The sequence below is a fragment of the Molossus molossus genome, unplaced genomic scaffold (genome assembly GCF_014108415.1).
Source record: "Molossus molossus isolate mMolMol1 unplaced genomic scaffold, mMolMol1.p scaffold_m16_p_16, whole genome shotgun sequence".
In the NCBI taxonomy this organism is placed as follows: domain Eukaryota; kingdom Metazoa; phylum Chordata; class Mammalia; order Chiroptera; family Molossidae; genus Molossus; species Molossus molossus.
Genome location: NW_023425351.1, coordinates 29,772,536 through 29,827,852, shown reverse-complemented (window position 1 = coordinate 29,827,852; position 55,317 = coordinate 29,772,536). Strand labels below are relative to the sequence as shown.

The 55,317-nt window shown below is 40.9% G+C and overlaps 1 protein-coding gene and 1 pseudogene across 8 annotated transcripts; both read left to right on the top strand.

Annotated features, from left to right (window-relative positions):
• Nucleotides 1-16,103: 16,103 nt before the first annotated feature.
• On the top strand, nt 16,104-38,671 carry ELOC (elongin C). 8 transcript variants are annotated; one of them, XM_036263813.1, is made up of 4 exons: nt 16,104-16,273; nt 29,685-29,762; nt 31,812-31,955; nt 38,439-38,671. In XM_036263813.1, the coding sequence occupies exons 2-4, from the start codon at nt 29,735-29,737 to the stop codon at nt 38,627-38,629; spliced, it is 363 nt and encodes a 120-aa protein (XP_036119706.1). In that variant the 5' UTR covers nt 16,104-16,273; nt 29,685-29,734; the 3' UTR covers nt 38,630-38,671. The 8 variants fall into 8 exon arrangements, with proteins under 8 accessions (XP_036119706.1, XP_036119707.1, XP_036119705.1 ...); XM_036263814.1 differs by having other exon boundaries at nt 16,104-16,573; XM_036263812.1 differs by having other exon boundaries at nt 16,104-16,644.
• On the top strand, nt 38,214-38,303 carry LOC118631974 (annotated as a pseudogene).
• Nucleotides 38,672-55,317: the final 16,646 nt, after the last annotated feature.

The following is a 55,317-nucleotide window of genomic DNA, read 5'->3' as shown; positions in this document are numbered from 1 at the left end:
AGTGCCAAACTGGAAATGATTAGGAGGGTTCAACTGACTGGAGCTAAGGGCAAAGTTTTCACAAGATGCGCAGGCAAAGCAAAGAAATTATTTGATTGGCTATAATTTAAGCAGTTACATTACTTGGGAAAACCTAGTTGGCTATTTGTGATTCATTCTTCTTCTTATCCTTGAGGCATTTACAAGAATTGACTCGAGCTTAGATTTTGGTTTCCTTATAGGCTACCAAGTTTCAGAGTAATCTCAGTCTAATGGCCTTATTTGATTACTTCAATAATATGCTGAGAAAACCTGTATGTTTATCTTCTGTTAAGCTTAGTTTTTTCCTACAGATACAATCAGTAAGTAAAACATTTGGTCTACTTCTTAAGCTTTCTTAAATAGCTAAAATGAGATCATGTTCTGAAAACTGTGCTATAAATTATAGGAAATTGTTACGCATTGTTAGATTTCCCAAGTCTAGCAATTTGGAGACATTTTTTTAATGTAAACTACTTGAATGGGATTTCAGAGTGATACTAACTAAGGCTGTTTTAAAAAGAAACTTTGATTCCTTGTTAATATAATCTGAGAGGTTCTCTTTAAAAATGGAGGCTGATGAAAAAATTAAAACTGGTTATCACTTATAAACTGTATGGCCATCATTATTATATATAATTTTTTATTTTTAGCTATCTTTCCTCTCCATTCACCAACCTTCTTTCCATCCATAAGGTGAGACTAAGAGCAGAATGGCATGATGGAAAAAAAAGGAAAAGAAAAATTTTGGTAAAGCTAGTATATTGATAAGAACTCTAAATACTTTTTTATACACTACAGATTTAAAACATATACTGGGATAATCTTTCTAGAAAATAATTTGTCAACAAATTATCAAGATCTTTTAAAATGGTCATATTCTAAAGAAATAATCAGAAACATGGTCAAAGATCTCTCAAAGATACTGAACACAGCATTATTTAAAATGATTTTAAAATGGAAATAAGGTGAATAGCCAACACTAAGAAATACTTAAGTGAATCATGGTACATTTAGGCAATGTAATTCTATACAAACATTTAAAACAATGCTTGTGGAGATTTTGGTTACAGAGCTTTTGAGATTTGGGTTTTTGAGATTTGTTGAGTTGCAAAGTAAATAATATACAGAACCATATATATACAGTGTGTTACATGCCATTGGGCAGTTCGGACTCCTGGCGATCCCATGAAAGGGACATCTACAAGGTCCTATCCTCAACAGCCCTGCTCAGCTTCTGTAGACACAACCTATGGCTTCTTTTATGGAATCAACCCATCTCATATTTGGTCTTCCTCTTTTCCTGCTGCCTTCTATTTTTCCCAGCATTATTTACAGTGATACCTCGGTTCTCGAACGCCTTGACTTTCGACCAAACAGGTATTCGACCAGGAGATTCGAGAAACTTTTGTCTTGGAATCCGAACAAATATTTGGAACTCGAACTTCCGAGATGAGCCGAGTTGAGCCGAATGGCGTTCATTCGGCCCAGCGCGCCTTGCTTGCGTCATCAGTGTGAGTGCAGAGAGTCACGCTTTGTGGAGAGAGTCACGCTTTACACTGAATTTAACCCTTAGACATACTGTACACTTTTATTTCTTGTTGAGACTTATGTTTTTCTACATATTATATACAAATTAGGCCAGTAAATAGGCATTTTCTGGGGCTTGGAACGAATTAATCCAGTTTCCATTATTTCCTATTGGGTTTCATTGCTTCGGTTCTCGAACAATTTGGTTCTCGACCGTCCTCCTGGAACGAATTATGTTCGAGAACCGAGGTATCACTGTACTCCATTGTGTATATGTACCACTACTTTTTTATCCATTCATCCACTGATGGACACTTGGGCTGTTTCCAGATCTTAGCTATTGTAAATAGTACTGCTACAAACATGGGGGTACATATATTCTTTCTGATTGGTGTTTCAGGCTTCTTAGGGTATATTCCTAGAAGTGGGATCACTGGGTCAAATGGAAGTTCAATTTTTAATTTTTTGAGGTAACACCATATTGTTTTCCATAGTGGCTTCAGCAGTCTGCATTCTCACCAGCAGTGTACTAGAGTCCCCTTTTCTCCACACCCTCGCCACACTTGTTTGATGATTTGTTGATGGCGGCCATTCTGACAGGTGTAAGGTGATACCTCATAGTTGTTTTAATTTGCATCTCTCTGATGGTTAGTGATGTTGAACATTTCTTCATATGTCTCTTGGCCATTTGTATGTCCTGTTTGGAGAGGTGTCTATTCAGCTCCTCTGCCCATTTTTTAATTGGGTTCTTTGTCTTCCTTTTGTTGAGTTGTATGAGTACTCTATATATTTTGGAAATTAACCCCTTATCTGATGTATAATTGGCAATGATGTTCTCCCATACAGTGCATTGCCTTTCCATTTTGACGGTTGTTTCTTTTGCTGTGCAGAAGCTTTTCAGTTTGATGTAGTCCCAGGTGTACATTTTTTTCTTTGTTTCTGTTGCCTTGGGTGATGTATCAGTGAAAATTCTGCTGCGTATGATGTCCAGAATTTTGTTGCCTACATTTTCTTCTAGAATTTTTATGGATTCACATTTAAGTTTTTTATCCATTTGGAGTTTATTTTTGTGTATGGTGTAAGTTGATGGTCTAGTTTCATTTGTTTGCATGTAGCTGTCCAATTTTCCCAACACCATTTATTAAAGAGGCTGTCTTTACTCCACTGTATGCTCTTGCCACTTTTGTCAAATATTAATTGAGCATATTGCCTTGGGTCCATTTCTGGGTTCTCTGTTCTGTTCCACTGGTCTATATGCCTGATCTTCTGCAAGTACCAGGTTGTTTTGATTACAGTGGCTTTGTAGTATAACCTGATATCTGGTATTGTGATCCCACCTACTTTGTCCTTCTTTTTCAAGATTGCTGCGGCTATTCGGGGTCTTTTTTGGTTGCATATGAACTTTTGAAGTATTTGTTCTAGTTCTGTGAAATATGCCATTGGTATTTTGATGGGTATTGCATTGAATCTATAAATTGCTTTGGGTAATATGGACATTTTAATGATGTCAATTCTTCCAATCCATGAACAAAGTATGTGCTTCCACTTTTTTATATCTTCCTCTATTTCTTTTTTCAATGTCCAGTAGTTTTCTGCAAATAGGTCCTTTACTTCTTTGGTTAAGTTTATTCCTAGGTATCTTAATTTTTTGTCATGATGGTAAATGGGATTGTTTTTGCAGTTTCTCTTTCTGTGAGTTCATCATTGGTGTATAAGAATGTCGTCGATTTCTTGACGTTAATTTTGTATCCTGCTACTTTGCCAAATTCATTTAGTAAGTCTAGTAGATTTTTGATGGAGTCTTTAGAGTTTTCTATGTATAATATCATGTCATCAGTGAATAATGACAGTTTCACTTCCTCCTTTCCAATTTGGATCCCTTTTATTTTGTCTTCATGTCTGATTGCTATGGCTAAGACTTCCAGTACTATGTTAAATAAGAGTGGCAAAAGTGGGCATCCCTGTCTTGTTCCTGTTCTTAACGGAAATGTTTTTAGTTTCTGCCCATTGAGCATGATGTTGGCTGTAGGTCTTTCATATATGGCCTTTATTATGTCGAGATATGATCCCTCTATTCCCACATTGCTGAGCGTTTTTATCAGAAATGGATGCTGGATTTTGCCGAAGGCTTTTCGGCATCTATTGATATGATCATGTGGTTTTTATTCTTCATTTTGTTTTTGTGGTGTATCACATTTATTGATTTGCGAATATTGTATCAGCCTTGCATCCCTGGGATGAATCCCATTTGGTAATGGTGAATAATTTTTTTGATGTATTGCTGGATCCGAATTGCTAGTATTTTGTTCAGGATTTTGGCGTCTTTATTCATAAGATATTGGCCTGTAGTTTTCTTTCTTTGTAGTGTCTTTTTCTGGTTTTGGAATTAGGATTATGCTGGCCTCATAAACCGAGTTTGGAAGTCTTCCTTCTTGAATTTTTTGAAATAGTTTGAGGAGAATGGGTTTTAGTTCTTTTTTGAATCTTCGGTAAAACTCCCCCATGAAGCCATTCGGGCCTGGGCTTTTGTTTGCTGGGAGAGTCTTGTTTACCTCTTCAATTTCCTTAGTTGTTATTGGTCTGTTCAGGTTTTCATCTCTTCCCCGTCCAGTTTTGGGAGACTGTGTGTTTCTAGAAATTTGTCCATTTCACTTAGATTGTCGAATTTGTTGCCATATAATTGTAGTAGCTGTTAACGATCTTTTGTATTTCTGTGGTGTCAGTTGGTACTTCTCCTCTTTCATTTCTGATTTTGTTTCTTGGTGAGTCTAGCTAAGGGTCCATCAATCTTGTTTATCTTTTTGAAAAACCAGCTCTTTGTTTCATTGATCCTTTGAATTGTTTTTTTGGTCTCTATGTCATTTATTTCTGCTCTGATCTTTACTATTTCCTTCCTTCTACTTGCTCTGGGATTTTCTTCTTGTTTTTTGTTTTGTTTTGTTTTGTTTTTCTAATTCTTTAAATTGTGAGGTTAGACAGTCAATTAGAAATTTTTCTTGTTTCTTGAGGTAGGCCGGTAGTGCTATGAACTTCCCTCTCAGAACTGCTTTTGCTGCATCCTATAGATTTTGTGTTGTTGTGTGTTCATTTTCAATGGTTTCCAGGAAGTTTTTAATTTCTTCCTTGATCTCCAAGGTAACCCATTCATTGTTTAATAAAATGTTATTTAGCCTCCATGTGTTCAAATGTCTTTGCATGTTTTTGTTGCAATTGATTTCTAGTTTCATGCCATTGTGATATGAGAAGTTGCTTGATATGATTTCAATCTTCTTGAACTTGTAGAGATTTAATTTGTGTCCTATCATGTGGTCTATCTTTGATTAATATCTGCCATGACGAAGTAACCGCTTGAGCTAAAGCCGACCCTCATGTGGTCTATCTTTGAGAATGTCCCGTGTGCACTTGAGAAGAATGTGAATTCTGTAGTTTTGGGGTGTAGTTCTCTGTAGATATCTATTAAATCCATTTGGTCTAGTGCTTCTTTTAGAGTCTCTGTTTCCTTGCTAATTTTTTGTCTAGAGGATCTATCCAGTGGTGTCAACAAGGTGTTGAAGTCCCCTGCTATGATTGTATTGCTGTCGATTTCTCCTGGGAAGTCCTCCAGAAGATTTTTACTATATTTTGGTGCTCCTATATTGGGTGCATATGTTTATCAAGGTTATATCTTCCTGTTGGATAGATCCTTTCAATATTATGTAGTGGCCTTCTTTGTCTCTAGTTATGGCCTTCATTTTGAAATCTATTTTATCAGATATGAGTATTGCTATCCCAGCTTTTTTTTGCTGTCCGTTTGCTTGGAAGATTTTTTTCCGTCCCTTCACTTTCAACCTATGTGAGTCTTTTGTTGTGACATGGATCTCTTGTAAACAACATATAGATGAGTCATGCTTTCTTATCCAATCAGCTACTCTGTGTCTTTTTATCGAAGCATTCAGTCCATTTACATTTAAGGTGATTATTGATATGTACTTATTTATTGACATTTTTGTTTAGTTTGGTTATATTTTTCTTCCTATTTCATCTACTAATTACAGCAGTCCTTTTAACATTTCTGGTTTGGTGCTAATGTATTCCCTTAGCTTTTTTTTTTTTTGGTCTACTAAGCTCTTTATTTGACCTTCTATTTTGAATGACAGCCTTGCTGGGTAGAGTAGTCTTGGATTGAGATCCTTGTTTTTCATGACCTTGATTATCTCATGCCATTCCCTTCTGTCCTGTAGTGTTTCTTGTGAGAAGTCAGCTGAGAGACTTATGGGGGTTCCTTTGTAGGTAACCTGTTACTTATCTCTTGCTGCCTTTAGGATTCTCTCTTTGTCTTTAATTTTTTGCATTTAATTACTATGTGTCTTGGTGTGGGCCTGTTTGGGTTCTTCTTACTTGGGGCTCTCTATTCTTCTTGAACTTGTGTAAAGGCCAAACACATGACCTTACCCCCTGGATTTTAAGGGAATGGCAAGAACTAGCTGCTAATAGATAACCACTGCTTTGTGTATACCGAAACTGCTTGCTCCCTCAGGCATAACAGCTAACTACAAAGATCTGCTTCTATACGTGCTTGCTTACTCACATACCCTTAACCCAAATTCCTTAACAGGGGCTAAGACAACTATATAAGCAACCCACCCCCTGAGCTCGGGGCTGCTCTCTACTCTGCATAGGATGGGACAGTTGCCGTATGGCTAATAAAGCTCTCTTAATTTGAACCCAGTTTGGAGTCTGAGTCTTGTCTGTCTCATTGCTCTACAACATTTGGAGGCCCAACAAGATAGACAAATGAGGTCCCCCACTTCAGCAGGTTGACCTCCTCAGGCTCCGGGAGACAGGTCCATCTCAGGAGCAGGCAGGTGGTCTAGGGGAAGGCCTCGGAGAAGACGTTTCTCCACCCTGCACACCATTGTGCCCTGGAAATTGTCTCCACTCCAAATTCCATCTAGAGAGCATCTGGAAACCCTGGGCCCAGGTTCAGTTCAGCAGACAGGACGTCTCTTGGTAAGTCTGTTTCTGAAAACTGCAGAGTAAGGGGAAGTGGATCTGCTGGATGCAGCACATAGATCCAGCCCCAGGGCCATAGCGAGACGTCAGTTTTGGCCTCGGTTTGGTTTGTCTGCTTTTTTTGTTGGTCTTATTTGTTTGTCCTTTTGTGTTTTGTATTTCTGTGCTGTGCCGGCCTGTATCCTTCAAAATGAGTCAGGGACCTTCAGGACCTAGGACTCCTCTTTAATGTCTCCTTAATAACTTCTCAGACTTTTCCAAGTGCGCCTCAGGTTACAGCATCTCAGTAGACCCTGTATTCTTGCACACTTTGTGTGAATTGGAGTGGCCCACCTTCCGTGTAAATTGGCCCTCCCAGGGCACTTTTGACTTAAGCTCTTTGTTTGCAGTTCGAGGCATCATCTATGGGATTCCCAGACACCCAGACCAAACTCCTTACATTGATGTTTGGATTGACACAGCTACTGACAAGCCTAATTATATTAAGAAATGTCCGTGCCCTAATAGGGAGATTTTAATTGCCCAGCCTCTGCGGAAGCCTCAGAAGCCCTCGGCTCCTGCTCCCTCCCAAAGAATATGGTCACTGAAAGAAGACTGCCCTAAGAGAGGGACCCAACAGAAATCTAAAGACTTCATCCTCCTGGAAGAGTCTGAATGAGGGGGCCGGGGCTCCTACAGATTAGGCCCCCGGGAACCCAAGGTAACATTACAACAGCCCTTAGACAACAGCGCTCAGCGGTTAGAGCGTCGGCCTGCGGTACAGACATTACAACAGGCCTTTGAGAAACTAAAAATGGCCTTAATGTCTGCACCAGCCCTAGCTCTGCCTGATATCACTAAGCCCTTTCAGCTCTTCGTCTCTGAGACTCGAGGCATTGCCAAAGGGGTCCTAACCCAATCTTGGGCCCTGGAAGAGACCAGTTGCCTAATTTTCTAAGAGATTAGACTCGGTAGCCTCCGGCTGGCCCAGCTGCCTGCCAGCCATAGCAGCTACTGCTATTTTAGTTAAAGAAGCATCCAAGTTAACCCTAGGGCAAGACCTCCAGATTACTGGGGCACACTCTGTTGAGGCTCTCCTCAGGAGCCCTCCAGACCGGTGGAAGTCTAATGCCCAAATCACCCAATACCAGGTACTCCTCTTAGACTCCTCCCAAATCCAGTTCCTGAAGACCTCTGCTCTCAACCCAGCCACCCTGCTGCCTAACGATGACCCTCAGGCTCCCCTTCATGATTGCTCAGACATTCTTGAGACTCTAACTAACCTGAGGTTTGACCTAACTGACAACCCTCTCCCAACTCTAGAGCATGCTCTCTATACAGATGGGAGCAGCTTCATCTGAGAAGGAGTCCGATATGTAGGAGCGGCGGTAGTCATGCAAGACAAGGTCATCTGGGCCCAGGCACTAGGGCACGGGACTTCAGCTCAGAGGGCTGAACTAACTGCTCTCACTCAGGCTTTAAGATGGGCGAAAGGCAAGTCAGTAAACATCTACACTGACAGCCAGTATGCCTTCGCCACAGCCCATGTCCACGGGGCCCTCTACCAAGAAAGGGGACTCCTAACCTCAGGAGGGAAACAGATCAAAAATAAAGAAGAAATTCTTGCCCTCCTAGAGGCCATTTGGCTACCAACAAAAGTGGCTATTATCCACTGCCGGGGCCACCAGAACTCCGACACCCCTGAAGCTAAGGGGAACACTTTCACTGATCAGACAGCCAAGGAGGCTGCCCTAAGACCAGTGGGGCCACTAGAGATCCTTCCAGCCCTTCCAGGGAAAAGCCTCCCCAAAGAGCCCTCCTATACACAAGAGGAGGAAAAACTTGGACAGAGACTCAACTGTAACCAGGGGCCACGTGGCTGGAGGCTTCTCCCCGACGGCAGGATCATCTTGCCTGTGGCCCTAGGCCAAGAGCTGATCTCTCAGCTCTATCAGGGAACCCACCTTGGCAAGACTAAACTTTCCAGTCTCATAGCCCGGGACTTTTATATCCCAAACCTCAACAGATGAATAGAATCTGAAATAAGGAGATGCCCTGCCTGTGCCCAAGTCAACTGTCACCCTCAGGAAACAACAGACCTCGGGACCCGAGAACGAGGCACAGCTCCTGGTGACCACTGGGAAATTAGACTTTACTAAGGTCGCCCCTGGCCAATATAGCTATAAATATCTGCTTGTTTTCATAGATACCTACTCCAGCTGGACTGACGCTTTTCCTACCAAGACTGAAACTGCAACCACGGTAGCCCGGTTACTGCTTTCTGAGATAGTCCCCCGATTTGGCCTCCCTCTAGCTCTGGGGTCTGACAATGGCCCGGCATTCACTGCTCAAACCACAAAATTGTTAGCTAAAGCTTTAGGGATTACTTGGAAATTGCATTGTGTCTACAGGCCTCAGAGTTCAGGACAGGTAGAGAGAATGAATAGGACATTAAAGGAAACGTTAAATAAGCTCCACCTTGAGAAAGGCGATAACTGGGTAAGGCTCCTTCCTTTTGCCCTCCTTCGTGTGCACTGTACCCCTTATCTTAAGGGTTTCACCCCATTTGTAATCATGTTTGGCCGATCTCCCCCTATTCTACCCAAAATCAGGGACGAGGTCTTAGCCAACCTGGGTAACCATAACCTCCTCAGTTCTTTGCAGGCAATCCAGAGGCTGAGAGAACAGACCCGACAGCCAATCAAGGACACCAGACCCCAACCGGGGACACCCCAGATACCACCACATGACTTCACCCCCAGTGACTGGGTCTGGGTGAAGAAACATCAGCCTGCTTCCCTCGAGCCTCACTGGACTGGCACTTTTACTGTTATCCTCACTATGCCCACCGCTCTGAAGGTAGCAGGACAAAAATTCTGACCTGAACAATGGGCCTTACAGCGGACCGAGGATCCCCTGAAGGTAAAACTCTCCAGGGTTTCCTCCTAGTCTCTTTCCTGACTCTGATCGCCAGTAAAGCACCTACCCAATTTAGATGCACTCAAGGGTGGCCACTGCTATGAAGGTACGTGCCCCCGCCAGACCCTCGGAGACCTACAAGGACAGGGGACATGTTTCATCATCGGCAACTACGACCTAAGCTCTTCCCCTTATGCGGACTCACGCGGAAACACTACCACCCTAACCCCATTAAGCCCCTCATCACAAGAGACTTGGGTCCTAATGGCACCCCCTGGGACTTGGTTTGCTTGCGCCTGAGGACTGACTCCCTGCATCTTTTCTGTTGAAACCAAAGACTTATGTATGCCTGCTAACATTATTCCACGGGTTTATTTCTTCTCTGTTTAGCCTTAAGAGAAACCTGTTGCTTTTATGCCAACCAATCTGGTATTATTAGAGAAAGCATAAAATTAGTTAATGACTAGATGAACGAGAAAAGGCTCTATCCACCTCTAAGAATTGGTATGAGAACCTCTTTAATTGGTCTCCATGGTTCACTACTCTTATCACTGGCCTTGTGGGCCCCTTAATCCTCCTCCTATTCATATTAACTTGTGGCCCTATTCTGATTAATTGCTTAATGCAATTTTTTAGAGAAAAAGTACAGGCTGTTAAGCTCATGGTTCTTAGCACTCCCTATCAGAGGCTAGCCACAATGGAAGAAATTGAAGACAATTAAGAATCAAAATTTTGATTTAACCCTAAGACCAGTGGGGAATGTAAAGGACAAACACAAGACCTTACCCCCTGGATTTTAAGGGAATGGCAAGAACTAGCTGCTAATAGATAACCACTGCATTGTATAGATAACCATTGCTTTGTGTACACCGAAACTGATTATTCCCTCAGGCATAACAGCTAACTGCAAATATCTGCTTCTGTACGTGCTTGCTTGCTCGCATACCCTTAATCCAAATTCCTTAATAGGAGCTAAGATAACTATATAAGCAACCCACCCCCTGAGCTCGGGGCTGCTCTCTCCTCTGCGTAGGATGGGACAGTCGCCGCAAGGCTAATAAAGCTCTCTTAATTTGAACTCAGTTCGGAGTCTGAGTCTGGTCTGTCTCGTTGGTCTACAACACTTGAATGCCTTCTTCCTTCACCAAATTAAGGAAGTTTTCTGTCACTATTTTTTCGAATATATTCTCTAACCCTTGCTCATTTTCTTCTTCTTCAGGGACTCCTATGATGTGAATATTATTACGTTTCCAGTTGTCCCACAGTTCTCTTAAGCTGTCTTCCTGTTTTTTAATCATTTTTTCCTTTTGGTTTTCTGATTGGTTGATTTTTTTTTATTCTGTCTTCTAATTCACTGATCCGGTCCTCCACTTCCTCTACTCTGTTGTTTAGACCTTCCAATGTGTTCTTTATTCTGATATGTCAGTGTTAATTTCTTCTTGGTGGTTTTTAATTTTCAGTTGGTTGATTTTCAACATCTCTAAGTCCTTACTCATGCTGTTGAGCTTCCTCAAGATCATGGTTCTGAATTCTAGCTCTGTTATCTTGCCTAACTGCTCCACATTGATCTCATCTTCGGTAGAGGTCTGTTCTTTCATTTGGCGTTTGTTTCTGTGTTTCACCATTTTGGCTATCACAGTGAGCTTTGGAGCCTGCCAAGTTTTCCCTGTGGGTGTTGGTGTTCTGCTGTTTGTGGTTCCCTCTCCTAGGTTTGGATGAGCAAGGGAGAACCCACGTTAAACACCACTGTCAAGTCTTACTTTCCTGGTTAGAGTTGCTAGGCCAGGAATGGTACAGTTATCCTCTAGTTTTTTGCCTGGAGGCTATCAGTCGCGATTACCTGAAGAGCCTTGGCTTTTCAGTTGAATTAAAAACTCCCTCAGGTGCTCAGCGTAAGGGGATATCCCAAGGGTGGGGCAGATGCTGGTTGTTAGTGAGCCTCAATTTGCATTTTAATGGCCCACAGGGTGGAGTTGAATCTCCGAGGGAGGGGCCACTGCCTCTCCCCAGAGCCCTGGGATGGAGCAAGATGACCACTGTCCTGTGTGGCCACAACTCAGCAAAAACTCTGAGCCCACTCCAAATCCCAAGTGCCCCACACAGTTCCACTCCAGTCTGCCTCCTTCTGCCGGAGCCCAAGGTGAGTGGCTGTGGCTATTTCAGCCTCTGTCCCGGCTCTGCTCTGTGGAGCCACTTGGGAGTTTAACCCAAGGGCCCTGCTCACAGCTCAGGCTGCTGCTGTATGTGGGCTCCCAGACCCCTCTCACGCCTCCGCAATCCTACCAGGATCAAGTCAGTGTCCCTGGTTATATGATCCTTGCAAGCTGCTTTTCTGTTGCTTTTCCCCATCGATTTGTCTGTTTTAGTTGTAATTCCAGTTTGGTCCTGGGAGATGGTCTGTGTAGCTTCCATTCACTCTGCCGCCATTTTGTAATTCCTCTTTCCCAGTATTATTATCTTTTTCAAAGAACCCAGTGCCCAAAGTAGGACAGCTTCAGTTTTGTCATTTGTCTCCAGCAGTCTCAGGCTTAATTTGCTCTAGGATCCACTTGTTCATCTTTCTGGCAATTCAGGCTATCCATACAGCTCTCCTCCAATACCATATTTCAAATGAATTAATCTTTTTCCTATCAGTCACCTTCACTGTCCATCTTTGCATCTGTACATAGAAATTGGAAATACAAGGGTGTGGATGATCTTAGTCTTGGTTTCTAATTACACATCTTTGCTCTTGATGATCTTTCCATATTCTTCCATTGCTGCCCTTCCAAGTCTTAGCCTTGTCTTGATTTCTTGGCTGCAGTGTCCATTTGAACTGACGAGAGAACCAAGGTAAACAAAACCTGAAACTATTTCAATGTCTTCACTGTCTATATTAAACTTGTATATTTTTTCTGTAGTCATGATCTTTGTCTTCTTGATGCTCAAATGCAGTCCAGCATTGGCACTTTCTTCTTCACTTTTATCAAAAGTAATTTCAAATCATTGCTACTTTCTGCCAGTAAGATGCTGTCAGCTGCACATCTTAAGTTATTGATATTTCTTTTAAGAATTTTCACTCCTCCTTCCTGAGTCTAGCCCACTTTTTTGTATCATATATTCTGCATACAGATTAAACAGAAAGATAAAATGCACCCATGTCTCACACCTTTGCCCAACTTACAGGAAACCATTCTGTCTCTCCATATTCTATCCTGACAGTGGCTTCCTGTCAACAATACAGACTACACAGCAGAACAACAAATGCATGATCTATGTAAAAGCTCATGGAAAAAAACCAAACTTATCTGCAATTTCTGCATTTTTATAATAAGCATGTACCATGTTGATTACATACATAAATAAAATTTTTAAATAAAATTAAATTTTGCACAAAAGAGGGGGAGAGTCCTAGACTAGATTGAAGCCTTAAATTTGGCATTAGCTAGCCTCAGTATCCTCACCTGGAAAATTCTACCATTCTCTAGGCAACTATCACCTTTTAGAGGGTGATAATGCAGTGAGGAAAAATGGGCAAGATGAAAAAGAACACTTCAGAACTAAAGAAGGAAAGGTCTGATTAAAAGTGGGCCAACAGAGACTTCTGGTCAAGATGGCAGCATAGGTAAATGTGGTATCGCGTCCTCTCACAACCACATCAAAGTTACAACTAAACTATAGAACAACCATCATTCAAAACTGCCTGACATCGAGCTGAATGGAAGTCCTACAACTACAAAATTAAAGCAGCAATCACATTGGGACTGGTAGGAGGGGCGGAGGCAAACAGTCAGGTCCCACACCCATGTGTGGCGGATAAAAATCAGGAGGACACCTTGGCTGGGACGGTCCCCCCGAGGACTTAGGGGTCCCTGTTCCACACCAGGCACCCCGCTCAGGGTTCCAGTGCCAGGAAGAGAATCCCCATAACTTCTGGCTGGAAAACCAGAGGGAAGTGAGGCTCAGGGAGGCTGAGGTGGCTGGAGCCCCAGGCAGCAACTCTTAAAGGGCCCATGCATGGAATTATCAGACTCACTCCCTCTAAGCTTGGAGGGGAGGCAGCTTGAGGGGCGCCAGAAACATACAGGAAAGAACTGAGCTGTTTGGCACTGGTGTGAGGACTGGAGAGGGGGCTTTCTCCGGGACAAACGTGCTGTCAGAGGCCTTTGTTCCTTTGGTGAGCCCTTCCCTGGGGCAGCAGACAGCTGCCATATCTGAGACTTCAGCAACCAGGCTCACACTGGTTGCCCCACCCTTGTGATTCCCTGAGGCCCCGCCCCACCCAACTTTCAGGCCCACCCAAGCTGTTGCCACTTGCTTAACCATAGGATTGGCCTGTCTTGGATCCTGCTTCAGGTTTTCCTAAATTCTTTCAAACAAGCAGCATCTGGTCTCAGCTAGTCCCATACCTCTTGTTAAGTAATACACAGAAACAAATACAGGGAGGCAACCAAAATGAGGAGACAAAGAAACAGGTCCCAAATGAAAGAACAGAACAAAACACCAAGAAAAGAACTAAACGAAATGGAGATAAGCAACCTAACAGATGCTGAGTTCAAAATACTGCTTATAAGGATGTTCAATGAACTTAATGAGAACCTCAGTGAACTTAGTGAGGGCCTCAAGAGCATAAAAAAGGACCAGTCAGGCCCTGGCCAGTTTGGCTCAGCGGTTAGAGCATCGGCCTGCGGTCCAGAGAGACCTGGGTTTGGTTCCCACTAAGGGCATATACCTCATTTGCAGTTTGTCCCCGGCCCTGGTTGGTCGTGTGGGTGGCAGCCACTCGCTGTGTCCCTTTCACGTCGATGTTTCTCTCTCTCTCTCTTCCTCTCTCTCCCTCCAGCTCTACCTGAACAAAAAATGAAAAAGTGTCCTCTGGTGAGGATAAAAAAATATATATATTTATATATAGTTATATATATAAATATATATATTTATATTTATATATATATAAAGGACCAGTCAGAAATGAAGGATGCACAGTCAGAAAAGAAGAAGGCATTAACTGAAATAAAGAATAATTTATACAGATTCAATAGTAGAATAGGTAAAGCCAAGAAGCAACCATCGATTTGGAATATAAGGGAGCAAAAAACACCCAATCAGAACAACAAAAAGAAAAAAGAATCCAAAAAAAATGAGGATAGTGTAAGGAGCCTCTGGGACAACTTCAAGCATGCCAACATTCGCATCTTGAGGGTGCCAGAAGGAGAAGAGAGATAACAAGAAATCGAAAATCTATTTGAAACAATAATGGCAGAAAACTTTCCTAACTTGGTGAAGGAAACACACATACAAGTCCAGGAAGTACAGAGAGTCCTAAACAAGATGAACTCCAAGAGGCCCATACCAAGACACATCATCATCAAAATGCAAAAGTTTCAAAACAAAGAGAATCTTAAAAGTTGCGAGAGAAAAGTAGTTAGTTACCTACAAGGGAGTTCCCATTAGACTGTCAGCCGATTTCTCAAAAGAAACTTTGCAGGCCAGAACGGTGTGGCAAGAAATATTCAGAGTGATGAAAAGCAAGAACCTACAACCAAGATTACTCTATCCTGCAAAGCTGTCATTTAGAATCAATGGCCATATAAAGATTTTCCCAGACAAGAAAAAGTTAAAGGAGTTCATCACCACCAAACCTTTATTATATGAAATGATGAAGGATCTTTTTGAAAAAAAGATAAAATATATGAACAAACAATATTGCAATGAATACATATCTATTGACAATTGAATCTACAAACAAAATGAACAGGCAGAACAGAAACATTCTCATAGACACAGAGAACATTTTGTTGGTGGCCAGATGGGAGGGGGGTTGGGGGAATGGGTGAAAAAGGTGAAGGGACTAAGAAGTACAAATTGGTTGCTAGACTGATAAACCTCAATGGGAAGGGGGTTGGGGGGGTGAGAAGAAATAAACCAAAGAACTTATATGCATAATCAATGGACACAGACAACTTTGTGGGAAAAGGTAGGAGGGAGGTGGGGGGGGGGGGGAGAAGCGGGTCAATGGGGGAAAAATGAGGAACATCTGTAATACATTCAACAATAAAGATTTTTTTAAAAAGAAATAAGTTGGGCCCACAGCCTCCTCTTCTCACCCCTTCAGTGTCTCCTCCCAATCAAACCCTGAGTACCATGACAACTAAAGAATTTTAACAATTTTTGCAAAAGCTTTGGTAAGTTAACCCAAGGCAGTTTTTCTGTAAAAAACAATACAGTTTATCTGCCAAATCAACTAAAAGTGTCCTCCAGGCCATTAATTTGGTCAACAAACTTTGGATTGTCTGTTTCCCTTTATGGCCATTGTTACACAACAGTAGCTAGTTGAGCAACTTGCAGTGGTGAGCTTCTTGGCCTTACTGTCCCTACGTGCCACAGTCCTGCAAAGAGGGTGAATAGCTGCTTCAGCCTTCCTGGAAGGGTGCCAGATGTTAACCACAGGAAAAGTAAAAAGGATAGGCGGGTCGAGAGAGAGCCAGTGAGCGAGAGAGCAAGGGGGGCAGAGGGGGCGCGGAGTGACAAAGATGGTCTCAGAATTGAGTGCTGGTGGCAGAATTATGTGAATGATCTCAGAACCGAGAAGAGCTAAGGAACCCCGAGGCTGGGAGGGGACGGAGGTGGGGGCGGGGGGAATGTGCTTACTTTTCGGAAAACATTGAACGGTACCGGGAAGAGAGGAAGTGAGGCCAGCCGATTGCGCGAGCAGTTGACATGCCCTTCAACACGCACTGCAACTTCTCACTAAAGACAGATAGATAGATGCTGCTTCACAAAGAACACGACCTTGTTCGCTGAGAAACCGCACTCCCACCTTTCCACCCTTCCTCTGCAGACAGTCTCCAGCCTCCAGGTATACCCCCAAACGAGAGGCAGGGACAACCTCTAAAATTGCCCAAATCGTTACCACTCGGCGTGGGAAACTACAATTCCCAGGATGCACTGCTGCCGCGACCAAACGCAGGCCCACCCGCCCGAGAAACTACAAATCCTAGGATGCAGCGCGACCTCGGACCGCCGCGAGCACGGCTCTGAGGCTGCTGTCCCTGCGTCGACTGGATCGGGGTCAGCGCTGCATGCGCGAAGCAGAACACCTAGTATCAGATTGGTTGCGATTTGCCAGTGGTCGCTGTGCTCCCCACACTGGCCTGGGGTACGGTGCTACTGGGAGAAGGGCGAGGGGCACAGTGCACTTCCTGCGGACCAAAATGGGCGACACACTCGGTGCGTCCCCGCCTCAAAATACTAATCTCCCGCGCGTCGTAGAAGCATCCGTGACCCGACGGAAGTGATTCCTCCAACTGCCCCGGAACCCACGGCGGCAGGCTTGTGGGGGTGGGGGGGCGGCCCTGGAGTGGGGGCTGTGGCGGTGCGCGGGGACCGGCTGCGGTGGCTGCGGTGCTGCGGGGCTGACGAGTGAGTCTCGGGCTGGGGTGGGAACAGAGCTCCGGGCCCGCGTGGAGGACGGGGGAGGCTCGCACTGGGCACGCTCGCTGCCCCACTGCCCACCTCTTCCCATTTGGGCGGGGAAGGAACGGAAGCTCCCAACCTCTTGGGCCTCCGCTGCCCCTGGTTTGGGGGAGGGGAGAGGAGGGCGGCGGGACTCTCCCGGCGCCGTTCGGTGGGCTTGGAAAAGGCTGGAAGGAGGGGTGGCGACCCCGGGGACTGGGCCTTCTCTGGGCTGAGCGCGGGCAGGGTGGGGTTAGGAGCCCGGCGGCTCTGTCGCTTTTCATTTTTGCTTTCCCGGTGTGCACTGAGATTCGTTCTTTCCTTGGGGGCAGCCCCTAGTCATCGGAGAGGGCCCTCGCTCTTTCCTGCTGCGGGACCCCGAGAAGTTTACCTTCTGGGCAACTTACGAGGCGATCTCCGCCCGACTCGGTGGTTTGGGGCTGTCGCGCATCTACCTTCCAGGCTTGTCTGAAAGGAGGTATCTAGTGTCAAGTACGGTGGCCATTGAGTTTCTCTCATGGAACTAAAACCTCTTTAGTAACCTGTATCTGTGGAGCTCATGTCATTAATGTCAGCATTTCTACTCCGCATCGCTTTCAGTGTAAAAAACAACCGAAATCCTTTAGAGTTTTAAAACCTCATTTTCAAACTGCCAAATTTGCTTTTTGATCCCCCTATAAGTTTCCTTTTCTGTTTAGTGGACTAAAATGATAAACCTCTGACCTCTCGTTTACATTATCTAACTCATGATGCTGAAACATCACAGTTTACACGTGGATTCATTCATTCCGGAGATAACAATGGCAAGGAGTCAACTATGGTCCAGTCATCGTGGATATTATTATTGCCAGTGATTTGGGGTTCAAATTTAATTTTTAAATGACTGGGGTTTTTTTCCCCCTTATGTATGAGACTTTTATAATTATCTACCATTCCAACAATATATGTATTAAATAAGTTTGTGTATATATATATATAAATTTACATTAAGTTGAAGATGCCAGTTTCATTACTTTATGGTAATTTTGTAATATAATTAGGCAATAATTTGTAATCAGAAGTTAGAGTCAGCCTTATATATCAAGATCTAAAGTAGTATTCCTTTATGCATTATAAAATGTTGTTTGGGGTTTTGGGGTAGATTTTTTTAGTACTAGAAAATAATCTGGAAAGTATATGCAGTTATACTGATATGTGTTAATGCATTTTAGTTAACCAGTGCTAAACATTTACTGTTCATAAGATCAGAAAAGGCCCATCCAGTGATGCCTGAAATTTCAATCCTTGGTTATTGAGAGATGGTACTGTTCATTCAAGAAATGTTTATTGAGCCCTGGCCGGTTTTGCTCAGCGGTTAGAGCATTGGCCTGCGGTCCAGAGAGACCTGGGTTTGGTTCCCGCTAAGGGCACGTGACTCGGTTGCAGTTTGTCCCCGGCCCTGGTTGGTCGTGTGGGTGGCAGCCACTCGATGTGTCCCTTTCACATCGATGTTTATCTCTCTCTCTTCCTCTCTCTCCCTCCCACTCTATCTGAACAAAAAATGGGAAAATGTCCTTGGGTGAGGATTTAAAAAAAAAAGAAATGTTTATTGAGCAACTGCTATATTCCAGGCACTATACTCATTGAGCTTGAAGAAAGAGAGAGGATATACAGAAGTAAGCAAATATAGTTTCGGGTGGTGATTAATGTTAAGAAAATATAGCAGGATTAGAGTTAGATTAAGTTAGAGTGACTAGGGTGAAGGTGTCTAATTTTGAAAGGGAAGTGAACAAAGATCTACCTCTCTGAGGACTTGATGTTTTGACTGAAGACCTAAAAGATGAGGAAGATGTGAGGGAAGATATTTAAGATAGCAGTAACTGTAAATGCAAAGACCTTGAGGAGGATGAACTTGACCTATTATAATTCTAAGAATGCCAGTGTGGCTGGCTGGTGCATAGTGAAGGAAGAGTGATGGGAGATAAGGTCAGAGTGATTAACGAGGACTAAATAAGATGGAACTAGATATTCATTTTTCTGTCTGTAATGAGAAGCCATTAGAGGATTTTGGCCGGGGGAACAACATCTGATTTATGCTTTTAATGTTTAGTTGCTATGTGGGGAATAGACCAAGTTAAAGGAAAGTGGGGAAACCAGCCCCTAAGGAGGCTTGTGGTAGTCCCGTTGAGAAATGGTGGCTTGAACTAGAGGTGTAGATTTGTAAGTTAGTGAGAAGTGGTTTGATTTGGAATGTAATTTGAAGATGGAGCCAAATCTGTCTTGCCTTCATGCCTAGGACCAAAAGAAATTTTTTTTTTTTTAAGAAATTAACTGTTTTTCCCAAGCATCTGGGTGAACAGTAGTGCCATTTACTGAAATGAGGCCTGGGGAGGGTACACTGGTTTCTGAGGAATAAATGAGGATCTCTATGAAAGATGTGCTGAGTTTGATAACTAGTACACAGCTCAGAATATATGCAATAGCCAAGTTGGATTTCCACAGCTGTTTCTCAGGGAAGATGTCCGGCTAGGGAGATAATCTGAGAGTCAAATTTTATAGGTGATATTTGAATCTGTGGACTGACAGGAGGACATCAAGTAAAGAGTGTAAATGGAGAAAGAGGGCAGAAGGCTGGGAGCACTCTGGTCAGAAGAGCAAACAGTGATGGAAGCAGAAAAGAATGTGGCATCTGTGCTACTAAGGGAAGGAAATGTTTCAGGAAGGGGGCCTCAGTCAACTGTAAAATCCCGCTCCAAATAGGATGAGGATTCAATATTGCTCATGTGACCAAGTAAAGTAGTTGAAATTTGATAAGAGCGCTTCAAATGAACTAGTGCCAAAAGTGATCAGAGCGGGGTAAGGAGAAGTGGATGGTAGTGATGATGTTACAGCATTTTCATGTATTAATGGGAACAGTGGCCACAAAATCATTGGATAGATGTGCTTAAGTAGAAAGTTTGGGCTGGGATGAAGGACGGTTTCTATTTAACTTTTGAAACAGAAGAGTAGACAGAGTATATGATACAGTCATCCTTCGCCACTTCGCGCTTCGACTTTTGCGGCTTCACTCTATCGTGGTTTTTCCAAATACTATACTATATTTGAAAAAATTATAATACTAATACTAATACTATACTATACTATACTATGCTATACTATATTTGAAAAAAACCGCGATAGAGTGAAACCGCGAAAGTCGAAGTACGAAGCAGCGAGGGCCGACTATATAAAGAATCGTACTTTGCGGAAATTCATTTATCATGGTAGAGTCTGGAACTGATTAACTGCGATAAACGAGGGCCGACTGTATATACATGCAGGAGAGTTGAAGGAGGATAGACAAAACAATTTCCGTTCTCTTTCCTTCTCCTTATTTTAATTTCAGAAAGAGGAAGGGAAAGAGAGAGAAAGAAACATCGATGTGAGAAGCATTGATCAGTTCCTCTGGTGGGTGCCTGACGGGGAATCAAACTTGTAACCTAGTATGTGCCCTGACTGGGAGTTGAATCCACCACCTTTTGGTGCATAGGATGAGCACCAACCTGCTGAGCCACACAGGCCAGAGCTATTTCTGTTTTCTTTTTAAAATATGTTTTTATTGAGCCCTGGCTGGTTTGCTCAGCGGTTAGAGCATTGGCCCGCGGACCAGAGAGACCCGGGTTCGGCTCCCACTAAGGGCATGTACCTCGGTTGCGGTTTGTCCCCGGCCCTGGTTGGGGTCGTGTGGGTGGTGATCACTCGATGTGTCTCTTTCACGTGGATGTTTTTCTCTTCCTCTCTCCCTCAAGATAAATGCAAGAAATGTCCCCAGGTGAGGATAAAAAGTGTGTGTGTGTGTGTGTGTGTGTGTGTATTGATTTTTAGAGCGAGAGGAAGGGAGAAAGAGATAGAAACATCAATGTGAGAGAGAAACATCCATCGGCTGCTTCCTGCTTGCACCCCCACTGGGTCTGGAGCCCAAAACCCAGGCATGTGCCCTGACCAGGAATCAAACTGGTGATCTCTTGGTCCATGGGACGTTATTTAATCCACTGAGCCATACCAACCAGGCTATTTCCATTTTTTGGATGAAATAAATGATCAGGGCAGGGAGGAGAGTGGTGTTGGAGGCTTCAAGGAGGCTGTAAATTTTCTCAGAGTAGAAAAGCCATTTTGCTAGGAGAATTCAATGCTAAATTCCTATTTAAAGTGCATGGACAAGCGCAGCCGGTGTGGCTCAGTGGTTTAGTGTCGACCCATGCACCAAGAGTTCACTGGTTCAATTCACAGTCAGGGCACATGCCCAGTGCCCAGGTTGTGGGCCCAATCCCCAGTGAGGGACATGCAGGAGGAGGCCAGTCGACGTTCTCTCTCATCAATGTTTCCATCTCTCTCTCTCCCTCTTCCTTCCTATCTCTAAAAATCAGCAAAGAAAAATAAAAAAAGTTTTTTTAAGTGCATGGACATGACCCTGGCGGTTTGGCTCAGCGGTTAGAGTGTCAGCCTGCAGGTTTGATTCTGGTCAGGGCATGTATCTCAGTTGCTGTTCAGTCACCAGCCCTGGTCAGAGTCCTGCGGGAGGCAACCATTTGATATGTCTCTCTCACATTGGTGTTTCTCTCCCTCCCCTTGCTTCCCCCCCCCCCCCCGAACACTATCTAAGATAAATGGGAAAATATCCTCAGGTGAGGATTATTATTTTTTTTTATCCTCACCCGAGGACATTTACTCATTTTTTGTTCAGATGGAGCTGGAGGGAGAGAGAGAGAGACATCGACACGAAAGGTACAAGTGGACTGGCTGCCACCCACACAACCCAACCAGGCTGGGGACAAACTGCAACCGAGGTACATGCCCTTAGTGGGAACCAAACCCCGGTCTCTCTGGACCGCAGGCCGACGCTCTAACCACTGAGCAAAACCGGTCAGGGCAGATTTTTTTTTTAAAGGAATAAAAAAGTGCATGGACATGAATTTAAAGTTAAGACCAGCCAAAATGGCCTTGTCTTTTCTCCAGCCACATTCAGCTCTTTGGTTGAGGCCTGAGCTAGAAAGGGAACTGGGTTTGGTGGAGGCCAAGGAGTTAGGCATATAAGGACAGTGAGATGTGGGATGACCAAATAAATTAAAAAACAAATATAATTATCTACCATTGCAAAAAATATATATAGTATATATATAAATTTCAAATAGAGGGTGCCAGTTTCATTACTTTAAGATAATTTTGTAATATAAGTAGGCAGTAGTTTGTAATCAGAAGTTATAATCAGCCTTATATGTCAAGTTCTAAAGTAATATTAGTTTACATCTTATAAAAGGCTTGTTTGGGGTTTTTTGGTAGATTTTTCAGTACTAGAAAATAATTTGGAAAATTTTTGCAGTTACACTGATATGTGTTAATCTATTTTAGCTAATCTGTTCTTGATGTTTTGTTTTGTTTTTTATATTTATTTTTAGCCCAGCACTCTAAAGGTTCTTTTAAGTCATTTTATAATGTAAGAATCTATACCTAAGTTTATACTATATAGTGGGAATATTTGCTCATACTGTTAAAACCAAAACAAAGGTGTTTGGAGATCATTGTCTAAGGGAAAGGAGGTAGTTTCCAGGGGTGAGATAGACAGTCTTGTGAACATAACACTGGAGCTGGAAAGTTCTGTGCTGTGTGGGAACGGTTCTGCTTAAGGAAGATGGGAAATCGGGAATTCCAGGCATTTGGTATAGAGAGAGGATGAATTCCATTGTGTTCAGTCATGAAATGTAGAGCTGAAAGGAGGTAAAAAACAGAAGTCTTATCACTTAACCTATTTGGGTCTCAAGATAGAAATGGGAAGATAACTGGATTAGTTCTAGGAAACATGAAATTCCAGAATTAATGTACATGTACAGGAATACATGTTTCATACAATTGCATTATAATTAACAAATTATGGTAGTGGGTGCAAAATTGTGAGACAGATGTTTTGATTATCATCATTTCATAAAATGTATCTATGCCTGGAAGTCTTTAAAATTGTTTTAAGAATTTGAATTCAGGGAAGATGGGGAGGAAGGTGTCACTGGGAAAAAAGGAATAACATCTGTAACAAAAACAAATTAATTTTTTTTAAAAAGAATTAGAATTCATATTGACTTAATTCTGGTGTGGAAGATAAAATACCATCTCCTTCCTTTGTCACTGTCTTCCCTCAATATAAACCAAAATATTTCAGTAAACTTAAATAGATGTTTCCTAGAAAGAACAATTTTTATTGTGGTTGTCTGAAAGTTCCAGGTTTATTAAAAACCAACATTAAGGAAAAACCATGAAAAGAATCAGTGTTGGTCAAAAGGCACTGAATAACTATTTTGTTGGAAAGCTCAGCATAATACTACGTCCAAGGCAGGTACATTGTTGTATGTGGCTTTACTCTGTTAACATGACCACATAATTACCACTGTGTGCTAGATATGTGGGTCACAGAGAGAACCTCCCTGCCATGTGGAAACTTATAGCTAGTTAGGGTGACAAATAAATCTGAAAAGACACACTAATAAGGCAGCTGTGAAACATTTGTGTGTTAACAGTGGAGAAAACGATAAATTCCACCGTGGAGGAGAAGATGGGAAAGGGTACTGTTTGCTAAAAGTATTAAGACTGTCAACCTAAGAGTTAAATATACGAGCATTGTTATACGTTGAGTGTCCAGAATGAAAATTTTAACTCATCCTCAGAGACATGAATTCAGTAACACTGAAAGCACATTCTAGGCAGGATATTTTGATGTCTCATTACAAGTTGGAATTGTGTCTTAGCTTCTGTCAATTTGTGTTACATGGCTGAAGCCTCTTCAAATAGGCCTGAACATTAGATAATTTTTGGTTAATATAATTTACTTTGTTTTCCAAATTAATCATATTACATATAGTTAATAAACATCAGGTTGACTGACCATGCACTGCTTGGTTCTACATGCTCATTTGTTGGGGGTGTTTTGTTTGTTTCTTTCTTTTTTTAATCTTGATTTTAGAGAGAAAAATGGGGAGGGAGAGAGAGAGAGAGGACATCGATTGGCCGCCTCCTGCATGCCCCCCCCCTGGGGATTTGGCCCACAACCTGGGCATGTGCCCTGACCAGGAATCGATCTGGCAACCTCTTGGTGCATGGGTTAATGCTCAACCACTGAGCCACACCATCCGGGTGAGTTTTTTTTTTTTTTTTTAATTGATTGATTTAAGGGAGAAAGAGAGTGAGAAATACCAATTTGTTGTTCCATTTATTTATGCATTTTATGTGCCCTGATAGGAGATCAAACCCTCAACCTAGGCATATGGGGACAATGCTCTAATCAGCTGAGCTAAACTGCCAGGGCTGATTATTTGTTGCTTTTTAAAAATCAGTTTTAAATCGTAGTTTCCTAGTTACAGTTTGAACGTGTATGTATTTTTATGCATTTATCTGCAGAAAGGAGAGTAATAAGGCAAGAAGTCACTTATTTTACATAATGGCATCAAACTGTTCCTATCATTCTAATCTGCTTTTTAAAAAATAACAGTTTAGTCTTGGCCAGTTTGGCTTAGTGGTTAAGAGTGTTGGCCTGCATGCCCTGGCCGGTTTGGCTCAGCGGTTAGAGCATTGGCCTGCGGTCCGGAGAGACCCAGGTTCGGTTCCCGCTAAGGGCACGTACCTTGGTTGCAGTTTGTCCCCGGCCCTGGTTGGGTCGTGTGGGTGGCAACCACTCGATGTGTCGCTTTCACGTCGATGTTTCTCTCTCTCTCTCTCTCCCTCTCACTCTATCTGAACAAAGTATCGAAAAATGTCCTCGGGTGAGGATAAAAAAAAAAAAAAAAAAAAAAAGAGTGTTGGCCTGCAGACCAATGAGTTGCAGGTTCAATTCCACTCAAGGGCACGTACCTGGGTTGCGGTTGGCCCTCGTCAGGGTTGTGCAGGAGGCAGCCAGTCGATGTGTCTCTCTGCCTCAATACTTCTCTCTCTCTCTTTCCCTCTCTCTCCCTCCCACTCTATCTGAAGATAAATGCAAAAATATCCTTGGGTGAGGATAAAAATAAACAGTTTATCTTGGCACAGGGATATAAAGTACAGCAGAGGGAATATAGTCAATAGTATTGTAATAACTGTGTATGGTACCAGGTAGGTACGTACTGGAAATATCAGGGGGAATACTTTGTAAAGTATATAATTGTCTAACTGCTATGCCATACACCTGAAACTTATACAAAATAATATTGAATGTGAACTGTAACTGAAAAAATTTTCTAAAAAGTTTATCTTGTTATTTCCATGTCATTAAAAATAGAGATATAACTTTTTCCTTTTCACTGCCCTATAACATTTTATAAGTACAGATGTACTGTTTTTATTGAACTCATTCCCTAATTGGTGAACCTTTCAGGGTATTTTCAGTTTTTCATTTGTACACATATTATAGTAAAGAACCTACATGCCTTTGCACATGATGCTGGGGTTAATCTAAAGTAGATACCAAGAACTGCTACCTTCCTAACGATTCTGCTGCTGCCTTCCAAAACCAGTTTGTTCTTTATGTGGTATCACCCATTTCCCCTCCCCTCCAACACTGATTCTTAGCAAGTTTGAATATTTAGGTTTGCATTTTAACTGCTAACTGTTGAGACCGAGCTTTTTTTTTTTTTTTTATCCTCACCTGAGGATATTTTTCCATATTTTGTACAGATAGAGTGGGAGGGGGAGAGAGAGAGAAACATCGACGTGAAGGGACACATCGAGTGGCTGCCACCCGCACGACCAACCAGGGCCGGGGACAAACTGCAACCGAAGTACTTAGCGGGAACCGAACCCAGGTTTCTCCGGACCGCAGGTCGACGCTCTAACCGCTGAGCCAAACCGGCCAGGGCGAGACCGAGCATTTTTTAAAGGTCTGTGAACCATTTGTGTATTTTTTCAGCCATTTTCCAGAGTGGTGTTTTTACATTTGGTACTTTAACCTGCAGTGTGTTTTGTGAGTAATGCCAGACATCTAACATTTTTTCCAAGTAAATATCCAGTGTAAAACAAACAAACAGCCCTGGCTGGTTTGGCTCAGTGGTTAGAGTGTTGGCCCACAGTCCAGTGCATCACGTGTTTGATTCCGGTCAAGGGCACGAACCTCGGTTTCGGTTTGTCTCCAGCCCTGTTCAGGTCTTGTGGGAGGCAACCAGTCCATGTGGCTTTATCACTTCGATGTTTCTCTCCCTCCCTCCCTCCCTCCCTCCCTCCCTCCCTCCCACTCTGATAATAAGTAGACAAATATTCTCAGGTGAGGAATAAAACCAAAGAAAAAGATACAAAGTACAGGTTTGCAGCTATTGCTATAATCCTACTTAAATAATCCAAGCAAATAACTGAAAAACAACTAGAACTGTGAGAGTCTACAAAGATGGTGGGATGGGATACAAGATCAGCTGAATTTAAAAGTTTTTTAAAAAATGCCAGCAATAACCTTTCAGAAAGTATAATAGGGAAGCAGATCCTATTCATAATAGAAACTATACCCAAAAGTAGACCTAACAAAAAGGGAATTGCCCAACCATTGAGCAAAACACTTTTTGTTGTTTTTTAAGAATAATTCATCGAGCCCTGGCTGGTTTAGCTCAGCGGTCGGAGCATCGTCCTGTGGACCAGAGAGTCCCAGGTTCAGCTCCCGCTAGGGGCATGTACCCCCCCCCCAAAAAAAAATAGTTCATTGATTTTTGGAGACGGAAAGAGAAACATCAATGTGAGAAACATCAATCGGCTGCCGACTGCACGCCCCCTGCTGGGGTTGGAGCCTGCAACCCAGGCATGTGCCTTGACTGGGAATCCAACCAGCAACCTTTCAGTGCACTGGATGTTGCCCAACCAACTGAGCCACACAGACCAGGGCTAGCAAAACATGTTTATCAGGCTGTTGTAATTAAAACAGTGGGGATATTGATCAGGTATAAATAGGTTGAAGGAACAGAATGTAATCTAGAAATCCATGTACTGTAGCAATATAGTATATGAAAAAGGTAAAATTTCAGATCAGTAATAGGATGGCCTTTTCAGTATTCATGTAACTAGAGCACAGTGCCATTTCCGTCAGGCCTTTGTTCACACCGCCTCTTCTGCCTAGACCTACTCTCAGCCCACTGCTCCTCGACCACTTGCTTTGCCTCCTAATTCATATTTCCAGGACTCAGCCCCGTTATGGAGACATGCTCAAGTGTTCAGACTGAGATTTTTGCTACCCTAAACTTAGATTTCTATAGGTCATTTGTGGGTTAAGTCCAAATTTAATCATATTTAAAATATTTTTAGCTTTCTAGGAATTAGGATTTGCTCTTAGTTCTTAATGATATACTCTCTTTGTTAGTGATGAGGAGTCTTCCCCCTTTCCCTTTAACCCGTGAATAAATGCTGGAATTGACTTACTATATTAAGAAGTCTGTGGAGAAAATGTTGCTACCCAAAGGGCTTCTATGACGTCTTTGCACGGTTGCCTAGTTGCTGCTAGTTAAGTAAACATTCTAGATATTTTGCTCTGAAAATTTTCCAGATAGAAAAGTTGGTACTTGAAATTCTTGTTCTTCTCGCTTTTCTAAGCGTTTTGTCCAGTTTTGTTTTTTAGAAGAATGATTACAAAGCTGTGCGAACAGAAGAAAATAACGATGGATTGATTTTTTTAAAAATATTTTTTATTGCTTTTTAGAGAGAGAAACGGAGGGAGGGAGAGAGAAATCGATAGGCTGCCCCCTACTGGGGATGGAGCTGGAAACCCAGGCATGTGCCCTGACCTGGAATCGAATTGGCAACCTTTCAGTGCATGGGATGATTTCCACCCAACTGAGCCACACCGGCCAGGGTGTGACTGATTAATTTTTAATTGCCTACTATTATTATCATAAAATGACATAATACTGTTTTTATAAAAGTTTTAGAAAATAATCCAAGGAAATATATCAGCAGCTCTCAGCATAAGTGGATAAGAAGTTTTAACTGGACCCACAGTGTTTTACCAGGGCAGTATGGAATAATTGAAGGGAGTGTGGGCTATAAAGCCTACCTACCTAGGTTTAAATCCTCAGGCTGCCACTTAAGCTGTGGGAACCTTGAGCAAGGAGCAGCCTCTGAGTGTTTCCTCGCCTTTAAAATGGGAACAATAATTTCTTTGTGAAAATGTCACTTTAAAATAAGACAACGTATATACAGCATTTAATGCAATGTTTACCACGTACCAGGCCCTCAAATTGTTGGTAGTAATGCTACATTGCCTCTGCTGCCCAATCTCACGTTAGAAACAGTATTTTAAATATCTCCCTCGTGCTTACTGAGTGTTTTAGGCTAAGAGTTGATTTCTGCTTCACTCATCACCACCTGGAACAAGTCACTCATCCTCTCTATACATCAGTTATGTTACCGTTTTTTATGGTGAGGATGACTTAGGTTATCTCCAAGTTCCTTTCTTGCTCTAAAATGTTGTGCTTTATTCTCTTGACCCTCCCCTTAAGGCTAGAATTAAAATATTAGCCAGGAATTTCTTAGAGAAAAGGATAATAAGTATATGCTGTTTTCCTAATAGTGACATTAAAAATAGTATTGATGCCCTGGCCGGTTTGGCTCAGCGGTTAGAGCATCGGCCTGCGGTCCGGAGAGACCAGGGTTCGGTTCCCGCTAAGGGCACGTACTTCGGTTGCAGTTTGTCCCCGGCCCTGGTTGGTCGTGCGGGTGGCAGCCACTCGATGTGTCCCTTTCACGTCAATGTTTCTCTCTCTCTCTCTTCCTCTCTCTCCCTCCCACTCTATCTGCACAAAAAATGGAAAAATGTCCTCGGGTGAGGATAAAAAAAAAAAAAATAGTATTGATATTAATAAAATCCTCATTTGAAGAAATGCTATTAAAATACAAATTACTGAATGCTCTGGACATTTTGTTCAATGGTTAGAGCATCAGCCCGAGAACTGAAGGGTCAAGGGTTCGATTCCTGATCAAGAATGCCTACCTGGGGGCGGGAGTGGGGAGGAGGGAGTCGGGGGCAGGGGATGAGGAACATCTGTAATACATTCAACAATAAAGATTAAAAAATTTTTTTTATTTCAAGAAAAAGAGTGCCTACCTGGGTTGTAGGTTTGATCCCCTACCTGGGTTGGGATGCATATGGGAGGCAACCGATCAATGTGTCTCTCTCACATCGATGTCTCTCTCTCTCCCTCCCTTCCACTCTCTCTAAAAATCAATGGAAAAAATATCCTTGGGTAAGGATTAACAAAAATTAAAATTAAAAAAATAAGAATTACTGAAAACATGAGCCCTTATTGTTTAGTAATCACCTCTTTTTGTAAAATTTAAGATTTCTCAAAAAATTATAAATTTTTACCACTCTACTGTTAAATTTCAAAACTTTGATAGCCTATACGCAGAAGGGATGAAACAGTAAGATGTATTATTGATGTGCATGTTTACATAAGAAAAGGTACTTCATGTCCTTGGATTTATCATGTTGTCATTCATTCAGCAAATATTTTAGTGTCTACCAGTATCAAGTGCATATGGTATATATATGAAGATGATCAAGGCCAAGGATGTCTTCCAAGTTCAGTTTAGGTCCTAACGAACAGCATCTATATTTTTAAACTGTTGTCAGAATAATTGCCTTAAAGAAAATAAATAAATACATCTGTATTTTGACTTTTGTCCTGGAGGTGATCATCTTTTCTCAGATGTTCAAAAACTTGATACTGTTCCATATTGTGGTGACTAGGAAATTCTTGCTTAGCAGAGAGAGTCCTTAAACTTGTAACACCAAGGACATATTAAATAATAATGGGTGAAAAACATGTCATTTCAGCATTAGACTTAATATAGCATTGTTATATTTTCAGGAAACTACTAAACTTCCTGTGGAAGCGAAGTAGAATTTCATAAGAACATAATGGGTAAGTTTCATAAGAAAATATTGGGTAAGTACTTCAAGTAGTAGGAGCTGGTTTTTCCTCTAGAAGACAGGCCTTCGATGTCAGTGAATACAAATGCAAGTTAGAAAATGGTCAGAGTAGACTGCAAGTAGTTGTTTAGATCAACAGCTTGTGTTTACTGTATATCTCAAAAGAGATCAGTAATGTTATTGTACCAAATAAAATTTGTGATTCCTAATGAGTAATTGTACCTTAAAATATTAGAAACTTTTCCAACAGACATATAAAATGGTTTAGCTTGCAAAAAATACTAGAAGTATAAATTTAAATAATTGATAAGTATTTGTATTTTTGTTCTCAGAGATTGGCAAAAACTGCTAAGAATCTATATGCTTGCATAGTCCATAATTTAGAAGTTTCTTGCATCTTTACAAGTCCTCCAGCTTTTTGTAATGAGAAATCGCAATAATAATAGCCTTTATCAGTTGTTACTGTTTTGCCACATTTGCTTTCCCTCTGTGTGTGTGTGTGTGTGTGTGTGTGTGTGTTGTTTATATACACGCATATACCCATATACATACATATATACACACATAAACCAAAAAAAATGCTTTTTTTATCCTTTAAGATTTAGTTGTACACACCTAAATAGGTCAGCATGCATTCAGTCCTATTCAGTTTTTCAGTTGTTTCAAGTGTTCTTTATAACACCTTTATTATTTTAAATCCAGGATCTAATCAGAGATTACTTACTACCTTAATTTGTCTCTTTAGTCTCCCTTAAACAGTTCCCTACCTGGAGGTGGGGGTGAGGAATGAAGTCTTTTATGGCATTTTAAAATTTAAGTTTGTCTCAGTATTTTCTCTTAATATATTCAGATAACATTTTAGGGAGCATTTGTACATTTGTGATTTTTATATTTCTTATTCTTCATTTTAGGGAGTTCTAAATTAACTTTCAGGTAATAAATGAATAAATGGATGTTAGTAGCTGAACATTACTTGAGCCTCATCCTCTGTACTTCTCTCTAGGGCTCCCTACATTTTTAGAATGAGCCATATGAAACTTTCTTTCAGATGCTAGTAACCATAAAAATAAAAATTCTGTCAGTTCAACACTGTAAAAGTTATACATATGAGGAAGATCTTAAAGGGATATATAAATATATATACTCCCCAGAGAGTTATATCGAGATAGCCACTGTGGCTGAAGCCAGCATGGTGGCAGTGGGGATAGCTGGTAGCAGGTGACATCTATGCACTGTGTCTCTTCACCTCTACTTTCAGTGTTTAAAGACTGACATTTGTCTGTATTCATTGCACAATAATTTAAACTAAGCAATAAAATATTTTGATAATTATTATGAATGAAGAGTAAAATGCTGAGTAAAGGAAGCCCTAACATTTATAATTTGGGCTTGTCAGAAGTTGAGGTCACATGGCAAATAAACATTCATGCATAAACACACTATGCATCTTATTTTTAAAATGAGCATTTCGGGTGATAGAATTACAGTTTTTTTAAAGAATTTTTGTTTTATTAATTTTTAGAGAGAGAGGAAAGGGAGAGATAGAAACATTGATGTGAAAGAGAAACATTGATCGGCTACCTCCTACACACCCCCTACTGGGGATCCAGCCCACAACCCGGGCATGTGCCCTGACCGGGAATCGAACCAGGACCTCTCAGTCCATAGGACTACGCCCAATCCTGTGAGCTACACCAGCCGGTCGAACTGGCAACCTTTGGTATATGGGATGACACTCCAACAAATTGAGCCACAATGGCCAGGGCTAAAGATTTACTATTTGAATATTTTGTTCCAGTCCTTAAATTTGAATGTCACAAAAATATTGTCAATACTTCCTTAAAAATACTGGTAAATTTTCATCCAGAGAAACATACTTGAATGTAGAGTATATTCTGACATTGGAAAATGTGTAGAAAATAATAAGAAGTTAAAAAATAAAATTTTGGTAGCTGTTTCCCCCCAAAATCTTTCTGGTCTGAGTTTCTCAGATATTAACCTTGGTATACATGTTTATTGATAATAAGTTGTGTGATTCAGAAATCATTTTACTACTTTACTTTAGATGGAGAAGAGAAAACCTATGGTGGCTGTGAAGGCCCTGATGCCATGTATGTCAAATTGATATCTTCAGATGGTCATGAATTTATTGTAAAAAGAGAACATGCATTGACATCAGGAACAATAAAAGCCATGTTGAGTGGCCCAGGTGGGAACATTTCTTTATTTTCTCTTCATATATCTTCACTTTTAATGTGTGATGAATGTATTTTTAGGTTGAATTAAATGACTCATAACATTTAAAAGAGACAGTAACTATTTGAACATTGCATAATTATGTTGCATTGAGGAAAAGATGGTTTCTGCCATATCCTGTTTTCAGCTATTTGTCCTAGTTTCAATACCCCGTTGGTTATTGTGTAATAGGAAGGATCATGTCCCTAGGTTAGTTTCCATGGTCAGCTTCTTCAACACAACACAGGCCTCTGGTGATTTGTGCTCCTAGTTACATTTGTACTACTGCTTCTAAAGTTGATCTTTGGAAGTTACCACCTCCCAAATGTCTATTCTTAACATTTTCTCTGAGGTAATTTTTTTACCTCAAGAAAAACAATTTTCTTGGGGATTGGAATTTCTGGAACATATGGTAATTTCTATGTTTAACTCTTGGAGGAAATGCCACACTTTGCACAGTGGCTGAACCATTTATATCCCTACCAGCAGTGTATGAGGGTTCCTCGTGTGGTTTTCTCCACATCCTCACTTGACACTTTTTGTTTGCAGTTTTTTTATTCTAGCCACCCTAATGGGTATGAGTGGTATGTCATTGTGGTTTTGATTAGCATTTCCCTAATGACTAACGATGTTGAATATCTCTTCATGTGCTTGCTGGCTATTTGTGTATCCTCTGGAGAAATGTCTCTTTAAGTCTATTGCCTACTTTTTAATTGGGTTATTTGTCTTTTCTGTTGTTGAATTGTAAGAGTTTTTTAATATACTCTGCACATTGGATTCTTATCAGTTACATGACTTGCTAATATTTTCTCCCATTCTGTAGGTTGTCTTTTTCTTAATGGTATCTTCTGATGAACAAACGTTTTTTATGTTGACGAAGCCCAATATTGATCTTTTATCCCTGTTGGTGTTTGTGTTTTTTGGAGGCCTGTCTAAAAATCCATTGACAAATCCAATGTTGTGAAGATTTACCCCTTATGTTTTCTTATGAGGTTTCTATGATTTTAGCTCTTACAGTTAGGTCTTTTATTTTATGTTAATTTTTATACATGGTTTGATTTTATGTTAATTTTTGTACATTTAACTTTGTTCACATGTGGACATACCAGTATCATTTGTTGAAGAAACCATTCTTGACCCTGTTAAATGGTCTTGGCACCCTTGTTGAAAATCAGTTGACCACAGATGTGTGCGTTTATTTCTGGGCTCTTAATTCTCTTCTATTGAGCTATATATCCTTACTCAGTACCAAACTGTTTGATTACTGTAGCTTTGTAGTAAGTTTTGAAATTGAGAAGTGTGAAGCCTCCAACTATATTTTTCAAGATTGTTTTGGCTGTTTGGGGTCCCTTGCAATTCGTTTTCTATATTATCTTGTTTTATCTATTATTCTCACTTTTTAAAAAACATTTCAAGCCTGGCTGGTGAGGCTCAGTGGTTGAGCATCGACCCATGCACCAAGAGGTCACTGCTTTGATTCCCGGTCAGGGCACATGCCCAGATTGCAGGCCGATCCCCTGTGAGGGCTGTGCAGGAGGAGGCAGCCAATCGATGTTTCTCTCTCCCTCTCCCTTCCCCTCTCTCTAAAATCAATAAAGAAAAAAAATTTTTAAGAGTATTTTAAGCAAATCCCTTACATTGTCATTTCACTTACAAAATCTTTGATAGTCCCCCTCTCCCCTCCCTTTTTCCCAGATCATCAGTTTTACAAAGAAACAAGGTTATTTATATAATGTCCACATCCCATCTTATAAACTCATAATTAGAACTACAGAGGCTTGATTAGAATCGTTCATTTCACTAGGCTAGAATACTTCATAGGTGGCACTATTGTATCCTATTGTAACACATCTTTTAGCAATGTCAAGACTGATTAGTGATTCCAGGGTTATCAGGTTCATTCATCCATGAAGCGTTCCCCAGTCGGACTTTCATATAATGGTTTTAGCATTCATTGTGATTATAGCCGAGATGTACTTCATTTGGAATTACAGAACAGTGATTTTCTAATTGCATAATTTCTTCTACATTTATTAATTAGACTTAATCCTTTAAAGAACTATTTGACTACCCTGAAATACAGTCTATACAGGACAGAAAAGACTAAATACTGATTGTATATATACATATAATCTTTCAGAGTAATGAATGGGTCCTCCAGCATCCTCCAGTAACAAAGGGTGTTTTGGAGGTTTTGTTTGTTTGTTTTTGTATATCATCAGCTCATGACTTTATATATATGGTGATTTTTAATCCGGTGCAGTCATTCTCACTGGTGCTCAGATTGCTCATTTTTATACCAGAAGGAACCACCTCATGTTGACTCCTGTGTCCTTTTGACATGGTTTCATTGGTCTTGGATAACGATACTACCTTATGTAATACCAAAAGTTCTCTGGCTCATTTGTGTGTTATTTATAAGTTTTGAAAACAACCACTTTTCAACCAAGAGGTCACCAGTTCAATGCTCAGTCAGGGCACATGCCCGGCCCCAGTGGGGGGCATGCAGGAGGTAGCCAATTGATGTTCTCTCTCATTGATGTTTCTGTCTCTCCCTCTCCCTTCTTCTCTCTAGAATCAGTAGGGAAAGAAGACTTAAAAAAAGCAGGGTGGCGGGGACAGCCATTTTTTCAAGCCCTGATTTCTTGTTTTTTAATCCTCAACTGAGGACATGTTTTTACGGATTTTTTTTTTTTTTTTTAAGAGAGAGAGAAACATCAATCAATTGCCTCCTGTGTGTGCCCCAACTGGGGATCGAACTCGCAACCTGGGTGGGTATGTGCTCTGACCAGGAATTGAACCCTTCACCTTTCGATGTACTGGATGATGCTCCAACCAACTGAGCCACACCAGCCAGGGCAAGCCCTGGTTTCTTTTAATGGGAAATAGTATTTAGGGACCCCACTCTGGGTTGCCAGCAGGACTTGTTGCTCCTGGGTTGAATTACTTTAAGACTTTTCTACTAGACATAGATAAAAATCATGAACGCCAAGAAAATTTTAGTTTAAACTTAAAATGAAAGAATTTTTGCTGTTTGCATGCTTGGTCTCTTTTAATTTAAAAATAAGAGCTCAACAAATATACAAAAATAAAAACAATAAAAATAAGAGCCTTATCTTGAAGATCAAACTTTCAGCCCAAAACTGATGTTTGCATAAAAAGAAATGGCATAGTGATACGTGCTACACCATGGACACACCTTCAAAATGTTACGCTAAGTGAAAGAAGCCAGTCACAAAAGGTCATATGTTGTATGATTCCATTTGTATGAAATATCCAGAACAGATAAATCCATAGAGATAGAAAGTAGATTGGTGTGACAGAAAGTAGAGGTTGGGGGGCAGAGGAACTAAATAGACATACAAATGGCCAAGAGACATATGAAGAAATGCTCAGCATCACTAATCATCAGAGAGATGCAAATTAAAACAACTATGAGGTATCACCTTACACCTGTCAGAATGGCCACCATCAACAAATCATCAAACAACAAGTGTTGGTGAGGGTGTGGAGAAAAGGGGACTCTAGTACACTGCTGGTGGGAATGCAGACTGGTGCAGCCACTATGGAAAACAATATGGTGTTACCTCAAAAAATTAAAAATTGAACTTCCATTTGACCCAGTGATCCCACTTCTAGGAATATACCGTAAGAAGCCTAAAACACCAATCAGAAAGAATATATGTACCCCCGTGTTCATAACAGCACTATTTACAATAGCTAAGATCTTGAAACAGCCCAAGTGTCCATCAGTATACGAATGGATAAAAAAAGCAGTGGTACATGTACACAATGGAGTACTACGCAGTGGTAAGAAAGAAAGATCTCTTATCCTTTGAGGCGACATGGAGGGACCTGGAGAGTATTATCTTAAGCGAAACAAGCCAAGCAGAGAAAGACAAATATTATATGATCTCACTTATTTATGGAATATAATGAACATAACAGTCTGAGGAACGGGGTAGTCCCAGAGACGTGGAAGTGGGGTACAGACTGACAATCCCCAGGAGAGGGGGTGGGGGGTAGAGAGAAACCACAGAACTTATATGTATGTATGCATGAACAGTGGACATGGACAACAAAGCTGGGGAGAGGGCGAGGAGGGTGGGGGAGGGGTACCAGTGGGGGGAAAAGGAGAAACATCTGTAACAAAAATTAACAAAAACAATTTTTTAAGGGAGACATTTGCAATAGTGTCAACAACAAAAAATTTTTTTAAAACCCTAATGTTTGGCCAGGCTGGTGTGGCTAAGTGGATTGAGTATCCTCCCGTGGACTTTGAGGTCCTGGTTCCATTCCAGGTCAGGGCACATGCTGGGGTTGTGGGCTCGATCCCCAGTAGTGGGCGTGCAGGAGGCAACCAGTGTTTCTCACATCAATGTTTCTATCTCTCTCTCCCTTCCTCTGTCTCTAAAAAATGAATTAAAACATATTTAACATAAAATTTTTTTTAACCCTAATGTTTGTCTAGTTTCAAACATTTAATAAGTGCCTATCGGTAATATTTTATACATTTATTCAAGAAAGAAAATTTTCATTATTGACAAACCAAAAGTTACCTATTGCTGTGAATTATTTGGTGAATCCTACTCTTCTTTCTACCCACCCCACCCCCCAACAAATACACAATTATTAGAAAACTTTTAAAATACATTCTCAGAAAGTATATTTTTCTGCGTTTGTATTTAGATCACAGTGCTAGTGCTTGACTGCTAAGAAAATAGTTTATCTTCTGCCCGGCCGGTGTGGCTCAGTGGTTGAGTGTTGCATGCACCAAGAGTTTGCCAGTTCGATTCCTAGTCAGGGCACATGCCCAGGTTGTAGGCCAAATCCCCAGTGGGGAGCATGCAGAAGGCGGCCAGTCGATGTTCTCTCTCATCGATGTTTCCATCTCTCCCTCTCCCTTCCTCTCTCTTTAAATCAATAATGAAAACAATTTTTAATTATTAAATAAAATTTTATTTCTAAGAAATAGAAAGGTTGATGGAAAGTTTTCATTTAAAAAAGAAAATAGTTTATCCCTATAATAAATACTAAATGATAAAACCTTTATATAGCTAAAGAAATTTTGAGAGATCACTAAAAATAGTTTCTAAAGAGTTATTAAATAAAGGGGAGTGACTTAATAAAGAGTTCTCATTAACATAATGATATTTTTAAAAGCTAAAGGGAGAAACAGATTTTCTTTCCTGAAAAGATTTTTAAAATAGTATTTCACGTACTTATTTTTACATGGCAATTCAGTATAGCACAGGGCTCCTGATGATCTATGAAGACTTGATTCCTTCAGTAATCCCACCATCAAGATTCTTAGGAAAAATTCCTTAAGTGTCCAGACTTCTGGGAGAAAATCAGACTTTTAAAATTCAGTCTTGATAAATGCTGTCTTTTTTGTTTGTTTGTTTTGTCAATGCTCACCAGAGGATATTTTTGCAGTGATTTTTTTTTTTTTTTTTTTTTTTAAGATAGAGTGGAAGGGAGGGAGGGGGAGATAGAGAAACAGAAACATTGATGTGAGAAATTGCTGCCTCCCATATGACCTCAACTGGGACAGGGGATCACACCTGCAACCCCAGTATGTGCCCTTGCCCAACACTCTAACTGAAACTGCTGATCCAAACCAGCCAGGGCTCAAATGCTATCTTAATAAAGACTTTTTTATGTTTATACTCAAAAGTCAGAGTTAGATATTTTGTTTGCTGCTAGTTGGGTGTATTTTTGTTGTTGTTGTTCAGATAGAGTGGGAGGGAGAGAGAGGAAGAAAGGGACACATCGAGTGGCTGTCACCCACACAACCCAACCAGGGTCAGGGCCAAACTGCAACCAAGGTACATGCCCTTATTGGGAACCGAACCCAGGTCTCTCTTGACCGTAGGCAGACACTCTAACCACTGAGCCAAACTGGCTAGGGCGGGTGTATTTTTTTTACATTGTAATAATGTGTAGGCTGCCATGACAAAGTGCCATAGACTGGGTGATTTGGACAACAGAAATTTCCTTTTTATGGTCCTGGTAGAAAGTCGAGATCATGGTGTTAGCAGGGTTGGTTTCTTCTGAGGCTTGTCTCCTAGGTGGCCTTCTTCTCCCTTTGTCTTCACATTGTCTTCCCTCTGTTTGTGTCTGTGACCTAATCTCCTTTTCTTATAAAGATACCAGTCATACCAAATTAGGACCCACCTTAATAACCCTGTTTTGCCTTAATTACCTCTTTAAAGACCTTATCTCCATGCTCAGTATGGCAGTACAGTATACTAAAATTGGTACGATAGCATGGCCCCTGTGCAAGGATGATGTGCAAATTCGTGAAGCATTTCATATTTAAAATGCTTCCTGAACAGCGGGGGGAACATCTCCAGATACAGTCACATTCTGAAGTGCTGGGTGTTAAGGACTTCAACATAAATTTTGGAGGAACACAACTCAGCCCATAACAAACAAACCTTTTTTTCTTTTATAGGTCAGTTTGCTGAGAACGAAACTAATGAAGTCAATTTTAGAGAGATCCCTTCACATGTGCTATCAAAAGTATGCATGTATTTTACTTACAAGGTTCGCTACACTAACAGCTCCACGGAGATTCCTGAATTCCCAATTGCACCTGAAATTGCACTGGAACTGCTGATGGCTGCGAACTTCCTAGATTGTTAAATAAAATAAATTATAATAAACTGTTAACTTTTTTCAGTATTTAATACCTGTAGTTCAGTTAGTAATTTTTTCATATATAGCATGTTGCCTGTGTGCAATTGAACTTTACAGTTCATTGCAAAGCAGACTATCGTCTCTTCTTTTGCATAGCAGAGTTGAAATTTGTTTGCTACATCAACAGATTAAGGACATTTTCACAAATTGAGAAATAAACAAATATGTCAGTTCCTAGGTAGTTTTGCCTTATCCTTTGGATGTGATTTTTAAAATTAGAACGGTGTTGATATAGTAGATGCTGAAATTTAGTCATAAATGAACATATTCTACAGGTAAATATTGGGGCTACGTATTTTTATGTTTTTAGTGTTTGTTTTTTTTTTAAACCTCTTCTGATCTTATAGCCGTCATTAGCATTACTAGAAGTATGCAAATAATTGCATTATAAACATGTTTATAACTTAGCCAAATATTGATTTTTATAACTGTCAAAGACATAAGAGTTGAAATTTCTTATGTGTCTTTTGATAAACTGCAGTATTGTTTAAGTGTATCTTGTCTTTTTGTTCATCGCTACAATTTAAGAACTTTATTTAAAAGCAATTTGGAAGATTACCAGGTACGGCTGTTGGAACAGTGACTTTTTGAACTGTAGCCACATGATCAATAAGTAAACTACATGACCTTGATTTCATGTGTACTGTGCATTTTGGCCAATCCAAAGTACTGTATTTTCATTGACTATAAAGCTTCCTTTGCAATATTCATTCTTCTTACATAGTTCCTTGTTGTGATTATACTTCTGGTTATTTAATGTTTTAAAAGATTCACTATGAACTTGACCCAGATCTTAAAAGCTAGACTTTTCTGAACTATTCCAGTCTTCCTGCATCTACCTGAAATGTTATAAAATATGACAAATATGGAGAGATGCAGTGCAAATCTTAATGCACTTTGGTAGAGTCTATGAATTATCTTCTGTTAATTAAAATATCCCAATAAATATGCCCATCATCTGTGGGTCTTCTACTGAAATCTCACTAGTAAAGAGGTCATTCAACTTTTATACTAAGCAGACAGAAAGTTTTGAAAAACTATTAGAGCATCTCTGCTTAGGCACGGTAACTAAAGCACTATAGTTGGTTTATTATTGTTTCTATCTTAGTGAATCAAAGCTGTTGTTAGGATCTATAAACAAGTTTTCAACTTAGTTCTTCAAGACTGGTTTAATATGGACCAGATTTTCTGGAAACTGCAAAACTATAAACAACCAAGATCTATAAGTAATTTTCCTCTCAGAAGACTTAACATTGTACTTTCCAACTTATTGAAAGCAGTTAGATATATATATATATATATATATACACACACACACATATATATATGTTACTTGCGTATATTTTAGTAACTTCTTAAGACATACTGGTAGATATTTTAGTATAGAAGATTATCAAGTACAAGAATTCTTCTACTTGATGACAATAATGTCAATTATAAACCTAAGTAATAATCTTAAAGGTTAAGGTGATAGCTAGAATCAAGTTTAACTTTGACCAATTTTAGTAGGTTACTTTTTATGTTAGATGCATAAGTAACCTTAAGTTAAAATATTGGAAAAGAACCGAAAGATTAGGAAAACTTGTATATCTTGTGGCAAATGATACTTGCATGTTAATAAAGGCTCTGTTGACTGAAAGGTTTGATGAACACTTGGTGTTTGATCTTTTTAGCTTAATTTTTCTTTTTTTCTGAGGATTCATGAAACTATTTGCTTCAGGACATCTTGCCATATGATTGAAAAGCAGGGATTTTTATTTGGTTAAATTTAAGAGGTAATTTTATATAGCATGGAAACTTGACCAGCTTTCTGATACTTGGTAATTAGTTTATTTTTTAAATTATGTGCAAGTTTCCTTAATACTTTTTTTCTGCACAGAAAATATCACAAAATCCTCTGTTTTACTCAGTTAATATTTCATTTTTGTACTGTCTAGATTATTTTATACTTTCTAGATTGCTTATCTTTAATTATTACTGACAGATAACAGTCTTCTTTTGAAGGATCTTGATATTGAGAAATACAATTTACTGTAAGCAGTAAATTCAACTCATATTACAAGAGAGATACATTTAGAGACATCTTGCTGTTCATGGACTTGTCATCTTAGTGAATCACTTTGCTAACTTTATCAATGATTATTCTTTCAAAAGAGTGTAAATATTCTGAGAAATAATGAAATTGCTGTTAAAGTTTGAAGAATGATTAAATTAATTCTAGTAATATATATATATTACTATTATATATGAAATTTCATACAAATTAACAAAGTTTGGATGTACCCAGACTTAGCAGTGCTAAGTTGAACTTCTGATTGTTATATCTAAGTTTGATAAAACACAATCTGGAAATGCAAAAGATGCCACTGATATTATTTATTTTTTCATTATTTAGAGAATACTTTATTAGTGTCTGAAATCAAACCCATGTAGCTTAAGACCTTACATATTTACAGTGTGTTACCCCTGTGTAAATAGAAAAACATTGTGTTGAATGTTTCTAGACCAATATGGCTGTTAATTTCTATACAATGCCAACCCAACACGGTAGATACCACTGATTTTATATATGTGGTATTTTATTTCAATATATAAATCTGGTTTAATTTCAAGTCAGTCATATTTGTGCTAAAGTTTTATATTCCTGTTGGGCTAAACTCTTAAATATTGTACCTAATAGTTTGTTGGTTTAAACAAATATTTATTTGCCCAGAAGTATTTCAATATAGTAGAACACCATCTGGTAGTTAGAAAGTCTAAAATCTTGCCCTAACTGGTTTAGCTCAGCAGTTAGAGCGTTAGCCCACAGACCAAAGAGTTGTGGGTTCGATTCTGGTCAAGGATCAGAAAACCTCAGTTGTTTAGAGAACCTCAGTTGCATTTCAATCCCCGGCCCTGGTCAGGGTCATGTGGGAGGCAACCAGTCAGTGTGTCCCTCTCACATCAGTGTTTCTCTCTCGTCCCTCTCCGTCCCTCCTATCTGAAAATCACTGGAAAAATATTTATTGATTTAAAGAAAACAAAGTCTGAAATCTTGTGCTAATTAGCCATGTGATCTTGAACAAGTCACTGGGTCTTAATTTCACATCTGGAAAATTAGGACATTGCACGTCCATAGGGTGATGTTTACCACTTCTTTTTATAAGCAAACAAGATTGTGTTTATAGATGTTGCTTAAATCCCAGATTGCAACATACAGATGATTCGATTGGAAGAATTGTAGATAAGAGAAAATGGCTTTCTTACTGAATCTCTAAATAAATCTCTTGCCCGGCTGGAGTGGCTCAGTGGGTTGAACATCGTCCCATGGACTGAGAAGTCCAGGTTCAACTCCTGGTCAGGGCATGTGCCTGGGTTTCTGGCTTGATCCCCAGTAGGGGGTGTACAGGAGGCAGCTGATTGATGTTTTTTTTGTTTTTTTTAATCCTCACCCGAGGACATTTTTCCATTTTTTTTTCAGGTAGAGTGGGAGGGAGAGAGAGAGAGAAACATCGATGTGAAAGGAACACATCGAGTGGCCGCCATCCGCACAACCGACCAGGGCCGGGGACAAACCGCAACCGAGGTACGCGCCCTTAGCGGTAACCGAACCCGGGTCTCTCAGGACCGCAGGCCGACGCTCTAACCGCTGAACCAAACTGGCCAGGGCTGATTGATGTTTTTTACATCCATGTTTCTATCTCCCGCTCCTTCTAAAAAATCAAAACATTTTTTTTTAAAGTTTATTAATGTCACTTTTTGCTGTTTTTGATTAGGCATTAATATTATACATCAGTACTAAATATATTAACTAAATTAACTTAGGATTCTTGTAGTTTTCTATGCCTGCCATATAAAGAATTTCATCTTTAGCTCTTGTTATCAACAACTGTTAATATAAATGGAAATTTATGTGCTGTTTTCATACCAGTATATGCAATGCCAGGTAACTCAAAACTCATTTTTATTCATACTCTAATTCAGTTAATATATCCTGAAGTAGGTACATATGTAATTTACTTTTTTTTTTTTTCTATTGATTTTTAGAGGGAGAGAGATAGAAACATCAATTGGCTGCCTCCTGCATGCTCCCCACTGGGGAAAGGGCCCACAACCTGGGCGTGTGCCCCGAGCGGGTGCATTGGTCAGCGCTCAACCACCTAGCCACACCTGCTGGGCTGTAATTTCCTCTTTATTTATGCATTTTTTGTTGTTGTTAATCCTCACTTGAGGATATTTTTTTCCGTTGATTTTTAGACAGAGTGGGAAAAAGAGACACATTGACTGGTTGCCTTCTACACATGTCCCAACTGGAGCTTGGTATCCAATCTGTAACCCAGGTATTTACCCTTGAGCAGGAATCGAACCTGTGACCCTTCAGTGCTTGGGGCCAGCACTGTAACAGCTGAGCCAAATCAGCCAGGGCCTTACAATCATTTTTAATAGAAAATGTTTCATTACATTTCCCTACATGAATATTTATGTGCTAATCTTTATTTGTGATAGGATCTATTGCTTCATTGTTTAGAGAAGCATGTATAAACTGACAGCTTAGGATAAAAAAACTTTAAATTTCATGACTGTTGAGAAATATCTAAAATATTTTCATCAGAGCCTTCTTTTACGTTATGAAATAAGGCTTGTAATTAATTCTGCCTGTGCATAACAACTATCTCAGATCCACTGTTAGCATTTTTTTAAATACACTAGTAGGATCTTAACACTAGGTATATTAAATTTTGATGCATATATAAAATATATTTTACTTATCAAATATATTTTACTTTTGAGCCAATGTACTGTCACTTCTGTGCTAGAAAACTTGAGTCTGTATCCCAAGTATAATTTTGAATTGGAAAGTAAATTTTGATCATCAAAGACAGTATTTGTCTTTCCATAATTTCAACTATTTTTGCAGCTGCATATTTTGTTTCTTAGAGCTGCCATTTGAATCAGCCAACATAAATATATTTTTTGTTGTTGTTTTTTGTTTTAATGGGATTCATCGCAAAACAAATAGTCCGAGGTCACAAGGTAATTGCAGAGATTATAGATCCAGATTGTAGTTCAAATTAGAACAAACCTGGTTTCTAAAGGTGACCTATAAATGCTACCTCCAGCCCTGGCCGGTTTGGCTCAGCGGTTAGAGCATCGGCCTGCAGTCCCGAGAGACCGGGGTTCGGTTCCCGCTAAGGGCATATACCTTGGTTGCAGTTTGTCCCCGGCCCTGGTTGGTCGTGCAGGTGGCAGCCACTCGATGTGTCCCTTTCACATCGATGTTTCTCTCTCTCTCTCTCTCTCTCTCTCTTCCTCTCTCTCCCTCCCACTCTACCTGAACAAAAAAATGGAAAAAATGTCCTTGGGTGAGGATAAAAAAAAAAAAAAAATTTAAATAAATAAATAAATAAATGCTACCTCCAGAAGAAGAAAGTTATGTTCAAGTATTGAAATACATACAAAATATTGAAATGGTGAAATTGAATAGGGAGTTAATGCATGAGCTGTGCCTATACAATAATAAATGCTTTGAAAAATATATAACATGTCTATCCAAAGAATATCATCCTTCATTGAATAGGGCTATTCTCAAAATATTTCTGGAATGAGTTTATAATAAATGTTCTTTTGTGGGTTTTGTTTTGTTATTTTGGGGTTTGGGGTTTTTTTTAATGTTCAGTGATGTCTGAAGTTTTTATTGGCCTCCTGCTCCCTCTGCCCCAAGAGGTGCCCCACTTCTGCTGCCTTTAACACCTCAGAACTTTGGTGTCATTGACCTCAGACACTCCTTTACCGTCCACAATCCTGTGGGTGGTGGTCTTTTGGATGGTTGTATGGAGTGGCTGTTGTCCAGGCCATCACCCAGATTGAAGTCCTCCCCTTCTCCCAGCAGGTGGCTGTAGGTGGCAGTCTCAACCTCAAGCTTGACCTTGATGCTGAGCAGGGTCTCATACTCCTGGTTCTGGAATAGTCTCGGGATGGGGGATGATTTTCTTTAAATCTTTTGTGATAGTCAATAAGTGTTTTTGATCCAAACCTGCTAAGTAAACAGGAATAGCCAGGCTGGGTCAGGAAGAAGGTATATAACTGAAGAAATTAGAGTAGCTTTCTCAAGTAGCCAGTGGCTTGGCTTAGCATGGCCTGTCACAAAACCAAAGCTAAGAAGGTAGCTGCATGAAAGTTGGGCCTTGTATAACTTTATTATAGCCATTCCACCAGTCAATGTAATCTCATGGCCTCAGCTCTTTGGGAATAGGTTTTCACTGGAGAGTATCTTGAGTACTTAAGGATGGGGTGTCTTAGCTCAGCTTCCCAAAGGCCTTCTGGCTCCATTTTAGATTGCTCTCTTGACAATACCAACTTCATTTTTCTGTTTTTCTTTCACATTGTCCACTTTATCGAGGTCTTTCCTCAGAAAATATCGATGATCAACCATTAGGAAGTGCCATTGGTCTGTCATTGAAAAACAACATTGATCTCTTATCTTCAGGAAGGTTGATTTCCAGTATATCATGTCCCACGCAAGAGGTCTCCGAGTGTACAGTAAGAGAGTTTATGGCCACATTTGAGCAACAAGGAGGCTTGTCAGAAGCAGCGCTAAATCATATTTCTCACATCAAGAGTTCTTTGGTAGAGGTGGTCTCAGATTTATTTGTAACATTTCTAAGCACTGGGCTACCATTATTCTGATAGTGGCTGTCAGTGATTGTTTGATGCACCTGGTAAGACACCTGATTAATGTAGCAAACAGTAAAACCATAAAAACTAACATACCGAAGGGCCTGTAATAGAGAACAAAGCCAGGTCCCTAGTCCTACAGGCAACCAGCTAAATAAATCTTTCTAATCCCAATTTAGGGGCTGATGTTCTGTCCAACTATTGGAGTATTTTATTTCAGAACCTCAAGCTGTTGTATCACTTTACCTGATTTGTTGTCATAGAAACACATTGCTCTTCCAGTAGGGCACAAGTACCACCTTGCTGGGTAGCTAACCTGGAGCCCAGGGTTTTGTAGTGCTATCTCACTTAGTCCATCAAGAGCAGTGGCAGTAGTGTTCCATGACTGTCCTCCAAGAATAGATTTCTGATAGACTTTTCTGATTCAACTATTTCATACCAAAGAAAGAAAGCTCTGGCAAAGGCATGTCCAAAGCCTTACTTATCTATTTATGCAGTTTGGGGTGGAAAGGACCAAAAGACCATATTCAAAATCCCCATTTCATTTGGTTTGTCTTGGTCAAAATTTACAAACAAGAATCTAGATTGGGGATAATAGCAGAGGAAGGAAGAGTCTAGTGTTAGCATAAGGTACTAACAGAACAATACCACATCTGCCTCATCATCAGGTTGGCAAAGTGATATATATTTGGGTTTCACATGAAAAGAAACATCTGGTGCCCTCAAGCGAGAGCCTGTGATTAGGCCCTTCAACTCAGACCCTGAGCTCAGTATTAAGTCCTATTTATGAGGCCAGGACTTCATGTTTTCCAGTTGTTGGATCATCACAATAGTTGTCAACATGGAAGACAAAGTCATCATGTAATTTATTATGAGTGGTTAAATGAGCACCTGAGCCCTGGCCAGTGTGGCTCAGCGATTAGAGCTGCAGCCCATGGACCAAAGAGTTGCAAGTTCAATTCTGGTCAAGGGTAGGTACCTTGGTTGCGATTTGGTCCCCAGCCCTGGTTGGGGTCGTGGGGGAGGCAACCAATCGATGTGTCTCTCTCACATCGATGTTTCTCTTTCTCTCTTTCCCTCCCTCCCACTGTATCTGAAGATAAATGGAAAAATATCCTTAGGGGAGGATTTAAAAAAAAAAATAATAATAATAATAATAAGAGCACCTGAGGTTTCAATATATGTGCATCATGATTGGAAGATTAGTATGAGTTTGATTGTTACAAGTTTTTGGGCTGGGCTTCTTTGAGACATTTGTTTTTCACTAACTACAGGATTGTTGATCTAGTCCCCAATCGGTATTCAAAAGCGGATGGATACCTGCTTTCCAGGATTGAGTGGTGCTATTCCTGAATTTCCCCACATCAAGGAGTTAGTGTAAGATGTAACATTATAGTTGCTTATGGTCCATCAAGGTGTGAACTCGTCATCTGAATCTATAAAAGATATAGTTACACATTTTTATAATTAGTAAATGAAACATAGGTGGTCAAAGGGAAGACCAAATGTAAGGGTTGCTGAGTGGATTCATGTATTACTGGCCTGGTTTGGGGTCTTGGGAAAGCCAGATACATCAGGTGCCATCTGATTTGACACTGCAATTAGAATCCTAATGGTGGTCTTGGATTGCTAGAGAGGTTCAGCTTAAGATCGCCACCAGGTTGAGATGGCCACTCAGGTGTGGGTGTCATTTTTAAAATGAGAAACATGAGCCCAACCGGTGTGGCTCAGTGGCTGAGCATTGACCCACACACCAAGAGGTCACCAGCTCGATTTCCTGTCAGGGCACATGCCCAGGTTGTGGGCCCAATCCCCAGTGGGGGAAATGCAGGAGAATGCCAATCGATGTTCTCTATCATCAATGTTTCTATCTCTCTCCCTCTTCTTCTCCCTCTAAAAATCAATAAAGAAAAAAAATTTAAAAACTAAAATGAGAAACATGAATCCATGAGTCAATACCATCCAGCGGAAGGGCATCTTTATGGAGATGGCATTTCCAATAGACATAGTCCTGGCTGGAGATCATGATGTAGACCTTCGTCTCCGGGGAGCACCTGTGGAATGATTGTTCTGTGAACTGTGACTTAGTCTTAAAGGCTCTTGTAAGTTCTTTTTTTTGGGTACATGCCCCTAGCGGGAACCGAACACAGGACTCTGGTCCGCAGGCTGACGCTCCAAACACTGAGCCAAACCGGCCAGGGCTTTTGTAAGTTCTTTACAGTAAATCAGGAGGGCTCCATTCGGCAATACAGGTATAAATTCCTTGCTCTAATTTCATGGGTCTGCCAGTAATACTTGCAAAAGGAGACAATCTATGTTTGTGGAAGGGAGGTCTTAGGTTGAGCAATACCAAGGCAAGAGCCTTAGGCCAAAGCAGAGTAAAAGACTCAGTGAGTTTTGTCAATTGAGTTTTAATTGCCCCATTAGTTCTACAAGACTGGAGGACTGGGCATGATAAGCACTATGGAAATGTTGCAAAATAGGTCAGCTCTTATGACGAGATTGTATAATTTGTCCTGGGAAATGAATTCCCCCGTTGCTATGGAGCTCTGAGGGGATTCCGAACATGGGGAGGTCTCCTCTAGTATTTCACTGACTGCGGAGGCTGTGGCTCTGCTGCATGGGAATGCCTCCACCCAATGAGGAAGCATACAAATCACTAACATATATTTGTGTCCTCGGGAAGGGGGCAACTAAATCAAGGCCATTTGCCAGAACTCAAAGGTCCTACAGGCAAGGGAAAATGCCCCACAGAGCTATGGCTGGGCTTTCCAGACTAGTGCTTTGGGCAGATCTGGCATTTTTGGTATACCTGGGAAGCTATCTTTGGAGATGGCTTCCAGTAATACTGTTTTACTGATAAAACCATTTTTCCGGGGTTCAGGTGAATTAAATCAAGCATATAATGTAATATACAATTGTTATATACAATCAGGGAGGAGTGGATGGTCATTTGGACCTAATCATAAGTGTTATTTAGGGTCAAATTTACAGCCCTGTTCCAACCATTTGTATTTTGTCAAACAGTTCAGTGTTGTACCTTCGTAATGTTATCTTTACATCCCCAGTTGCTTCAGACAGTAGCACAGAAGCTTCCTTTAGGGGCTGAGATTGTTTTCGTGCTGCTAAATTCACAGCAGTATCAGACAAATCATTACCTCGACTTTCCTCCAAGTTTGCCATTGCATGTCCAGGAATTTTTATGATGGCTAAAAATCTAGGTGATTGGATAGTCTCTAAGAGTTTTTTATCTTTTGTCCAGAAGTCAAGAATCCTCTCAGTTTCCAAAGCATACCAAGGTCATGGGCAACATCAGAGGCATACCTGCTGTCAGTATAAATCTTAGCCGTTTGACCTTGGGCGGAATTGCAAGCTCAGATTAATGCATGGACTCTGCTTGTGGGGCAGAATGTTCCTGAGGCATTGGCCTGGCCTCAGTGGTTTCATTTTTATTTTTTAATTGTTCACAGTATTACATGTGTTCCCCCATCTTTCCCCCCCTAGATAATTACATAGCCTGTTTGATATTGGCCTATTTCATCTTTTAGGTAAGAACTATCAGTAAATCAAGCTAATTTAGCATTTTTAAGAGGTGTTTCCTGTAAATCCATTCAAGGAGTTACTAGCCAGTCTGTTAATGTCAGGCAGTCATGATGGGTTTTGTGGGCGGGAAGAGGAAGGAGAGTAGACATTAGATAGAAATAATAAGAGAATCTCATAAGAGGTTGGCCAGCTAGCAGAGAGGCCCCGAGTCTGATAAGGGTTAAGAAGGCTTGCAATGAATGAAACGCGTGAAGAATCAGTGGAACCCTGGCCGGTTTTGCTCAGTGGTTAGAGCGTCGGCCCACAGACCAATGAGTCATGGGTTCAATTCCAGTCAAAGGCATGTATGTTGCGGTTTGTCCCCAGCCCTGGTCGGGTTGTGTGGGAGGCAACCAGTCGATGTGACTCTTTCACATTGATGTTTCTCTCTCCCTCCCTCCCACTCTATCTGATAATAAATGTAAAAGTATCCTCGGGTGAGGATTAAAATAAAAAAGATTCAGTGGAGAGCCAATTATTGTCACTTGCACATGCTGTGGTGAATTGGCAGGGGCTGTGATAGCTCATGAACAGGGAGGGAGACCTTTGGCTACCAGATCTAATTGTTGGCTGTAGTATCCTATGGACCCATGTTGGCCTCCAAGTCGTTGGGTCAAGACAACTACGGCATTTCCCTCTCTTTCATGGACAAAAGGGAAAAAGGGCAATTGATAATTAAGATATCCAGGTGAAGACGGGACCCTGACATCCTACTACAGAAGTTAAATGTCTTGTTCCCTGGCTACTGAGTACCAGGGCATAGCCTAGGCATATGACCAAGGAGCCTGCCACAATCTTCCAGTGATTGCCTTTGCTTTTCTATCCAGGCAGTTCTAGTTTATCTCAGGTGCTTTTAGTTAACATTGTGACTCTTACAGAAATTGATATTGAAGGTAGTTTGCAGGCAACAAACTCGCGGGAAATTGGGGAAATCTGACTTGGATTACTTTGACTAGCTATGGCAGTTTTCCATAATATTCATAAATAGGAATCTGAAAGCCAAGAGTTCAGGAAAGGTAAATAGCTATTTACATTATTTCTTGCCCATTGAAGGCAGAGCTTTGTATGCTTACAATGCATGAAAAATTAACAGTGTGAATTCATAGCGGGAGAAGTGGTTGGGTTGCTTTTGATGGTGGTGGACAGCTTAGAGAAAGAGGACATGGGTCAAAAAGGTGGGGGTATCTTCCAGAACCTCTTGCCCCTCAAATTCTCTTAAGTCATACCCTATTGGCTTTGCCACCAACCTCACCTGTGCTTGTCCCCTACCCTGAATAGCCACTTTTATAGACTCCCTTCCAGAGACGTGTGTTTCTTACTCTGGTGATTGCAAGTGGAATGCTGCTCTCCTGGGATAAATGAAAGATGGTGCTGTGCTAGGGGCGGGGGATGGGAAAGCCCAGCCCAGCAACACCACCCTCTGTGCTCCTGGATCCCTCGGCTCTACTCAGTGAGCCAGTTGCAGGTTTTGGTACTTGGGAAATGTAACTTTCTGCTCTCCTAAGTTTTATTTTTATTAAATTAAATTGCTGCAGTGGGGAAAAAAAAGAAAGAGGACAACTTCAAATCCTGTTTCTTTTCAAGGCACAGTTACAATTCTAGGAAATTTCTAGTATTTTACTCTTCAGCCACAGATACCTTTCTGACAAATATAAAACCAAACTTGAAGACAGCCAGTAAGTTGCTGAATTAAAATGTCAGTTGAGCCCTGGCCAGTTTGGCTCAGCGGTGAGAGCATCGGCCTGCGGTCCGTAGAGACCCGGTTCGGTTCCCGCTAAGGGCACGTACTTCGGTTGCAGTTTGTCCCCGGCCCTAGTTGGTCGTGCGGGTGACAGCCACTCGATGTGCCCCTTCACGTCGATGTTTCTCTCTCTCTCTCCCTTCCTCTCTCTCCCTCCCACTCGGGTGAGGATAAAAAAAAAAAAAAGTCAGTTGAGCCTGGCCAGTGTGGCTCAGTGGTTGAACTTTAACCCATGCACCACCAAGAGGTCACCAGTTCAATTCCTGGTCAGGGCACATGCCCAGGTTGTGGGCCCAATCCCCAGTGGAGGGCATGCAGGAGGCAGCCAATCAGTTTTCTCTCTCATTGATGTTTCTCTCTCTCCCTTTCCCTTTCTCTTTCTCTAAAATCAATAAAGAAAAAAAATATTTAAAATGTCAGCTGAGTTGGCTGCCGGTGGTTACACATCTACCATGGAAAATTTAGAATACTGATTGGGAAAAGAATGGGAACCCCAAAAATGAGACAGGGGTCATACTCAACCCCTCATGACCCTCCTCATCAGCTAAATCAATCTGTCACCATCTTCTATCTGTAAAGAAGCACAGACTCACAATTCTAGGTACCCTCCCAGGAAAGCAAAGGTGAGAAGAGACATCCATGCGTCTTTCTGACCTTAGTGTGGAAGCTCCCAGTTTCCCAGATGTTAGCTGTAGGTTTTTAAAGGATAATTTTTATCAAGCTGAGGAAGTTCCCCTATATTCCTAGTTTAGTGAGAACTTTGATCATGGATGGAGTGTTGGATCTTGTCAAATGCTTTTTTCTGTATTTATTGATATGATAATGTGATTTTCTTTTTTAGTCTATCAGTATGATGGATTACATTAATATATTTTGAATGTTGAAAAGCCTTACATATCTGGCCCTGGCCGGTTTTGCCCAGTGGTTAGAACATCAGCCCGCGGACCAGAGAATCCAGGATTCGGTTCCCGCTAAGGGCACGTACCTCGGTTGCAGTTTATCCCCGGCCCCAGCTGTGGTCGTGTGAATGGCAACCACTCAATGTGTCTCTCTCACATCAATGTTTCTCTCTCTCTCTCTCTCTTCCTCCCTCTCTCCCTCCCACTCTATCTGAAGATAAGTGCAAAAATGTCCTTGGGTGAGGATAAAAATAAATAAATAAATAAATAAATAAATAAATAAATAAATGAAAAGCCTTACATATCTGGGAAATTTCTCTTTTGATCACGGTTTATACCTCTTTTTATATGTTGTGAGATTAGATATGCTAATATTTTGTGGAGGATTTTTGCATCTACATTCATGAGATATATTGGTATGTAGTTTTCCTGTGTTTGTCTGGTTTTCATATTAGGGTAATGCTGGCCTCATAGAATGAGTCAGGAAATAGTCCCTCTGCTTCTATCTTCTTGAAATGATTATAGGAAATTAGTATAATTTCTTCCTCATATGCTTGGTTTAATTCACCAGTAAACCTATCAGGACTTGGCACCTTCTGTTTTAGTAGGCTATTAATTATTTATTTGGTTTTTTAAATAGATATAGGCCTATTTACATGTCTATTACTTCTGTGAGTTTTGGTATAAGTGTTTTTCCAGAAATTGATTCATTTCATCTTGGTTATCATATTTGTGAGCAGAGTTGTTCATAATATTTCTTTTTCCATTTATTTATTTATTTATTTATTTATTTATTTATTTATTTATTTTCTTTATTGATTTTAGAGACAGAGGAAGGGAGAGGGAGAGAGAGAGAGAGAAATATTGATGAGAGAGAACATCAATCTGCTGCCTCCTGCATGCCACCCACTAGGCATGTGTCCTGACCAGGAATTGAACTGGTGACCTCTTGGTGCATGGGTCAACACTCAACCGTTGAGCCACACCGGCTGGACAGAGTGTTCTATTTTAAATAACTTACTAAACAGTAAAAGTCATACTCTAGCTCAGCCGGTGTGGCTCACTGATTGAGCACTGACCCATGCAGCAAGAGGTCGCTGGTTTGATTCCCGGTCAGGACACATGCCCAGGTTGTGGGCCTGATCCCCAGTGGGGGGCATGCAGGAGGGGGCCAATCAGTGTTCTCTCTCATCGATGTTTCTATCTCTCCCTTTCCCTTCCTCTCTCTCTAAAATCAATAAAGAAAGAAATTATTGGGAGACTTTCTCAACATCAGACTAAATATATATGATCCACACAGCCTTCCCTCTTCAAACTTCTATGTTCCTCTCTGTTGACTCTCTCACACATATGAAAATACTTAAATCTGCCCGGCTGGTGTGGCTCAGTGGTTGAGCATCGACCCATGCACTAAGAGGTCACCAGTTCAATCCCAGTCAGGATACATGCCCAGGTTGTGGGCCAGGTCCCCATGGGGGACATGCAGGAGGCGGCCAATCGATGTTCTCTCTCATCGATGCATCGGTGCTTCTATCTCTCTCTCTCTCTTCCTCTCTCTCTCAAATCAATAAAGAAAAAAAATTTAGGAAAAAAAAGAAAATACTTAAATCTCTTTCTGAAAACAAAAATAACAAAATTTCCTCCTACCCCCGATCTCATATTTGTGTCTAGTATAGTCTGATCTCCCTCTTTCTGGTCACAGCTAAGCCTCTTGATGTCTCTATACTATCTTCACTTACCAGGTTACACCACAGTTCAGAAAGTAGTCTGATGCAGATCACTGAGGTCCTCCCCGTTGCCAGTTCAGTTTGTTGTTTTCTTAACAGATCCTTTTAGATGAATTTACATTACTGACAACTTACTCCCTCCTTCACTCTCTTTTGGATTCTAGGCTACTCTCCTTCTCTTAAACGTTGGTATTCACCTAGCCTCTGGTCTCTTTATTCTCATTCTTTCTAACGTAATCATTTTAGTGAAAGAGCTGGACTCCCTCTGGGGTTATCTCCCACTGTCTTTTTTTTTTAATCCTCACCCAAGGATATGTCTTTTTCATTGATTCTACAGAGAAAGGAAGGGGGTGGAGAGAGAGAGAAAGAGAAAGAAACATCGATGTGATCAGTTGTTTCCCCTGTGCCCCAACCGGGATCGAACCTGAAACCTGGGTATGTGCCCCTGACTGGGAATCGAACTTGCAACCCTCTAACCACTGACCCACACCAGCCAGGCTCCCACTGCTTTTTGAAACCTGCTCCATGGGCTTTCTTTGCCCTGGATGAAATCTCAAGAAGGTGCCAGAATTCCAGTCCTTCTGTCACAAGAACAGTCTTTCATGAGTCATTAAAAATTTCAGGCCATTGCTCTGTCCGTGTGGCTCAGTTGTTCATTAGCTGGGTGACTCTGGCAAATTACCTAAGTCTCCCTAAGCCTCTTCCTTCCCTGGAAATGGGAATTGGCTTATGTACCTCATAGGGCTGTTTTCAAGTTTAAATAATACAGGAAATATGAGTGCCTCTCACACTGCCTGTGTGGCACATGTAAATATTCAATCCAAGGTAGATGTTGTCATTATTGTCATTAATAAGGGCAGGTCAGGGAGGATGCCACATGTGGGCAGGGACGTGGGGTGGGGTGAGGCAACATCCCAACCTTGAAAGTTTGTCTGGGCAAGCTCAGATCAGAGAGAGTGCCTGCCCAGACTTGTCTATGTTCACAGTAATATGAAATTTGGGGATCTTGGCATAGGTATTCCTCACTGCCATTTACCTTGCTTCTCTAGCCGACACCTCATCAGCCGACTGGAGAGAGAACAGTAACACAGAAGCAAAACCAGGTATGCCTCTGGTCCACGTGGTGCGGTGCCACTCACCAGCCCCTTCCCGTGTCCTTTCGCGCAGACTCCACCGCGAACTGCAGATGGGCGTTTTTACCCCCATTTTACGGAGGACAAAACTAAGGTCCAGCCCTGGCCGGTTTGGCTCAGCGGTTGGAGCGTCAGCCTGCGGACCAAAGAGTTCCAGGTTCAGTTCCCCCTAGGCCCTAGCGGCTAAGGGCAGTACCAAAAAAAAACAATAACAAAATAAAACTAAGGTCCAGAGACGTTTAAGTGACCAACTCCCTGTCACAGAACTAAGAAGGAGCTGAGTTAGGATTTAAATCTAGGCCTTTTGATGTCAAATCTAGTGCCTTTTCTAACACATGTTAAGCAAGATCAGGCAAAAATGCTCACAAAAAAGGGATGGGAAAGCTAGGCATGACATAAGGTCATAAACTGGGAAAGAAGTGTCTGGCATGGACAAAATCTCTAGGGCTGCTGTCCCCTACGCAGCAGAGCAAAAATAACTATGTGCTTGGGCAATGGTGGCCTGATGCGCAGGTAAAAGAGCAGTAGGAATTGTGGTGACACATATAGAATTTCTTCACAAGGGAATTAATTTATCTGGCAAGCTTTGAAGAAATGCAGACACAGGGAGATAACTGACCATACCATTGTCTTGTTTCATTAACAGGAGAGCCAGTCTGAAGGCCATCTAGACCTTACTAGACCTTAAAATATTGACATGATTCTTTTTTTTTCCCCCAACAGCTTTATTAGGGTATAATTTATATACCATAAACTGACATGTAAAACACGTCACACAGAATAGGTCACACACATTTGTTATTTTGTTAATTTCTTTTTCCTTTATTAGGGGATTCACATGAAATGACTACTTTGGGTTCAAAATTATGAAAAATAATATACTTTTGTAGATATGCTT

What these genes read in the sequence shown, in the direction of transcription:
- ELOC (XM_036263813.1), top strand. Translation starts at nt 29,735, where the DNA reads ATGGGTAAGTTTCATAAGAAAATATTGG. An exon ending in GTTTCATAAGAAAATATTGG is followed by an intron (nt 29,763 to 31,811) that starts GTAAGTACTTCA and finishes ACTTTACTTTAG; the next exon opens with ATGGAGAAGAGAAAACCTAT. An exon ending in AGCCATGTTGAGTGGCCCAG is followed by an intron (nt 31,956 to 38,438) that starts GTGGGAACATTT and finishes TTTCTTTTATAG; the next exon opens with GTCAGTTTGCTGAGAACGAA.